The following is a 72089-nucleotide window of genomic DNA, read 5'->3' as shown; positions in this document are numbered from 1 at the left end:
GGTCAACGAATGAGAAATTGTGCAAAGATTTCGAACAGGTGATGAAGCAAAAATTCGAAATGTCATCAATGGGGGAGATGAAATTCTTTCTGGGTCTACAAGTTGAACAACTACCTGAGGGAATTTTCATTCACCAGACGAAGTACATGCACGATATTCTAGAGAAATTTGGAATGTCAAGTTCTACTCCAGCTGCTACCCCACTTGCGACAAATCATGGGATTCACCCAGATCTCACCGGAGATAGGGTTGATGAAACGTTCTACCGTTCCATGATAGGTTCTTTGATGTATCTAACTGCTTCACGTCCTGATATCATGTACCCAACGTGCCTCGCAGCAAGATATCAATCTAACCCAAGAGCTTCGCACATGATTATTGTGAAGAGGATATTACGCTACTTGAAGGGAACTCCTACATTGGGGTTGTGGTATCCTAGAAAAGGCGATTTTACGCTCGAAGGGTATTCCGATTCGGATTTCGGATGCTGCAAAGTCAATACAAAATCAATAACTGCAGGATGCCAGTTCTTTGGACCTAGATTGGTTACCTGGCAGTGTAAGAAACAAACGTCTGTGGCGCTATCTACATATGAAGCGGAGTACGTTTCTGCTAGCAGTTGCTTCTCTCAGATCCTGTGGATACAGCAACAGATGCGCGACTACGGTTTGCAGTTTCTTAACACGCCTCTATTTGTTGATAATGAGGCCGCAATAAATATAACAAAGAATCCAGTACATCACGCTAAAACTAAACATATAGAAATTCGTCATCACTTTATTCGCGATTGCTTCGAGAAAAAGTTGATACGAATTGAGAAAATCCACACTGACGAACAGAAAGCTGATTTACATACCAAAGCTTTTGATAAAAATCGGTTTAAATATTTATTAAAAGTGAATGGTATGAAGCTTCTTTCGGTGTCGGATGGCATAATTGGCGTTGATGAGAGTACTGTTGCGGATGAAGATGAGAAACAATCTGCAATGGTTTGTCGATTTTTTACTTGTTTTGGTATTTAGGGGGAGTAGATAGATAGATGTATATAGTTTATTTTTCGGAAAATACAAAAACAGTAAAAAATGCAAAAATACAAAAACATGATAAAACTAAAAAAGAGCTTGTGTATAAAGGGAAAATGATAGTACATCGGCTAGACAATTACAGTATGCTAAAGAATTGTAAAGTCTAAAATGAGTTAACAGTCTCACTAATGATGTGACGATAGGTTTTCACACATTTAGTAGATTTATTCGGGATATAAACCTAAAATTTCAAACTTGTGAAATCCGTGGGGAACACTACTTGGATATATAGGTAACCCCTGAAATCTCGTTTGAAAGGTCCCATATTCTGAGATACTAGGTCTTTATACTCAGTGATATCTAGGGTATTATTCTGGGACTTCTGCTGTATGGAAGTACTAACCTAGTCCCCGAATAATACTTTCTACAAATGCTTGAAACACAGCATTGCCCTCAGCAAGCTGATGAAACAATAAAATTGATAGTCGCTGCTGTTGTAACTAAAAGATCCTCTAAAGGGGACACACCAGAAAGTCGAAGCCGTCATCTCTCTGCGTATACGGAAGTATCGACCTGAGCTCTCACGGCCCTCGCATTTAACCCCTTACAGATATCATTTGTGGTATACTCACCTGTAAGACTGAATATCTGGGATTCTGGATACGGGAGTATATTCAAGAGGTGGGACACATGAATTGAGCTAAGTTCATAAAACATCTAAATCGTATCCTGAATAGATTGAAATCTGTGTGAGAATTTAAGATGGATCAGTATATCGACAATCGAGGTGAATTGTTTAAATCTGAGCATGTAATGAAGCTTAACGGTACTAGTAATTTGTCTAAAAAGCTGATATGATTCCCTGACACGCTCGCCAAAAATAAGTTTGTGTATAGTTTACTTTCTGCATTTTAAGTTTTCTGTATTTCATTTCTTAGTTTAGAACACTTTATTAAAATCCAAAAAAAAATTATTTCTGCTTTATTTTTGACAAACCAAAGTGGAGAGTTGATCGTTGAATTCTCGAAGATTACAGCAGATGCAGGAAAGTTCTGAGCTGAAGAACGAGGAGAGCTTACTTTGTCAGAGATTGAGATGTTTTCAAAGATAAAACAAGTTCATTAAGTTGATGCTTGTTACATTGTTTTTAGAAAATGTGAAAATGATTTTACAAAATCAGTTTGATTCGTCAAATGATCAACCAAGGTCATTGAGTTGAACTTGGTAAATTAATTGAGTAATCAGGGTCATTAATTTGGACCTGAGTACTTGAGTGGATTTCTAAAGCTGATTGAGTTTATGATTTATTGTTGAAAAGATAGAATTGTAATGTTATTGGTTGAGTAACAGGTTTTTGGACTTCATTATTCCCAACGGAAGCTAAATGTCAAAGCTTGAACCAGATACCTCAGATTCTATCATATCGAGAGGGGGAGTCTGTGAAAGAGGGAGTCTGGATCAACAGTCCAAGGGGAGTTTGAAGATAGAGCTAGGTTATAATCCTAAACCTGTGAAGATAGAATGCTTATGATGAGAAGGCAGAGAGTTGTTGAAAAGACCAAGACTGAAGACTCGGAGCTGTAAGACTACGTCAACATCCAAGGGGGAGTCTGTTGATGCATGGAATGTCTGTTGACTTCGTCTGCATTACGTCTTAGGTCAAGATAGGTCAACATAGGAGCTTAAAAGTCAAAATTATGTTTTATATAAGTAGTTTCGCTTTTATGAACATGTATTGTAGAGGTTCCGCTTATGTGTCAGTTAGGAGGTTTCGCTTATGTGGTATCGAGATGGTTTCGCTTATATGGCATGTCGTATAAGCGAAAGCACAGGGACTATATATAGCATAGATGAGCGAAACCTGATCATTCATTCGTGTATGTTGGAGCGGAACTGTTTCATGCTTGTGGTAACAAAACTTTGGCAAATTGTAATCAGAAAGCATCAATAGAGAGGAAATTGAAAAGGAAAAGCTGTGTAACTTCATTTACGTTGATTCCGCCTTCGTACGTGAAGATGAACGTTCTCAACTGACTGTTTAGGGTCGGAACACGGTCCAACAAATACTTTTTAATCGAGTTTTATGTCTTTATTTTTATTTACGTGTCGATATAAACTTAAGCTGATTTACATTTCGATATAATTTTTTTGTGTTTATTTACAATTTTGCCCCCAATATAAAATTCGTTTTAATATTTTTTTTACAAGACTGTGGTAGTGTTTTGTTTTAATTGGTTGACTCGATTTAATTTTTATTCGTCATGCCAAGCGGTAGTTTTTCTATCGTTTTAGTTTTTTTAGCAAAAGTATGGTAGTATTTTGTTTTACTTTGTTTAGTCTATATATCAAATGACAACACCACTTTGCTACAGTGGTGTTGTCTTTTTCTTTTCTTTTATTCTTTTTTCTTTCCTTTTTCTTTCTTTTTTTTTTTTGGTTTTTTTTCTTTTTTACTTTTACCCTTTAATTTTCAGCATTGACTCTTACAACACTTTAACTTTCTAAATACTTTTTAATCGAATTTTATGTCTTTATTTTTATTTACGTGTCGATATAAACTTAAGCTGATTTACATTTCGATATGATTTTTTTGTGTTTATTTACGATTTTGCCCCAATATAAAATTCGTTTTAATATTTTTTACAAGACTATGGTAGTGTTTTGTTTTAATTGGTTGGCTCGATTTAATTTTTATTCGTCATGCCAAGCGGTAGTTTTTCTATCGTTTTAGTTTTTTTTTAGCAAAAGTATGATAGTATTTTGTTTTACTTTGTTTAGTCAATTTAATTTTTTTTGAGATCGTGTTATGAGTATGTACAAGTAACTAAAATACAGACGTACATGCTATGAGAAAGAAATATCCGGCTTAATGCCTTGCAACGCGGCGGGCAAAACCTAGTTTATATTATTTAATTATTTTTGTTTTAATATTAATTATTTGTTGCCAATATTTAGATTATTTAATTGTTTTTGTTATTTATTATTTACTATTATTATTTATAACAAAAATATCACATCAACCTTATGTTAGAGTATTTAAAGTAAAGATATGTTAAGATCTGAGTTTGATTGTTGTGACATTTAAGATGGAAATAATGAATGAAGATACAACAGAGATGAAATATGCAACGGAATAATTAACTTTTCAATCACGACAATGAAGATATTGCTTTCATCAACATGCTTTTATAAATTTGCAATTACAAGTTTACGTATGCATGAAAAATTACAACTCCCCCTCAGCCTGATCACTCCTTATTTGTTCGTACAAAAATGTCAATGTGAAAGGGATGAATAGAATAATACATGCACTGTTCTATTTATAGTACAAACGAAACATCTGAAGTATCTAAGCTGACGTCACCTAGACAGCGACATCTAATAGCCTAACAAACTCCAAACATTTGCTAGAGCATAAGCACTATTACATTTATACATTGTATTAAAACAAAACAATTTTGGCCACTTGGCATTTTGCTTAAACCTATAATTGCCACATGGCAGACTACTAATCAAAGGTAAATGATTTTGAGCGGGATTATACCATACCTCTTTCATCCGCTCTTTTTGCTCACACTCAGTTTGTTCGAGATTGATACAATCCGGACTTTCCATAAATTTGATATCAGTTTCCTTTCAATCTTGATTCCAATCACAAATTCTAATTCAAGCCAATTTCACCATCATTCTCTTCCATTTGTTTTCTTCAAACCCAAGAATTGATTATTCTTTGTTGAGGCTTGAAGATTTGGCATCTGCAATTCTCTCGGTCGTGTAGATTTGCGTATTTCTTCTTCAGTCGGATCCACATATGTTTTTTTATGATTCGTCTTTCATATTGTTTAATCTTGATTTATCATTCAAAAACCCTAATTCTCAGTGAGCCGATTCTTATATATCTTCGATTCATCTTATACTCAGATTCATATCCCATCTATCGTTGATTTCTTTCACAAACACTAAATCTATACTAGGCTATTCTCTCAAGCAATTATCAAAAAACACTACATTGCAACCAATTGGATCTGATACAGGTATGCAATTTAATTCACCGTTTAATTTGTTTTCAAATGGTGTTCAGCAATAAGAAGCCAGGTCGGGGCTTTGGTATGACTTTTTCTAGTTTGTAGTGTCTGGAACTTTGTTTCAGACTTATTTTCAAAATTCATTCAATGAAGACTTAAGTATTTTTAAATTTTTTTTCTTTCTTTAGGCAAATTTAAGTGTCTGTTTGTTTGTATTCTGATATGATATATGCATATAAATGACATCTGAGGCGACTGTGGAACTAGAAGTTATGCGGAGGCTATGAAAGTGGTACCTTGGAGGAGCTCCTATACGTTGTTATGCCAAGAGAGTATTAGAATTTATATGCAAAATCCATACAAGAAAGTGTTTTTTAGCAAATTCGAGTTGTCCGTGATGGTTAGTGACGAATAGTCTTCTTTGCCGATTTAAAGGTTTGTTTCTGCTTACTGTAGTCCTAACAGAATTTAATTACAGAATGTGATTTCATTTTGTATATTAATTTCAGTTTTTTATTTTGTGTATTAGGGTATTGTCACAACCCCGACCCCACCTTGGGAGCGGGAGCCGTGAATAAGTCAAGTGGTATCGGTGTTTATTAAATACACAGCGAAAATTTTTTTCATCAGGATCGTAGTTAGGAAATAATTTCAGAGTTTGTAAAAACACCAAACTTTTAATATTAAATAAATGGGCTAAAACACGTATTTCATTCAAATGTTTTTATAGGGATAAACCCAAATAAATAAAACATAAATTTTTCTTCTTTTATTCAGGTATTTATAGCCACTTTATTTAAGCATTCAGTGCTAGCTCCTATTATCTTTACAACAAGTTACCTGAAACGCGTTTTAAAAACATTTTATCAACAAGAAATACTGGCGAGTTCATTCTATTTTATAAAAAATATATTGTTATACTTCACAGTATCAAGAGCGATTACAATATTTATATCTACCCAAAAACTCATTCAGTATTTGTCATCTTGGCAGTTACAATGATTGTGTTTATATTACTATTGACTAACTTTCGTCCAATAGCAACGCTTGAATAGTAGTGTATACAAAACCCCACATACCGGCAGTAATTGTAGAATACAAAGACTTAATCACTGTAAGTATAATTGAAAAACATTTAGGGTTTTGTAAAGTAATTTGATAGAAAGAGAGAATGACTCACTTTGTAAATGTAGGGTTTAACTAAAAGCCTCCTGACAATAATCTTGGTATAATTCCTAAGCTCTTGATAAAATATACAATGCACTCGTGTTAGTATAATAACCCAATTCAACTTTATCAATACATCACGAGATCATAACCCCAACGTAGTTAACAAAGCATAGCCTTAATCAGGCAGTGCCTTGACATCCGTTGTTGGGTTCAAGATCGATCGGATAGGGTATCGAATCAGTGATCAGGGGTTAAAACACTTAAAACGAGGCAGAGCTTTGTAGTATTATGGGTGTAATACCTAAAGCAAAAATGGATATATATATATATATATATATATATATATATATATATATAGAGAGAGAGAGAGTAGAGAGGGGGCGAGAGAGAAGGTATGGTGTGAGCAAACAGAATGCTTCACCACCATTCTCTATTTATAGTTGCAATTATGACTTGGAGGTCATGTATTAATTGATTCTTTCTGATCTTTATCATTCCACGTACACCACAACATTAATTTCATTGTAAGTTTTATTTTATTATTACTAGGGAGAAAGCCCGTGCGATGCACGGCTTGCATAATAGCTATTGTTTGTTCATGGTAAGACGTCTGACACGGCCGGTGCATAACATGTAAGACAATATGCTTACAAAGGGCGTGCTTAAACTTTATTAAACCATGGACCATAAATTGTTTCCTTGGCAAAACTTGCCGGCCAAAAAAAGTGGAAAAAGATGTCTTCCAAGAAAAAAAACATGAAACAGAAAAAGGAAAAACGCATAAACTCTCGCACGCCTTCCTATCTTATTGGATAACACATAGACCAAACTTTAGCTAACGCATGCCACCGTCATCCCCAATCCCATCACCAGCCAACTGACTGCAGTGAAATAACGAAAAGAAAACTATTAAAAATGGTATACTATGTTTACGTATATATGCATTGAAAAGTAGTACGGGTTTTCATTACTAACACTAAGTGCAGACGGTATACCTTTGATGTGGGTCACTATCAACTGTTTCTTCTGAATCCAAATCTGCATAAGCAGGCCTGCGAAGGAAAAGCACGAAAAATTTATGTACACGGTTATCTAAAAATAAATATGCACAATTACATTGTGTATGGAAATCAATCAATTATAGGTGAAACTTCCACAAGGCAGATTATTGGAGCATTTTTGAAAATGGGTCCCACAAAAGGAAAAGGTATCATGTGGCCGTTAGTATTCTCCAATCGCATTCATTCATTCATTCTCCAATCACATTCATTCATTCATGTGGCTTACGTAGGCCTAAGTGGGGTCTAAGTTGTAAAGTAAGTTAGTAGCGTACCTTCTTTTTAGTCTTGTCGCCACGCACCTTGTCCAAAAGCTCACTTAGGGTGCCAACACAGGCTACATCCTCGGTAATTGGCTCGCTAGTACCGTCGACGGCAACACAGCTAGGAAACGCATACAAATAGTCAGGCAAAGCCCAGAACAGTGCAACACAGGTAAGCAGAGGGTAATTAGTTGAGGGTGTAATAATACCTGATGGACGCCCTGAAAGACTGCATCGCAGGTATCTCATCCGAATCGATGAGCATAGTCGATGTTGAGCTGGACAAACACAGGGTGCCTGCGCCAGGCAAGAAAAAAGTTAAAACAATATAACAACTTCAATGGTAAGCAGACATGTAACGGGAAACAAATGTACCGAGGTAGAACTTCGCGCTCATGGAAGTCAAGATAAGAGAGTAAACGGGTGGGTTCTCACCCTTCCTCTGAATCATAACATCACCAAGGTGGCCCCACGGTGTCACTCTGACTTGGCGCTTGCTGCAAAACACCGATTAGAATAAAAGTCTCAGTTGTCATGTAGGGAGAGAAGGCTGCGTAAGCAATAGGAAGGTGTTACTAACCGTTCATTCGTTAGACTGAATTCGACTGTGCGTGAACCCGAAGCGTTCACAGATGGCGCACCTACCTCAGTAACATATCCGATGACATCTGAAATGGAATGAGACAAAGAGTCATTAAATAATCAACCTAGGTATTTTAAGAAATTAACGGGGATATGGTTATACAGTAACGTCTCCATTTATTACCTCTACCGTTATAAATAAACGTGCACACGCCACTGCCCATTTTGGATACATAAAATCCTTTAGCAATAACCAATGCGGGTATATATGAACTGATTATTTTCACACAAATATATATTCAATTATTTTAAATTATTTGCAATTCTGATTTACTAATTCTCGGTATTCGGTAGCTATTTTTCTTTTTACTGAACTCGGCGACCCGCCTTTTGCTTTTTTTTCTTTTCCTTTTCTGTTTTAGTAATTCTCGGCTCCAGGTATACGTGGTCTCACATTATGAAATGCACTCTTTAGTTCAATGACAATATTAATATGAACATGTGACATATATGTTCAACACAAAGACTCATATGTGGTGTTAGCATCGTCGGTTCCAGGGTAGTGTCAGCCGGACGATCAGCCAAGCCCGGTAATTTTCGAGGCAAATATTTTTCTCTATATATTTAAATTTATTTTTTTAAAATAGGTATGGATCTTAATCATTGTAAATATATTGGGCCCAAAACCTTTTATATGAAAACTGGTTACTATTTCAAGTTAACTGTATACATTCCTTTATGCTATTGAACTTGTTGTTTTGAATCATGTTAAAAGTATGTCAACGGCATGTAACCCCACTTGCCAAATATCATGCTAAACATGTCAATGTTGTGCAACTTTTCCTTTATGTCGTATATTACATGTTTACCTAAATATGATAGTGTACCCGATGTTAACACGACCCATTTTAGCAAACAAAACATATCGCCTGCTCTACCCTCACCAAATAAAAAAGACAAGTATTGCATTTATGATTTAATGGCCACATTGCACCCATACTACAAACCCTGTGGTATTGTTATTGTTATGATCAACTTACCAAAACGACATAAATTTATAATCAGAATACATTTTTTTGGGGAATTTTTACTTTGCTGTTTTACCTATGTTAAATGAATCACATCATTAATTATTTTAAAAACACGTAGCATACTGATGATATGAACCAGTAACATCTAACTGTAATAAGTGTGTCGTGTCTATAATCTGCTTTAAGTTGGTCTTAAAAAAATTAACATGTATAATTTAGAATATTCTTTTCACACTCATTTATTAACATTACTAATTATTATTCTATTTGTATATTATTATTATTACTATTAATTACGATTATTAATAATAATAATCATTAGCGTCTTTAATCATAAAGGCGCAGCCCTGCCGCCCCCTAGCCGTCTACCTACTCGTGTTCGTAGCTGATCGGAGGTACTAAAACTATTATTATTAAAAAATATAAAAAATATTATTATTATTATTTATTACTATTAATATTACCGTTTTACTATTAATATTAAACGCCGTAAGCAGGAAAGGGTAGCGTTCAAAACGACCGCCGTCATCATCAACCCGCTTCACAGTTGTCGAACCATGCAACCCAATCACAAAGGGGCTGTCTTTAAGAACCCGATACTGATTTGTAGGTTGCACGGTGAAACCGTTGACCAAATATACACTGCCCTCTTTGAGTTTGTCAAAGAAATAGTGGGCAATGTTATTCCTTGTGGTGCAATGCATCACACCTCCCTTCGCAAATAAAGGCGTAGATTTTTGTTTCAGAATCAAAAGTAGAAAAGCGTAAGAATGTGGGATAGCATAGGGTAAAAAACTACCTTTATGTCAGTGACAATATAGTCGGTGCTCATGTACCTGCCGTTAACACTTGTCACATCCCATTTTCTACAAACCATTATCATGATAGGTCCGGTGCTCCCTTCACGGAGTTCACTAAGAAACATATGACTGCTTGTACCACCGTCGAATGTTTGCAAACTAAGGGGGCTGGCCATGGCAATAGAGGAGGAAAGGAAACTATGAACCTACAAACATAACAAAGCCGACAATCTTATAGCATAACCAAAGACCGTTCAACTGGCTACAAATTAATCATATCCTAATGAATGAAATTAAATGACAGGGATATTCAAAGAGGCACAATAAAACAATGCAATTTACAAACACCCATATGAAGAATTAATCAAACAAATCGATAGGGATCTAGAACAACAACAACAATAATAATAATTACATAAAAAGAAGATAAAAGCATATGGTTAAAGTAATTAAACTCTAAAAAATTCAAATTGACAGCACCTGAATATCTCTGTTTCTTGAGATTGTTGTTAAAGTGGTGATCTTTAGAGTCTTGAATTGCTCATAGTGTGAATCAATCGAGAAGATTTGAAAAAGTTGTTGAATTTGCAGTGTTGGGGGTGATTTGAATAAGAAAATATGGGTTTTTTTATTGGTTGATTGATGATCTGTGTTGCCGTTATCCCCCCACTCGTATGATTTCAAGAAAAGCTTTACCTGTATTGAAACCTCATTAAAAATATCAAAAAGAAGAGCTTTACCCATTCTTATAAGGTAGTCGATAAGTGCCAGTATTAAAACACAATTACTGAAAGAAATAAAGGCTAGTATTAAAGAAATAAAGAGCTGTAAGTAATAGTGGGTAGAGAAAGGGTCAAAAGGTTAAAGATGGAAAAGAAATCTAGATTTTAACTATAGGGCCAGGATTAATTTACCATTATATCTCAAACAATAAAAAAAAAGCATACATAAGTTGAGGTTTTTGCGTCTTTTGAGTACCACAAAGAACCTGATACATATTCCCGGTATTTCATGTTATATATCATACATCTTGAAAAAAAATTATAACATCATACATAAATTGATGAGCGAGATCGCTCCAGCACTATGCAAAACCCCCCAACTTTATCTAACCAAATTCGTTGGTGAACAGCTGAACATACATATTCCACCTCAATAGCTTTTTCTCTCAGTCGTTGAGATAACCAGAGTGTTTTGATCTCAGCTTGTGATTTGCGTAACTCTTGATCATTATCTGCAAAAATAAATAATCGAGTAAAACCTTAGCCGGTTAAATAATATTTGGACGGTAAATGTTTTTTAGATAAGCACAACCAAAACCATCCCATAAAAGAAGTAAGATGTTTTGACTCGTTACCTTGCCCAACCGGGTCAGACGACAAATGGAGAGACGTCCAACTTTAGAATGATTAATACTAAGCTTCCATAGCTTTTTATATGTTAAAAATGTAAATTTATATTATTAGCGCTATGCGAAACCAGAATCACACAACCCGAAATGGTTCCGTATACCAGGCCGGCCCGTTTATGATGCTTAATTTAGCTGCACCAACCATTGGGTTTGCAGCATAGACATGAGAACTGTTCGAGCATGTCCTTGTGATCATAAGCCAATACGTTAAAACAAACTGGGTGATAAAAACATATTTAATGATTGATAGGATTACTACACAACTACTTGATTGAATCACAGAAGTTAAAAAGTATGGCATATGTATGAAACTAAGAAAGATCGAAACCATATTTTACTTACAACTGCACTCAAATATTTCCACTTCTTTCCACCAGCTTTCTCGACCTATACAAGCAAAAATATCACACATAAAATGTAAATCCGATCTGAACCAACTACGTTCTGATCCAAAACCCGTCCCGGCCGCTCGAAACTAAATCTAAACCGAACCTGTTTCGATCCGAAACTTGTCCCGTTTCTTTAAGACACCAACCCACATTGATCCATTTCTTTGAAATTGTCGACCCGTTTTGACCAGAAAGTATATGAGATGGAATTTTAATTGACCCATTTTGACCCATTGAGTGAAAATATCTTACCCAAACCAACCCATATAATTTAAAAAGCAACCCAAAGTGACCCACTTGGAAGGCTTTGGGCAAGATTGCCCCGTCTAGTAAAATGTTTGCCAAAAAGTAGACCTCAGCTGCGCTGTATGTAAACACTGCGCCTTTTGAAGCGATGGGGGGTTTTTAAAACCCATATCATTTTTTTCACCCTTTCAATGTAAAAATAGTGCACTAACATACATGAGGACCTCCTGGGTAACTTAACAGTATGTCACAGATGTGAAGAATGTCCGCAAAAATAAATTCTTGGGTCAATATAAGTGTGATCCATTTAAATGCATAAAACTCTGGATCGACCAGTCATTAAACAACCCAACATAGATAAAATTTGGTCATGAGGAACGTAATTTGCAACTTTTAATGTAAAAAGTATCTTAGAATGGTTCCGAATAACCGAAAAGTATATGAGTTCCATACTTATACTACCATCATCATCTTCAAATTCATTTTTGTTAACAAAAACCAGGCAACACCATCCGAATTATCTAATCACCCAGATTAACAAAAATGAAAAAGTGTTCTTTACACACAACTATGATAATACCTGCAATACGTTTGTAACCCCCAGACTACCTAGTATTTTGTACACACTCAAAACCCATAAAAAAGTAACAAAATCAAAGAAATCAAAGAACTACATAACGTTAAGCCTACCTTAGATCCAAATTAGTTATTTGTTGCATCAAGTTTTTCCTTCAACAAACTATTTTCATCATTCAATCAAGAAACATAATCCTACATATAAAACCTTAAGATCAATTCTAAAGAACTTAAAATCATAAATAGGAACAGATGAGAGACGAAGTGATCTTACTTCGGTCACCAAAATATCCGTGGGAATCCTATTTCGCCGTCACCGTCGGTGTTCAATCCACCGTTGTTTCCATTCACCACCACAACCAAGTTCGTCACTAAATTGATCCACCATCGCCGCCAGGTGTTCATCGTCGTCGCCTAGAATCCATCAGTTGTTTTCTGTGGAAACCAACGATTGAAGATGATGGTGAAGCAATCATTTCAAGTTACACATTCAGGAGATACAAAAAAGGCAACAATTTTACATATATCGCATATCAATTTTAATTTATTGTCACATGGGTCCCGGCTCAAAGTAAAATACGTAAACCTGTAGTTCAACTCTGGGAACAGCATGTGATAATCCGGCTTCAGCAAAACCTACCTTGACGGATAAAAATCGAACTTCATTCCTCACATTCGTTTGTTTCTCCATGGATTTTTGTGAATAGCCTGTTCTTGATGGCTCTGTACCCGTTGGTTGATCTGGTAAAACTGGACACTAGTCGTCACCACCTCGATCTCCGATGACATCGCACTAGATTTTGATTCGTTAATTGAAGATGGAGATGAAATGGAAATGAGTTTATTGGGAATTAGGGTGTTTCAAAGAAGCTATGTAGGGTGTGGTGGATTTTATGGGATTGGAGGGGTTAGGGGGAAGATGAAGTGAAGCGGCGTGCCTTTACTATTAGGGTTCTAGAAGAAGATGGCAAATTACCCTTTGGTGTCTTAAAATTTTGGATTAAATAGCTTACACATCCTTGTACATGGTGCTTCGTAACTTGTAAATATGATAAAATTACATTCTTGTACACAAATGTATTTAAGAGACTCATAATGAAGGTTGTAAAATAGTTGATATAACTAAATTTTTAAGTTTATATAGATAATTAATTAAGCTGTTTCACTCATTTATCGTTTATAACTTCTAAAATATGACGTTTTATAGAACGATGAATATGTCATTAGAACGAGCATATTTTTATCTACATTTTGACCTAAGTTTTGTAAAAAACGAAGTAAGGTTAATTATAATGTATTTTTATTATTATAATTTTTAAACGGTTCCTATGTTCGTCCAAATACCTCATATTTCTAACAGTCAACTTACTCGTAATCTACCCATTAAAAATATAAGTTTTATATACTTTATTTTAATATATAAACAAATGGAAATGTTACATCCTCCCCACCTTGTTTTAAATCTCGTCCTCGAGATTCACTCAAATAGGGAGGAATACTTTTAGTTCGTCACTGATCCTAGTTCCTAAGTATATTTTGGTCCTTGTTTTGAATTCCACTTTACTTTGACCGGAACTATTCTCTATGCGTTGAGATTCTTATCTTTGACTTGTATGGTCTGTCAATGGACTTGATTTCTTCATTTACCTCTATATATTTGAAGAGGTATAACTAAAGATTTATCAGCTAGGTATTTCCTTATATATGAAGTATATCATGTATTCCTATCATTTCTTCTGGCAACTTTAGCTGATAAGCTACTGATCCAGTTTATTTAATGATTCCGAATGGTTTAACAAATCTTAGACTTAACTTTTCTTTCTTGCCACATCAGACTATTCCTTTTTCATTTATATTTATCCGTAATTTTTATTTAAACATTGATACCTCTTATCACTTCCACGATGCATCATATAATTAGTTTTATGAGTTTTTTCGAGAATCCTTTCTCGTAGGTTTCCTTAAATAGGTACCCAAATTCTTTCCTTACGGAATCTCCAATTTCCATCAGTTTCTTTTTCTAATTCCTTTATTATTCCTTTTTAATTATTCAGCATCATTCTTGATTGTTGTTTCTTGGGTAATATTAGTTGTTCCATTAAATCTATTTGCAAATTAAATATAAGAGCACATACTTGTTTTCGGCTTCTTATGAAACTTACGACTTAAAGCATCAAATACAATATTAGTCTTACCTTTGTGATATATCACAATCGTAGTCACTTAAAATTTCCATTCAGCGTCTTTGCTTTTTGCCCAAAAATATATCTTAAGCTCTTATGATTTGTAATTATAATGAACTTACTACCATACAAATAATGTTTCCAAATTTACTTATTGATTTGGGTAATGGGATGGCTATCCGGGATAAGTCTAAAATGTTGATAGTATCCTGAGCATATATTGACAAATAACGAGCTCCTAGAATAAGTCGTCAATTCTTGGTAATGGTTATCAATTCTTAACTGTGACCTTATTCAATTTCCGATAATCGATGCACATATGTATCTGTTCGTCCTTCCTCTTAACAAATGATACATGTATTTTAATAATCGGTGTTGTTCCTAGTATCAGGTGAATTATGAGTTCCTCCTCACGATGGGGTGATAGTCCAAGTAGATCTTCTGGGAAAACATCGGAGTATTCCGATATTGCAGGAATTTCTTTCAGTTTTTTGCCTATAGGGGTGAGCATCAAACCGAAATAATCGAAATGTAACCAAAATAACCGAAAAATCCAGACCGAAAAAATCGAACCGAAACAAAAACTGACGGTTGGGTTTTTGAACTTTTAATAACCGAAAATTTCGGTTCGGTTTTCGGATAATCATTTCAATAACCGAAAATAACCACACCGAACCGATAAGTTTTAATAGTATACCAAATCTATATATTTTTATGTTTAAGTTGTTTAAGTATTTACCCATTCTACTAAGAATTATTAATTTTATTCTTGTTTATTAATTATTTATAACTAGAATTACGACCCGCCGCAATGCGGCGGGAATTCTTTAGTTATAACTAAGTCGATTTAGGACGCGCACGTTATGTTGAACCTGGCAAACGGGAAAAAAAATAGACAATGTAAAAACGTTCACTCACACACGTACGTTGCGTCGTGTTAACTCGCAAAATTTAGAACGAAATATAAAAACGTTAAACCAAAGACGCACGTTGCGATGTGTTAAGTCACACAATTTAGAACGAAGCATAAAGAGAAAAATTTGCAGAAAATGAAAAACTATAAAGGACCAAAGTTGAAAACAAAAAAAAGTTGTGAGGATAGATTGCAGAAGATAAAAAAGTTTTGTGTTAAAAGTAAAAAAACAAATAGTCTTAGGTTAAAAGTAATTTATGAAATACTTTTATGTGAAAAGTAAAAAAATCAATTTTTTTTTTTTTTTGTAAAACCCCCAAAGCGAAGGTTACAACACATAAGTAAAAAAATGAAACTGGTTAAATCGCTAAAGATGGAAACTTTTGAATTAAAAGTGAAAAATCAAATTAATCAAAGGGGTTAAATTGTATAAGATGGAAACTTTTGAATTAGAAGTGAAAAATCAAATTAATTAAAGGGGTTAAATTACCAAAGATTAAAACTTTAAACTCAAATTGTCAAAGATTAAAACTTTAGGGTTAAAAAGGAAACAAATATTACCAAAGATTAAAACTTTAAACTCAAATTGTCAAAAATTAAACTTCAGGGTTAAAAAGGAAACAAATATTAAAACTTTAAACTTAACTTGCAAAGGATTGAAACTTTAGGGTTAAAAAGGAAAAATCCAATTTATTTTTGAGAAACTCCCAAAGCTAGTTGTACAAGTACCATATGCATAAGATAGTTGGTTTTTAATAAGGTTTTAATAAGAACATTACCATGTTTATGTATCATTAAAATTCTCCATTGTTTACAAGAACTAACAAAGTTTAATATAAAAATTAAATGGTTTTCAAAGTATTATAAGAGAAAACGTCTTAACAAAAACTTTGGATAAACATTAAAATATATTAGAAGGTTAGATTTATATGAATAATATTAATTAAAAAGACTAAATATATTAACTTAAATGTAAACATTTAAGAAAGATTTTCTTAAACTTTGAATTATACTTTTAAGTTTTGAATCTTACATAATTTGTTTCAAAAACCGAAAAAACCGAAAAACCGAACCGAACCGTTGCTAAAACCGAACACGATATTTCACACATTGTTCAACGCTTATACTGTCGTTATCTGATTAGGCTAACTCTCTGGCGCTCCCTTCAATCCAAGCTTGTGTTTAATTATTTAAACACGAACCGTGAGTATACTCGAACCCTTTTTGCTTTACGCACTTTTGGGTGTTACATACGTTACATATTTCAAATCACAAACAACACACAATACAAACACTTTTATACGCTAACCGTTATTGCATGTTATACGTGTTATTTGATGAATGCTTGTATGTTATGTTTACACAGTGATTGTTGCCTGACACCTTAGCAACGATAGTACTATAGTTTAGACTCAGCACCTGTCATGGACAGGGGTTGTTAAGGGTTTTACTTCACGTATCATGGTGGTGATATGTGTTGCACATTCTACAACTCGCAGTCATGTCTGTGCACATTTCATTGTCGATAACCTGCTAGTTTCACACTTCTACGTGTTTCATGTTGGTTATGCGTAAATCGCTTTCGCTACTATTATACTATTAAACTTGTATGCTCACCTTTACACTATGTGTATTGACCTATTTTAACGTACGTGACAGGTGTTTAGGATGCTTTTATTTGCTGGATGTCATGGAATCAAGCTTAGGATTGAGTTGTCGAAACTATGATTTTGTCTTTGAGAACAACTATGTCTGTAATAATTGCTTTTTATTTGATATGTTATGGTATGGGATGTAACGTTAAATATCTGGTAATTTTAGTTGTTATGGATTTCTCCTGGACAATCTATTTCGCTCAGTGTCTCACCCCGATGTTTCCGCCATCGGTTGGGGTGTGACATACACCACCGCCCACCAAGACCGTCGACCATCAACATCATCACCATCACCATCACCATCACCATTAACCTCCATAGTCCCGCCACCATCAAGATCCAACCGAATTTCTCAAAGAAATCCCCTTTCGAGGGGCTGGAATACACCCACCCGGTAACTTCACTTTCTCTTTCTCCTTTTATCTCGAACTCTTCATCCGTCTAAATCCCGATCGAATCCAAAATGTTTAGGATCCTCATTCACACCTTGCAGACCTCTCGAGTTCTTCGTAAGAGTAGAAAGGGTTCTCCAAAATGTTTATATAATAAACCGCCTTCAACACAAATATCCAAGTAATCACAGCCCACTTCAACACAAACATTAACAACATGGTCACCATACTTGCGATACGGGCCAACGCAGTTGAGGACAAGCTTTGTTTGAGAAGCCATGCACCGGAGAGATGATGGGTCAGATGTGTCGGCCATGATGAGGGGGATGGTGGGGTGGGTTTTGGAACCGGAAGCCTATTTGAGGGATTCGGTGAGTTTGGAAGAGTTTCGACCGGCTAAAGCTAGGATTTTGATGGGGGAATTTGGGGAGTTGAGGAACTTGAGGGCCTCTCGGACTACGTACTTGCTGGTGAAACCGGATGCTCCGAAAAAGATGATGTCGTAAGTGGGTGGTTGAAGTTCGGTCATGTTGTGGGATTGGTTGGTTTTTGAGATCTTGGAATTGGTGTCAAAGGGGTGGGGATTATTGGTGCCAAGACCTGTGAGTTTGGAGATTGAAGATGAGAATGGCGAAGAAACAGATGCCGCGCCTGCACAATATTGCCAATCCAACTACTTTGTTGTTTATATATTTATTACAATTGGATCTTGATGGTGGCGGGACTATGGAGGTCAATGGTGATGATGTCGGTGGCCGACGATGTTTGTGGGCGGTGGTGGCCTGATGATGATGGTTGTAGAAGTGGTATGAAGAAAGAGAGAGATAGAGAGAGCAGGGGAGATGATGATGATGGTTTAGGTATATAATTTTAAATTTTAAACATTCTTTTTTTTTTGTATTAAATGACTGTTTTGCTCTCATATGGGTTGCACATGACCTCACTTAACTGAAAGTTTTAATCAGGTTAGAGTCAAATGAAATAAGGTGTAACAAGTTTTTTTTTTGGGTAAAGGGTTACCCCGGTGAATTTTATAAATAATCAAAGAATAAACATGTGCATCAGAGATAATACACACTGCTAGACTTGGCATACCAAGCCTAGAAAATCCCGAAAACCACAACCCAACAAACAAACATAAAATAAAAAAACAACCAAGAGACAGACACGACCAAAACTACACGCAGCTACCGAATCCTTTTAGGAACTAGCCCATGCCATTATTGTTTTCTAGAATCGGAATCTTCCATTTCCTCATCAACTTTGTAAAGTTAGCATCCTTTGTAGCCTTGAATCCCATCACGCGAAGCCTGACAATATTCATTATTTTTTCCGTTATCCCAGAAACACTGTTTTGATTCGGAGTGAACAGACGAGCATTTCTTTCCTGCCAAATGAAGTATGTTGATGCCGCTATTACCAGCTTACAAATAATGTGTTCAATCTTCTTTGTGTTAGCATGCTGAATCATCCAGTCCATAACGGGGTCCCATGAGTCATTGACACTACTCAAATCAACCATTACCTTTACATTGTTCCACACTTGAGCCGCAAAAGAACATTGGAAAAACAAATGGTCCCTTGAGTCTCGATCATGCTTACAAAGTGGATAGCACATCAGCCGACGGTTTGTTTCACTTCCCACTTCCCATGCCCGTAACCGGTCCTGTGTACTTAACTTGTTCATTATGACGAGCCACATATGGAATGAATGTCGGGGAATACACTGCGCAAACCAAATAAGATTTGCCCAATTCACTATAGCGTTGCTATTCCGAATGTTATTCCATACTTCTTTCAAACTGAATTGTTGCTGATTACCCTCGAGGTCTTTCCATATCAGGTTGTCTTCTATTTGATGCGTTAGAGCGGGAGTTTCAATATTGATCAAAACCGGAAACAAATCAAGCCAGGCTTGCGGCCACCTCCAATGGCCGTGATCATCCACCAACGAATTGACAGAAGATTGCAAGTTAAAACCTGCATTCGCAATAACCCGAGGAGAAATAAACGAGTTTAAAAGACTGAATTGGCACCAGTTGTCACTCCATGCATTCGTTTGAGCTCCACTTCGAATCTTTTTCCATATAAACGGCCGAACTAGACTACGAATGGAGAGAAGTTTTCGCCAACCCCACGTCATGCTTCCCCGGCTAGGAATATCCCATAGGCTTCTCCCTTTTAACTTGTGAATTTTAATCCATTGGACCCTGCCTGTTACTAAGAATACTCCAGATATGATTTGTCATGAAAGCCGAATTCACATCAGAAATGTGCTTTATGCCTAGACCCCCTTCTTCCTTATGTAAACAAACCTTTTTCCACGCCACTTTAGCATGAATGTTAGATTGAGGACCTGCATTCCATTAGAACCGTCTCATTCTTTTCTCTAGCTCCTTAATAGCATATACCGGGATAATAAAAACGGCTGCCCAGTAATTATGCATGTCTGAAAGAACAGAATTGATTAACTGGAGGCGGCCAGCGAATGAAAGGGATTTAGTCATCCAATTGTCAACTTTTTTATCCATGCGCTCCACTAAGGACTTGCAGTCACTCAATTTTAACCTGGACGTAACTAGGGGAACCCCCAAGTAGCGAACAGGCAGATTACCTTGTTGAAATGGCATAACTTGTAGAATCTCCTGTCTAATCTGAAGAGGAACATTCCCAAAGAATACAGAACTCTTTGATGGATTAAGAACCAAACCTGAGACAGCAGAAAAGCTTTGTAGCACTTCTTTTATTTTCCGAATAGACACCACATCACCATGTACGAAGATAAACAGGTCATCCGCGAACAATAGATTAATGATCTTCTGTTTCGCACAATGGGCATGGAACTTGAACGAACTCTGTGCCGCTCTTTGGAGCATAGAAGACAAGACCTCCATGATGAGAGTAAACAGATAAGGAGACATCGGATCTCCTTGGCGAAGGCCTCGCTTACCATTAAAGTAGCCATGCATCTCACCATTAATGTTTAATGAGTATGAAGCAGTTGATACACATGTCATTATCCAAGCAATCATTTTATGGTGAAAAGCAAAGTGTTTGAGAGCATCTTCCAAGAAAGACCAACTAACAGTGTCATAGGCCTTCTGAATATCAATTTTAAACGCATATCTCGATGGGCCCCTGTGAAGATGATAGTTGTGCATAAGTTCCTGAGTCAGAAGAATATTATCTGAGATCCTTCTCCCGGGCACAAAAGCAGATTGGTTGATACTGATTAACGACATCAGACTGCCATTGATCATGTCTGTTAAGATTTTGCTAATGCATTTATACAAAACGTTGCAACAAGATATCGGCCGATAATCCAGGACCGAATCCGGGGTCTCCTTCTTTGGAACAAGAGCCAAGATAGTATGATTAATTTGTTTCAGAAGTTTACCGTTTTGAAAGAAATCCAAAATGGCATTAGAAATATCATTACCTACTATATCCCATGCATGCTTGAAAAACGCTGACGTATACCCATCAGGGCGAGGCGCTTTATTTTCACCAATGCTGAACATCGCCTTCTTGATTTCCTCTCGAGTAACCTGCCGCACCATGTGATCCCTAGCATTTGCATCAAGAGTATTCAGAGGAAGATTGTCCCATTCCAACATATTAACCGGTTGTTCAGTGCCCAAAAAATTAGCATAGTGACCAACTAAAGCTTCAATAATCCCATCTCCTTCATGTCTAGTACCACTAGTATCCATTATGCTATGTATTTTCCCTCTTGCATTACGACTTTTCACCGCATTATGAAAAAATGTAGTATTAGAGTCACCTGCACACAACCATTCAACCTTGGATTTTTGTTTAAGATAACACTCCTCGTCATAAGCAGCTGTTTGAAACTCATTTAGACAAATTGTCTCCTGTTGTCGAAGAGAAGCATTCAACAGATCATGATCTATCAGCTTGTGTATATTATCCAATTTAATACGAAGCTCCGACACCTTTTTATGCAGGTTTCCTTGCGAATACAATAACTTCCTAAAAAATGGCTTCAAGTTTCTAAGTCTTTTCATGACCGAGAACATCATGAAGCCATCAATCTTCTTACTCCATTCCTGTTCCACATAAACCCGAAACTCAGGTTTAGAAGTTAAAAAATTCGAGAATTTGAAAGGCTTTTGTTTCTTGTGAACTTGACTAGAGAGCTTTAGAATGCATGGTGTATGGTCGGAGACCCGAAAAGGGTGATACACAACAAAAGCTTCCGAAAATAAATCAAGAAAATGTATGTTCCCCATCACACAATCAGTCTTCTTTAACAATCCCACCCCATCCCTTGGCTTCTGGTTCCAAGTAAAATGGAGGCCATGCCCCTTCAAATCCATCATCTCTATGTAATTTATACAATCATTAAATTCACGCGAGCCAATAGATGTATTAGACGGGCCACATAGAGAGTCTTCAACATGCAACATCTCATTAAAATCTCCCATTATGGACCAGGGTTTATTGTGACAGAAACTTTTATGCCTACATAGGTCGTCCCATAGCTGCCTCCTATCTTGGTACGTATTTTTTGCGTAAACAAAGGAACAAAAGAATACCGTCTTATCGTTTTTATTTAGGATCTGAACATGAATCACTTGATCCGTTTGAGCTAGAACCATAATATCCACCATCGCTTCATTTCATCCTAGAATGATCCTCGTACCTTTTCCGCATAGCCCACCATTAGAAGACCAGCTCCAATTTAGGAAAACATTTTGACACACCTTTTCAAGCTTAGATACATCCACATGAGACTCAAGTAGAGCGCAAATATTAACTTTATTTTCAGAAACAAGTAATCGAACCTCAGCTTGTTTAAGGGGACGGTTCAGACCCCTAATATTCCACGTTAGAATGCTACCCATTGACAACACCTTGACCAGGAGTGCTTGCTCCCTCAGAAATAATTTTCGGGTAATCCATACTCATAAAACGAGACGTTTCTGTCGGAGTAATTTCCACAACCTCCTCAGTAATCCGGCCAGAATTGATGTTAACACTATCCGATTTCCACTGCATATCATTCGGGTTTTCTGCCCCATCTCCATCCAATTTTTCTAACGTCTCAAACGAGTTTGCCATCCGGATAGAGCTAGTTGAGTTCGGGTAATCCAAATCAGGCCTGTCAACAGGCTTTGTACCTGATGTACTCGGTTCAGCTTTAGAGATTTTCGGCCGGTATTGAACCTTCAGTTTTTGCTTTTTATGAATGCCACCAGGTTTGACTGTCTTCCTCTTATCGGTAATAAAGCCATCAGCATCGACTATAACTTGTTTTGGTTTGGCCACCACATTCTTAGGACATGAGTAGTCATCATGTCCGAAAATACAACATAAAGAACAACGTTGGGGCTTCCATTCATACTCTACCCGAATTTTTTCCATAAGATACCCCTCTTGGTCTAACTTAGGTATTGCAACCACAATGTGTTCCTTTAGATCCGTTTCAGCATTGATTTCAATCATTGCCCTGGCGAAACTGCTTCTACCCCAGTTTTCTGCACACATGTCCGCCGTATAACTGTCTAACCTTTTTGGCACACCAAGCTTCGAAGCTAACAAGCTTAATCCATCATCCGTGTAAATAAAAATAGGAACATTGTGAAGTTTAATCCAAACCGGGACGGACTTTATTCCTTCTTTCTTTAAAACTTCCGAAGGGGACCAAGTATTCAAAAACAAAGGAACCTTCCGAATAAGCCACGGACCACCCTCTAGAACTTTAGCCATACCTTCCTTAGAGTCAAACTTAAAAAAGAAAAACCCCTCTGAGTTCATCATTAACTTAACAAACCCAAACCTGGACCAGACATTCTTTGCATAGTACTCCACTACCGGATACGGCAAACGATTACCCAGAAAATAACCATAGAGCACATTTTCAAACTTGTCCTGAACCTTCTGCACAACTTCTCGTGGTATAACCACATCTGCTTCCTGGTTGGAATTAGCCGAGACCATATGCCTGAAGTTTACTTCCTTATTGTTCACTGATTTCTTCATGGCCACTTCTGCATATGATATCCTATTCGATAAAGGTTCAGCTTCTCCAGTAACAGATATAGGATCCTTCTGAAGGTGTAACAAGTTTTGCAGATCTGTAATTATTAAAGTGAAAAATTATTTATTGCAACTCGTTACATACATAAAAGAACTTTACCCAAATAATAATAAAGGGGAAAGTGAATATGTGGCTGTTACACATTTAACCTTAGATGTGAAACTCATCAAAACGACGTAGTTTTGATAAAAATCAATTAAAATTTGATCAGTTCTTTTTATTTTAAGAAACTAATCTCTTCGAATCCTATCAATTTCATTAATATTAGTTCTTTCTCTCACAATTCAATATGCAACACTTCCTTCTTCATGCTCTGCCATTGAATACTGTTGAAAACAATGAACAATTTAAAAAGCAAACCTTAAATTAGTTCGAAGGGAAGCATGAACATAGATTAATTGATAAGTATATATATTAGTTTGATAGCTGCACACACAGTAGCTATGGAATTTCCAAGATAACAAAAGTATTCATAATTTTCATATGAATTTCTACCTAACCATTAGATATCGAATTTCCAAATCACAAAAAAAATAATAATAAGTTAATAGTTTTCATTTGAATTGATTAGGCACGCCATAGAAATGGAATTCCTGAAAAACAAAAATATACAAAGTTTGCAATTAAATGGTTTCTACTGTCCATTCGAAAGTAGCCATTGAAGGCTTTGATTTTAATTCTTCCAATTGTAATTCAGTTTCAATGAAAGCTTGGTTTTAATGATTAACCGTTTTTAGTTTTAGTTAGTAAGATAAAGTAATTAAAAGGGCGTAGTTTTGATGTAAAATTAATCAAAACAAGGTAGTTTTGACAAATTTCACATCCAAGACCATGTGTAGTGGAAGGGGAAGATAATGCCCCCACCCTAGGGCATTTTACGTCATGTGGCGGTCCAGTCAGCAAAAGGGCATTATTGGGCGTTTTCTAAAATAGGTGTAGTGGGGATGGGGCATTATTGGGCATTATGTTTTGTAATAAAATAAAATTAAAAAAAAAAGAACTTAAAATTCTTATTGGCCAATTAATGCAAACTGAAATATGATTGGACAAGCATTCCCCTCTTAGCCTTTTTAAACCACGCCAAGAAAGCTTTTTTTGATTTTTTTTTTAAAAGACGCCCAATGTAATGGTTTGAGATCGTTTTTAAGCGTTTTTTTTTATTTAAAAAAAAAAAAAAACCGTCCCACTACGGATGGTGGTCTAAGCTCAGGTGTGTAACACCATATGTTTACTTTCCCCATAATAAAATAGGCAAGAAGCAACACACGCGCTGCACCAGCTTTCACCATATTCCTAGTTCCTACCCCCAAACACGTTTTTGCTGGCTCCCTCGTCGCATGACCACCGTAAGACCACCCACCTCCGATCACCCACCTACTTTCTTCACCGGACAATATTTCGTCTTCGATCGACAAATTGAGGTATTAACTCTTCACTGTAACCCCCAATTTTGTGTTTTTCTACTCTTTACTGCTTGTTTTTACTTTCCGGCAATTGAACTCCGATTAAACGTGTAAAATGTTCGAATTCATTATATCTAATTGTTGTTTTGTTAATTGAATCAATTTTTAGTCCGAAGAGTAGGAATCTGTTTTTCAATGCTAGACCTAGTTGACTTTATGATTATTTGAAATAATAATTATTTGAAAATAGCTGGTTAGGTTAAGAAAATTGCAGACATTGTTAAACTGAATTCTGTAGTTATGGATGATGAATTTCTGTTTTTTTAGGTATGTCGACGGGGGATATTCCTCTAGACGAAGGAAACGATAAAAATTTGGTTTCTTCTGATCAAGGAAATGATGAAACTTCATCTGGTAAGAGACGTTCGAGAGCTTACGTGTGGGCTTATTTCGAGAGGATAACCGGGGAAGACGGGTTACCAAAAACAAGGTGCACCACTTGTAACAAAGTGTACGCTACTGCTGCAAATTCAGGTACATCGACTATGAGGAGACACTTACGGAAGTGTTGTCCACAGCCGCTAAACCAGTTTAACCCAACCCAAGCTGTCCCATGCGCCAACAGTGATGAGATGTCGGAAGAGGTTAGGGCTGCAAAGAAGTTGAAGTCTGTTATGGTGGATAAGCTACGATCTAAAACGGATAGGGAGTTGGTGGAATTTATTTGGATGAATAAACGAAACGTTGGAATCCTTGAGCAGAAGTTGCCTGAAAAGGCCAGAGCTATAAAGGAAGCTATCAAGTGCTATGAAGATGAAATTGATCGCAGGGCAAAACTTCAGAGTCCTAAGGTTTTCCTTTTTAAATTTTTTATTTCTTTGACATTTTTGAATAATGTTGTAAAATTATTCAAATATTTTATATGTGAAATGGGCTAACTAACAAATATTTTATGCTATCTAAGATTCCAAATTATTAGTTGCTTTAGATATTTATTTTTCTTCGCCTAAGTTCACATTTTTGAAATGTATGTTCCAGGAGAACGGTGCAGGTCCTGTCACCAGTTTAGGGACAGTTAAAGTTGAACCAGATGATGAACTTGCTGCTGAATATCCGAATGTTGGCGAGACACGTGCCAATGTGAATCAGGTCTTTTTCTATTCATATTACTCCTTCTACCCAATGGGTTGACGATACTTGAAATATGTTAATCTCATATCATCATATGATATTCACTACAGATTAAACAACTTTCTTACATCAATGACTTTTTCTATTATAAAAAATATCAAATGTTAATTCCCCTCCCTACATCTTGAACTCGTTTTTTTATCTGGTTGGTGATTTTGGCCTCCGTTATTATGTTAGTTGCACAAATTTAGCACTTGGTTAGACTGTCTGTCAAATTAGCACCAAATTAATTCCCTATGTCAAACTATAATTCTTATGCAGCAGTTCAGTTTGTTTAGTTTCCTTTTGAGGGGAAATTCTATTCTAATAAATAACAAAAAATTCCATTTCAATCTCCTTAATCAAATTACAATTGATTATTAAATTAGATAAGAATGTTCAATTTTTGAATCAATCATTTTAGTTTGTCGAAACGTCTAACCAAATAATAAGCCTGTGATTCGTCAAATTGACAAACCTTAAGCGGAAAACGGCTCCCTTATTCACCATCCTAAAGAACAAAGTAGATATTGATGTTGGACTGGATTAGTCTTTTCCTGCTTTATAGTTCTCTTGTTTTATGTTCCTTTTTGTTATTTAAATTTCATCCAGCAGAAAACCAGTCCACAAGCTGACAGTGGAAACATGGCTAGAAAACAGGAAGCTGACCAATCTGTTAATGGAAATGAGCAAATAGCTGAAGAAGAGCGTGTAGCAAGACTTCAGATTGTAGCAATAAATAGAACTGAGAACCAGGTAACTTTTTTTTGTATGAATGTCGTTTAATTGGTGAATGGTCAATTTAAACGAAATATTTCCTGATCAGATATTCTCTTAATTGTTGGGGATTCTAAAACTTATGCCAAAAAAACTATTATCACGTTGAATCTTCTAGTGGCAGAAACCACTACCACATAGAAATTGTTGGTGATAACTTAAAAAATGGCATATGAAGGAGTAGGTTTTTGATTAGTTGTTTTACATGTCAAAATTGTTAAGACTCATTTATTTTTTGTATGAGTGTCTAATTTCCATGCAGAAGGCTTCTTTCTTTTTATAATCAACTCTCCAATTGCATTCGCTAGAGATTCGGAAAGTCAATAACCATTCCTTACAATAAAGAAACTGCCTTTTCTCTTCTTTAAATAGTTTCTTATTTGATTTGATATGCTTCATCTTCGTTAATTGTCTATATCTGTTCCAGTTTGAATTTATCTTCCAAATCTTCACGCAATGAATCCTTAAAAAAAAAGTCTTCGATCTTCATTGCATGATTGCTTATCAGACATTTGTCAAATCTCATAAGTACAATTGATTGTTCAGATTCTTAATCTGATCTTTGACTTTGACTTCGACTTCGACTGAAGTACTTGTTATATGTAGTAGTTAGCGCCTTGGTTTTAAAATGCACACATCAGGAGCGCATAATGCGCGCATCACATGATGCAGTGATGAGATCGCATCGCATGTAGTGATTCCATGATGCGCGCATCACCTGATGTGGTCTAATGTGGCGCCTTATGCTGTTGATCGGTATTCGAACAAATTAGATCTTTAATTGAACAAATCTGACAATAGATGATGAGTATATATTATAGTTTAGTGTTTAAAGGTTCACGAGTTAAAATATTAGTTTTAATTATTTATTTAGTATTTTTAAATGAAGAACACCTCACATACGTGATGCGTGTGCTTCGCTCATCATGCATCACGCATCGGGTTTTGAGATCAAAACGCACCGGATCGCTACACGCATTTTAAAACCAAGGTTAGCGCAACATATTAGCTTCTTGATATGTACACATGCATTAGCACAGGAATATACTGAGTATTATTTACGTAACTGACTTTGTTGAGTGTTTGTTATTGTTATCCGGGACTAACAATTGCACAAAATAGTTTTTTTATTAGAGAAAAATGCTCGGATAGCCCCTGTGGTTTGCCCATTTTTCACCTTTACACCTATAGTCCCAAGTTTTTGAATTTCGTTCCCGGATAGTCCCTGGCGTGGATGGGGGTTAGTTTTTGGTGTTAGGTGCGTGTGAAATGACAAAAATACCCTTACTGACAAATTAATAACTAAAAAGTTAAAATAAATATAAATTAATATTTTACAATTTATGTGGGACCCACCACCCACCCTACCCACTTCATCTTCCCCACTCCACACAATGGGCGAAGGTGAAAAATGGGCAAACCACAGGGACTATCCGAGCATTTTTCTCTTTTTATTATGTACTTTAAAAGTTTTTTTTTTAGTATTCTACAAGTTATAGAAAGTAGTGAAAAAGAAATATATATAACATTGGTCATCCTGACCCAGTTAGAACATTCTGCTTAATGAACGAATCTCTAGATAGAATTAAGTTTATCTATACTTTAATTATTCATTCTGCAAGCGGCTAATTGGCAAAAGGTGGTCAAAGTTCTAATGTGTGTAACAGAGTTTTTTATCGCTTAGTAATTAAAAAAAAAAAATTCAGACAAAACCGTGTTAACTATTTCTACATGGCGTTGGATTGGCAGTTTGGCACCGACAGGGTGATTAGATAACAGTTACCTGTTGACATGGCTGGAAACTACCATAACTTTAAATTTTTTATAGTTTAACGACAAAACAAAGTCGGTTACCTGGAATATTTTGACAGAGTTGGTTGCCCTTTTACCCTATATACCCTTCTGTAAATCTACTAAATGCAGTAGGATCTGTTCTGAGAAGTGATAAGCTAGAAGCGTAGGATCTGTTAAGCAATTCTTGAAAGTCCAATGGCTGTTTTGTAAATTACCGATTAAAAGGGGGCAATTTTACAAATTCTAGGAAGTTAAAATGAATCTAATATGAAAAATTTTCAAGGTTCATCTTATTGATTAATTAAGGTTAATACAACATGCTGAGAAGTTACTGATCTACAAAAGGATGTGAATAAGAATAGGGAACATTAAACATCATCGGCTGCCTCTACCTCTAAACAGAAACCTTTGTATATTCTTGTTTTTTAGTATTTATAGCAAGTCTTGTTCGGTTCTTGTAACACCCAAAATTTTTAACCGTTTTCTTAAGTATAAATATCTATTCATAAAGCAATTAATGGGGCTGTTTGGCAACATCTGAATGGTTAAGTGCTGAACCAGTAAGAGGTTTGAACCGTTAAGTGCTGAACCAGTAAGAGGTCTGAACCATTAAGAGTCTGTATAATGCTTAACCGTTCAGAGGCAAATGTCTGACCAATTCAGATTAGAGGTCTTAGCCATTCAGACTCTGTATAAATCTTAACCATTCAGAGGTAGATGTCTGAACCATTCAGACATCTGCTCGTGAAACAAACAGTCTGAACCATTAAGTGCTGAACCAGTAAGAGGCCTGAACCATTAAGAGGTAAACAAACAGCCCCTAAGACATTGTTTATAAACACTGTTATCATTTTTTGTGCTAGGCAGAAGAAAAACATGCCCTACAAACTGCCATCTCGATTCGTCCTCAAGATATATGTGCAGATTTAAAAGAGGTTTCATCTGCGCTTTCTATTCTAACTTCACCAGACAGCTTCTACACTCCTCAAGGCAATCCTCTTGATCAAGAAGCCGAAAATGCAAAACAAACCCTCATTCAACTTCTGAAAAAAGACTTTGAATCCATAGTCAAATCACCCGATGAAGAAAAAGTCAAATCCTGCATCAAAATCTTGACCGAGAACCTCCACAGGCTTCCCAAGTGTCAAGGCCGAGTTATCGAGGCCCTCAACATCGAATTCGAATCCGCTTGTCAAAACTGGAAAACGTGCCATACGAATATTCAAACAAACATTGCATTGGAAGTGCAACAAGGAGACAATCTCAAGGTTTTGCAGGAATGGCAGGAGAAAGATATGGAATTCGAGTCCAAAATAACTAAAGTGGATGCGGATATCCTTCGGTTGAAACAAGAACTGCGCGAAAAGGAGTTGACCCGAGATAATTTGGTCAAACAGAAGTCGGATTTGTTTGATCAGAGCAAGATCTCGATTGATGAAGCGAAGAAGCTCCTTCAAGATATGGTTACTGCAAAGTTGCAGAGCGATGTCGCGATTGATAACATGAAAGAAGTTGCTAAGAAATGGGAACGAAACAGGGAAAACTTCCAGATCAAGCAAGTATGACTGTGTGAGATGGTTAATTTTATTATTTAGCTGTGAAATTGAAAAAGAATTACAGTAGGTTTAGGTTCTAAATTATGTTGAAATATTTAGTTCAGCCTTTTGTTTATTTACAGTAGTGCACTGTGTGTGTGTGTTTTTTTTTTTTTTTTTTTGGTTGTAAATTATTAGACAATATACACCGATAAGGAGCTAGAAATAGGGATAGCGGCGGGTGGATATTGGTAATTTCAGTTCGGTGTATCTCATATATGGCACATACCCGTTACTCATTACTCGCCAAGCTCAGACCACCCATAGTGGGGCGTGATTTTTAAAAATTTTTCAAAAAAAAAACGCCTCATAACGCCCCGGCCGCCATTACACAGGGCGTTACCGGGTGTTATTTTCGAAAAAAAAATGAGTGTGGCGTTTTAATTAAAACGCTCAAACATGTCTGACCACTTTTGAATAATGCCAATCAAGGTTTGACTAGCCAATTAGTGTTCCCCACATGTGTGACAATCACTTTTGATTTTTTTTTTTTTGCATTAAAAATAATATGGGGTTATTGGAATAATGCCCCACTACACCACTTTATGCTATAATGCCACATGCTGACTGGGATGACACGTATCGGATAATGCCTCATGGTGAGGGCATTATATTTCTTCACCACTACACATAGTCTCATAGGTTTCCCTTGGACATACACATTTATGATTTTGTGTGTGTATAAATTACCCGTTGAGATTCTCATCATCAAAAAGCTGACCTCAAACTCATCTGAAAAACCAACTTAAAATAAATACTGTACTGCACTAGTAACATTTCTATAATTTTTTTTATAGAGATAATTACATTTTTTCTTTTAAAATCAATCATTGAGTACTGTATTCAAACTGAGAAGCAGAGAATTAGGTTTGGTTCCTGTTGGTCATCCCTTTGCCCCTTGCTCCCTTTGGATGGATGTTTGTTAAGTTTATGTACCACCACTCCCAGCGGTCATCCCTGTCTCCTTCCCTCTTTGGATGATTGTGATGTGAATTTCAGTTTGATTTTTTGCTCTTGGTTTTGGGTAAAAGGGTCATGAACAACACGTGCATCAAGGTTAGATTGATATTCCAAGTGGGCCTTATGCGGAGGTTCTACCCGCACACCATCAAAGCCACCTCCGGTTATTGGGTAATTTTTCCCTAGAAAAAACCCGAGCAACCCGACTTGAAAAACCTGAAACCCGAGAGAAAAATCCAAAGAACACCCCTAGTCACTATTCCGGTCACTGTACTTTAAATAGATGAGTAAATTTCAAAGTTCGTCCTTTATGTATGTCTAAAATATCAAAGTATGTCATTTATCTTTAATAACCTCAGAAAACATCCTTAATGTTTGAAAAACCAATCAGGTTATGTCCTTTAGCCTAAACCCTGTTTGTTTTCCCAGTTAAGTTAGGTCACGTGAGAAGCACATGAGGGCATTAATGTCATTATACCTATCAATTACTGTGCCCTGTTATAAAAACCCTAAACCCCACTATCATCTTCTCCATCTTTCAATCACCTGCACATCAACATACCCCCTTCTTCTCTCTATCTAACAATCCTACCACCACCACAACCTACCTGCCGCCACCACCGCCACCACGACCCACCTGTCGCCGCCATCACCGCCACCACGACCCACCTCCCCCCACCACAACCCACCTGTCAAACCGAGTTATACCAAACCCGAATTCCGAGTTGTTTGAATCCGAACTTAAGGACGACTGTTGTTAACCCGAAACTGACCACACCACTGCCTTCACTTGCCGCCCGGACTGAAGCCGCCGGCAACGGTGTTTTACCACCACCATCATCATCATCTGTCTTCAACATCAACATCATACACCTTCACCGACCCCTCCTGAACAACACGAAACAGCCAAAAAAAAAAAAAACAAAAACAAAAAGATTTGGGGATCTAAAGGATCTGAGATGATGAACTTAGGAGTCAAAATCTTACCGGTGTTCTTGTCGGGAAAGCGGCTCCGCCTCCTGATTAACGTCACAACCCACAGCCGCCGCCATGAGCAGCGGCGCCGTCGCCGGTCTGAAATTGACGGAGCAGAGGGAAGAGGGTGGTTCGTCTGCTGGTGGGTGTTGTCGGAGAGGGGAGCCGGTCGGAACTCCTCACCTCCTGTCGTCTGCCAAAGGAAATTGAGAGGTAGAGGGTAAGGCAGAGGGGTGTATCATATGCATTTTTGTTTTGTGAGATTGGATTTAGGATAAGTTTTGAATATTTTTTTCTTTGTGTTTTGAAGATCTGGGTTTTGTTTGAAGTTTTGAAGACATAATGTGCAGTTTTAAAGATATAATGTGCAGATTATGAAGATTTGAATTTTTTATAATTTTATTTTTCTAGTATTAAGGTAAAGACCAATATACCCTCATGTGCTTCTCACGTGACCTAATTTAACTGAGAAAACAAACTAGGTTTAGGGTAAAGGACATAACCTGATTGATTTTTCAAACATTAAGGATGTTTTCTGAGGTTATTAAAGATAAAGGACATACTTTGATATTTTAGACATACATAAAGGACGAACTTTGAAATTTACTCTAGATGATATATAATCTAATATAATATTTAGTAAAAAAATCAAACAAATTGGAATACTGAAAGAATGAGATGAGGAGTGTGATATGAGTAACTTAACCGAATAATCAAACTAACTAAAATCTAACAATCATTATATTGTTTATAAAAATAAAAAATATTTTATATGTTAAGAAAACTTTGGTATAGTTTCAATAATAACGTTTTGTTGCCTTCTTATTTAATCCAAAAACTTGATAGAATGAACGAATAATTAAGTAAAACAATCTTTTCCAATAATTAACCGAACCATGGTTTGTGACTGAATTGTAGCCTAACTTTTTTTTAACAAAGCTTATGGTTTTTTGTTTTTTTTTTTTTTTTTTTTTTTTTACAAAATAAGCTTATTTGGTGTTTGGTTTAGGTTTTTAAGCTTATGTTTATTAGCTTATATAAGCTAATTTAAAGATTGTTTTTAGCTTATTTGAAGAAACTTATTTGTATAAGTTACTTAAATGATAGAAAATAAGCTATAAGCTATTTCAAACACTTAAAAAAAACTTACTAAATAATAAAAAATAAGTTATAAGGTATTTTAAAATATAAGCATAAGCCAAAAAATAAAACTAGGCCAAACAGCCCCTAAGTTTTAAGTGGACAAACCTTCCTAACACAAACACAAAAGAAGGGGTGTCTTTTAGAACAAAATCTAAAACACAAGGGTTGTTTCTCACATAATATAGTGTGTGTGTGTGTGTGTGTGATACCACTCTTCTTCCCCACAGATAGATCCATTGCCTCCCAAACCTTCACAGACATTCATGCTTAATCAACGAGATCAGCAAGTGTCGATAGATATAAAGCAGGTAACTTCAAATTTTAGCCATCAGAATCATTCCGTCGTTTATAGATATCACTCTGCGAATTGGTTCAGTTACGTCTTACATGTTCTTTCAAACCTAGAATATGCCCTAATTTTCGTGCATAAATTGTATAGCCGTTAGCATAGTGAATGGGTTAGATGTAGATGGAAAGCTATTGTTTTTGTTTATTTTCTCTTCACCAAGTGTTCGATAAAAATCCCCAATGAAGGAAGTTGCTGCTGCTGCTGCTGCGATTGTTTTTGCTTATCTTTTGAACTCTATGTATGCATCAATACATGTTAGTTAATAATAGTTGTATGTTAACACATCATTTCCTGTTATTTTGATTTCCATCCTAGTTATGATTTATGAATTTATCTTTTTTCTACTTGATGATTGAGATGCCAGTGGAGATTGTCATGCTGTGCTTGTTGATAACTGAGATGCCATGAAATTGTATCCTGAAGTTCTCAACAGAAACTTGTTAGATTTTTTAATTCTTGAATATTAAGGCTACGCCACAGCATGAGGCAATTGATGCTGGAAGAGGAAGAATATGTGATTTCAGTAACGTCACAACTGACCGCAGATCAGTTCGATTAATCTATGTTGCATTCACAAATTAAAATGAAACAGATCTATGCGAAACCAAACAGATCTTCCTCTTCCAGTTCCAGCATCAATTGGGTCACACTGCGACATAGCCTTAAGATTCGTATTAAAAAATCAGCTCGGTTTGTAAACTAGCCGAGGTTGGCTTGCTAAAGTTGAGCCCGACCCACAATTATAGTACCATACCATCAGTCCAGTCCAGCCCAAATTTCATAGCCTAAAAATAAGAACTAAAAGCTGATTCGCATTTTGCCCCAACTTCATTAGCCTTATTGAACTATGCAGTTAATCTCGGCGCTATAGCGTCGATATCTCAAACAAAGTATTTACCACCTTTTGAGACTTTCATTCACGCACCCAAAACTTCCAACATATATGTCCTAAACTTTTGCTACTAATATTATATAGGTTCTAGACTTCTACCACCTCTTGATGAACACTTCTTTATTTTGCTATTAATATTATATAGGTTCTAGACTTCTAGTATATATATATATATATACTCTAGATATGAATATATATCATATAGGGTCTAGATATATATATTTATGCATGATATTATAAATTACCGATATCTCACCGCGATAAACGATATCTCAAATATCGGTCCTTGACCGATAACCGATATTTTTCCGCTTTAACTGCATAGTTATTGAACAGATCTTTCAAATCCTCATTCTCTTCTTCATCATTGTCTAATTTGATCATTGACCTAGCAGCACAGGTTTCAAATCCTCTTCACATCTCACTATCCAGAACTGACCGACCTCCACTTTGGCGACTTCAACATCAACTGATAAAGCTGGTAAATATCTCTGATATTTTTCTTACTCGCGGGTTTCAAAAGTTTTAAAGCCATCAGTTAAAATTTTGTCAACAGTTGTGACTTAGTTTTATAGCATGTTTGAGGATTTTTATTGGTTTACTTGTGGTTACTTTGCATTATGGTCGTTAGATGTGTATCCAAGTAAAATTTTCATTATATACATACATTGTTTATATTCATTTTAGATTTAGGATTTCAAGTGTAAAAGTGGCCATATGGATTAAAGACGTAATTTAGACGCCTATATTTATATGTTATCACTGTTGGACATTGTGCAGTTTTAGCTCCCAACAACAATGAACGACCAACAAGCTCCCTCGGCCACCACCGATGGCATGTCAACAGATCCAACTATCCAACGCAAACATGCAGCCATGATCGAACGCCTTTCAAACCTCCACCAATCACGTGTTTCTAACAAAACTGACCCAAAAGATCCGTCATTTGAGTCCACCAAATCATTTCTCTTACTTTTCACAAATTCCAAGCAAGCAATCGAGTCCTCGCTTACCCAAGTTCAACAAATCTCAGATACAGATCCGACGCAAGATCTCAAACCCGAACTCGAAAAAATGTCTCTCTCTATCACCGAACTCGAAAAACTCGTTGCTGAAAACTCTTACTTTTTACCCCCATATGAAGTCCGTTCGTCCCTTAAAACCATCTCTGACCTCAAACAGACATTAGATTCAGTCACTTCAAAAGTCAAACCTAGAAAAAAGTTCTCATTCAAAAACAGACCCGCAAAAAAACCAGAACCCGCGAACACTATTACCATAGAAGCCATCGAGAATGAGAGAGAACAACAATCGAGTTACAAGGTTAAAGATTCACCGGGGTTCAGGAGTAAAGAAAATGAGATATTAACCAAGGAATTTAAAGGTTCAGAGATTGGAGAATTTGTGCTATCAGATCTAACCAACTGTGAGGTGAGACTGAGAGGATGTTTTCGGACTTTATTTATAAACCGGCTGAAAAATTGCAAGATTTACACGGGGCCTGTGTTGGGTTCAATCTTGATTGAAGAAGTGGAAGGGTGTTTGTTTGTGGTTGCATCACATCAGATCAGGATTCATGACGCTAAAGAGAGTGACTTTTATTTAAGATGCAGGAGTCGCCCCATAATCGAGCGGAGTTCTGGGGTTCGATTTGCGCCATACCGATTGTGTTACGACGGGATTGAGAGTGATCTCCGGGAATCGAATTTGGATGATGATACTGGGAGTTGGGCGAATGTGGATGATTTTCAGTGGTTGCGAGCTGTTCAGTCACCAAACTGGTCAATTCTGCCAGAAAGTCAACGCATTGATACAGTGAACATTTGAAATTTGTTTGTGTTCAGAGATGCTACATCATATCATATTATATGTAGCTTTCTTGTGATTTAAATTGCTATGCATGAATGATTTTATTTGGTTATCATTATCATTATATGTTTTAATAATGTGGATTATTGAGTTGTTTATAATTCACCTTCTTTATTATACAAAGATCAAATATTATTTCCACCTCTTGCTTAGAATCATGTACTCGTTTTTCATATTTAGTTGATTTTTGGGCTCCATAATTATGTTGAAGTGTCACAACTGCAGTGTCTGAATTACATGTAAAGAGAGTTTACTTTTTAAGATTATTATACAAACTAACACTGCTGTGCGGAATGCCACAGACTGTTCCGTACTAGAAATATCTGGTTAAGAACCATTTTGTTTCCGTACAAAAGCCTAATTATTGTGAAGAAGACGTCGTCTCTCTGTATGTTTAAAATCAACTCTCCAGTTGCAATCGCAGTCATCAATAACTGGTTCCATAGAATAAGGATCCTTTCTGCCCTAAATGATTCATTCAGTAAGCTTTATCTTTGATGTCTCTTCCTGTTATTGATATGTTCTTCTTAAACAGTATCTTCGATTCTTCATTGCAGATTATCACTTGCCAAATCTCACAAGGACAGTTGACAGTTGTGTAGATTCTGTCCATATGAATGTGGGACTAACACTTGCACAAAATTGTTTTTTATTAGGGTAAATTAAACTTTTCGTCCTTTATGTTTGTAGCGGGTTGCAATGGATGACCTTTAACTTTAATAATTATAGTCACAATCCTTTATTTGGAAAACTTATTACATATTTCGTCCTTTAGCACTAATCAGGTTAAAAATTTAAGTTAAGTCTGTTCACTTAAGGGTATTCTGGTCATTTCACACTTTTATTTAAAATGTCTCTAAATTAAAACATCTAAATTAAAACAACCAGCACCACCGCCAGTTACAACCACCACCATTGCTCCGCCGCCAACCACCACCATCTGCTGCTAACCACCATCACCTGCTGCCAACCATCACCACCACTCCCTCCTGCCATACATATCTGTTAATTACATTAAATAAGCGAGAGAAAGAGGAACATAAACAACAGAGAGAGTCGCAGATATGAAATTCATTGAACCTATTATCTTCGATAACAGAGAGAGACATATATGAAATTTGTTGAGCACTTAGGGGGTGTTTGGCCTAGCTTTTTTAACAAAGCTTATAGCTTTTTTAGCTTTTTTTACAAAATAAGCTTCATTTGGTGTTTGTTTTAGCTTTTTAAATTTATGCTTATTAGCTTATATAAGCTGATTTGAATAAGCTTATTTGAGAATGGTTTTTAAGCTTATTTGAAAAATGATAGAAATAAGCTATAAGCTAATCCAAACACTTAAAAAAAGAGCTTATCAAATGATAGAAAATAAGCTATAAGCTACTTTAAAATACAAGAAGCCAAACACCCCCTTAATCTCCAAGTCTTCAATTAATTGAACCTACCATCTACCATCGGTCACTGTCTCCCTCTCTCTGTTAGGACACCATTTTGTCTAAAATAATATTAAAAATTAAATCTTAGAACTAGATAATAAGATTAAAGGGTCAAATGCATACCTTTCTGTTGTCCTCGATAGCTTCTTGTCTTCATCTGGCTATTTTTTCTTGTCTTCATCTGAAGTCAACATGTTGACATTTGGCCATCTCCACAACAACAGAAGATGACATCTAATAATAGTATCAACAGAGCTTATCCACTAAACTTGAAGCTCACCTGAGAATACCAACAGAATGTGGTGTTTGAATGTGTGTTTTAAAAGTAATCATAGGACATTCAATACTCAGATCAGATAACCATTTGTGATAAAACGGTTTGTAGAAGATATTGTTTAGAGCACATCTGAAACAGATGGAGAATTGGAAAAACGACCAAGGGCGATGGCAGGCTTCAGGTGACTGGTGGCAGCCGACAAGCACGCTCAAATCACCACCACCGGAAAAACGACTAGTGGCGGAGGCAGCCAACGGCAATGAGTTGATTCATGTGGGATACAGTGGTGGTGGTGGTAATGGAGGTTGGTTGAAGATAGAGGGAGAAAGAAGGAGAGATATTCTAGGGCTGGAATGGGGAATTGGGGAAGTTAATGTAAATATGTATTTTTTTGGTTTTATTATTATTAATAAACACTTTAAATAAAAACGTGAAATGACCATAATAACCTTAAGTGAACAGAATTAACTTAAATTTTTAACTTGGTTAGTGTTAAAGGACGAAATATGTAATAAGTTTTCCAAATAAAAGATTGTGACTGTAATTATCAAAGTTAAAGGTCATCCATTGCAACCAGCTACAAACATAAAGGACGAAAAATGTAATTTATCCTTTTTATTATGTACCTGTAGATTTTTTTTACAAGTTATAGAGTAGCACATTTGAACCTCCTTTATATAATAGTCAGATTACTGTTACTATCTTGTGACCAAAGCTTCTAAGTTAAGATCCGTATTATGCTCGCGCTCCCTTGATTCTACATACATATATTTTTTTCTTTGGATGCAATATCTACTTAGTAATCTCTATCTCTATCTATTAATAGAGCAACTTAAATGAATAGTGATATTGTAGATCACAACCGTTTCATTTTAATCCTACCATCCACACATTATTCAACTAGGATTGGTTTACGTGGACGGTGGCATCCCCACCAAAAGGCCACCTCGTCCACCGCCCGTCTCAGTAAGAATTCAACCGATGTGTTTCCGGAGGGTTTACGGTGATGTTCTCGAACCTGTTTGTGCTTTTGCAGGTGGTTGTCGGGGAGAGAAACGCATGCCTACACGTCGCCGGTGGTGATGTTTGCCCGCCTTAGGTGGCGTCTGTGCTGCGGAGTCGTCTCCCTGGGTCCGGGACAATGAGAGCCTGATAGAGAGAGAAAGCATCGATGAGAGAGAGGGTCGTTGATGGTGGTTCTGTGGCGGCAACTTCACCATTCCGGCAGGCAGGGAACCTACCGATGGTCTTGGTTTGTTCATTCGACGGTCGGTAAGTGTCTGTCTCTCTCTGTTGCATGGCTCCAGCGGCTCTCCAGTTGTCTTATCCTTGGTCTCCAGTTAGTCGGGGCTGCTATATTTATGGAGCATCCTGAGATGGCCTGCCATAACTTGATTTTGCTGAATTCAAGTCCTAATTTGTTTTGGGGCTGTTTTCTGATTTTGTTGCCTTATGTAGTGTCAATGATGCTGCCTTTTGGTAATATGAGGCATCTTCAGACTGTAACTTGACGTTGCTGAGTTAAGAACCAAATTTATTTGCTATTTGTTTATAGTCCGAGGCTGTGATGTGTGGATAGATTTAAGTGGAAGTTTTTTTGAAGATCAAACTTTGGCGTGGCCAAATTACAGGATGGTAGGTTCTCACTTGCAACCTAATTTGTAGCAATGATAGTTTGATCCTTTCACAAATTCAGAGCCTCATGGTGTCGCCTATAATATTTTTCTACAATGGAAAATAAATAATCAACTAATCGACCAAACAAACAACAATTGGTGTCTATATCTATTGTTATGAATTGTAAATGCAGCCACTCTTACAAGGAATTGAAATGAATGCTTTTTAGCCATTTATGGATAGTATTGAACTCCTGTTGAGGTCAGTTATACCTAAGGGAAAACCACAGAGTTGTTGCAGCATAATGGGTCAAAAATGTTAATTACACTGACTTTCCCATATAGTAATTACATTTGCTTTGCACGTTAAATTTCTCTGAATATTACCTTTTTAGACCTCAACGTTTTCTCCATTCATGCAAGCAAGCAAATCGAATTCCTTTTTTAATAACAATCTTTTGTTTTTGACAATCTCATCACCACCTGTACACTTTTTCCTTAAGGCTTCCCACAATCTGTTGGTGTATATTTCGTACGTCTGCCACTGTGCGAATAGCTAGATAGAGCGTGTGTTGAATATTGTATAGTATAAAGATAAGTTAGACACGGTTTTGATAATGTTAAGGTCCATCCGGACGGATGGACAGTATGTTAGTCCAAACCCCATCCGAATAGGTTTCTCAATGTAAAAGTCCATCCGGACGGATGGAGTCCATCCGAACGGATGGACATAGGTTCATTCGGACATAGGCTATTGCCTATAAATAGGGAGTTGGGGTTCCCATTTGGACAAGCTTTTGGTCCCTGAGGGGAAATACTGTCCAACTGGTCTCACAGTGCTGTAGCGTTGGATTATCAATAGAGACCAGATTTGAAGTGACTGCTCGGTGTTCTATTCTATCTTCTACTCATTTCTGATCGTTTCTTAGCACCGAACACGTCGTTTTGGGACCAAAGCTCCGTTAAACTCGCCGGATCCTGGACTCATAATTGGTATCAGAGCTACGGTACCGATTCAATCGATCTAACAATGGATTGAATCACCTACGCTCATAGATTTTGGACGTGTAGTGAGTTTTGACGTAAAAACGAATAAAACATCAAATTGAAGTCAATTCACGGATGAATTTTGAAATTGAAGACATCATTAGATTCGGAATTGATTTTCGCACAATCCTGTGAAATTTCATCATGAAATTCGCAGAAATAAAGATTTTGGATCGCAAAAAAAGTGATTGGAATGTTCTTGAGATGTTCAGGCACATCCAGACGGATGGACATCTCCATCCGGACGGATAGACATCCCCATTCGGACGGATGAACATTGGTTCTTAAGTGTCAACTCGTTCCAAAATTAGTTCATCCGGACGAATGGACCTATTCCATTCGGACGGATGAACAAATGCCTAAAAAGGTATTTTTTGATCGCAATGACGAGGTGAGTTTCCAGAAAAAATTTGGTGATTGAAGTTTTTTCGGTTTTTTAACAACCAAGCTGGGTTGTTCGGGGACATCGTCTGGGCTTCAGCGAACAGATTTGATGATGCGATCACGGATTATGGAAATTAGTGGGGTAGTCATGATACTGGTCTAGAATGTTTATCATCTGGGTTATCTGACTATTTATGGGTCGTAACGTAAAATCCGTAATGGTGAAAAACCGACGTTTGGGAAAAATTGTCATATTTTCAGCAAGTCAAGTTTTTTCAGAAATGAGAAAAGACTGAATTGCTCAGTTTGATGGGGAATTCAATGATAAGACGTCAGAATTTGCAAAAATGAGGGGGAATAAAAATTTCAGATGAAATTCTGACATTTTTGAAATTCGTGACACTGCAACAATATTTGGGTAGTTCAGACTTCAAGATTGTTTGGAGATGCATAGGATCTGGATTCGTGAATTCATGATCATAGGAAGTTCAGAATCTACAGACCAGTGTCAGATTAACTTCTTAGGGTTTGAGTCCCGGGTCTTCGTCAAGTCGGTCGCATCAGGAGGTGCATCTGTATTGTGGATACTTATAAGATATCACAAACATGTGATAGTCTAAAGTATCAAATTGGTTAATCTTCGAGCATATGAATTGTTTTTCGGACTAATCGCTGGGAAATGAAGATGTTTGTTGGTTAAGTTGTTATCGGAACTAGCGGAGAAGACTATACATCTGTTATCGTGACTAAAGAGGAAGAATGTGAATCTGATCGTGGATGAATATTTCTGAGTTCTGAATGCGTTACCAGATGATTCGTTATCCGATGAAGATTTACTGATTGTGGAGAGTACCGTTTACACGGGTCAATCATTCTTACGGTGCGTTAAAGTGATCTCGGAAAACGGGATATCAGATCTTCAGGGGGAATCATTGATTTGAAGTTAATTAATGGGGTATTTGAAGTTTCTATCAATTGCCGGTTGAGTTTTTGATACATTCTTAGATCAAGCAAGCGGAATGCGAGATCGTGGTGTTGAAAGGTTGTATCTAAAAACTGAACACGGATGTGGCTAAATCTGAAACAGATATTACTGCATTAACTAGTTTCAAGTTGGTGATTGTTCGTGAAGATTGCAGTTTAACAACTCAGAGGAGAGTCGTGAACTGTCAAAAGACCTAAAGATTCATTTAAGGGGGAACGTGCTCGACATTGTCAAAAGCAAACCCAGATCATCAATCAAGGGGGAATCGATTGAAGATTTCAAGATGCCTGATTGAAGTTGCAGAAAAGTTGAAGTTTCAGAATATTCAAACACAGCTCAAGGTTTTGTGACGATTCGACAATGACAGCCGAGGGGGAATCTGTTGGTGCATATTTCGTACGTCTGCCATTGTGCGAATAGCTAGATAGAGCGTGTGTTGAATATTGTATAGTATAGAGATAAGTTGGACACGGTTTTGATAATGTCAAGGTCCATCCAGACGGATGGACAGTATGTTAGTCCAAACCCCATCCAAATAGGTTTCTCAATGTAAAAGTCCGTCCGGATGGATGGAGTCCATCTGAACGGATGGACATAGGTTCATTCGGACATCGGCTATTGCCTATAAATAGTGAGTTGGGGTTCCCATTTGGATAAGCTTTTGGTCCCTGAGGGGAAATGCTGTCCAACTGGTCTCACGGTGCTGTAACGTTGGATTATCAACATAGACCAGATTATAAGTGATTGCTCGGTGTTCTATTCTATCTTATACTCATTTCTTATCGTTTCTTAGCACCGAACACGTCGTTTTGGGACCAAAGCTCCGTCAAACTCGCCAGATCCTGGACTCATACAATCCTTTTGAAGTGTCATCACAATGAAGTAGTGATATGATATCATCTCTAACAAATTGGTATAACAGTACAATCATTTTCTGTTCATCAGAAGCTTTCTTGTTATCAACGTCAACATGTTCATCGAGTGGTACTAATTCTCCATCTTCTTTTGTTGGACTTGTATATCCCAATTTCAATAAAACCTAACCGTCGTAAGCAAACGCTTTTACCAAACCTTCAAATCTATTTTTCCACTAGTTAAGTCCTCGATATTCATAAGTCTCGGTGGTTTCTGACAGTTTCCGTACACATTGTCATAATTCAAAAATTCCGAGATCGCATTTGAAATATTCTTTGTTGTCGACGTTGTTTCGGTCGTAAACGCGTTATAAAATTCGTTATAGAACTCCTCTTCCATGATGTTTAGATTCTTGAAATCTTCTGCAAAACAATTAACAAACGTATCAAATCAAACTTGAAACACAAACAACAACAAACCCTTGAAATGTGCGGATGAGGAATGAAATGATATGTGCGAATGGGGATTGGTCTTGATTCGTACGGACAAAACACTAGTAGATCCGTTCAACTGTTCCGTGAATATGTATGCTCAATAGAGTCGTGCGGATGGATGTTATATCAATTTGTGCGAAGTTAGTATCACAATCAAACAACCCTTAACCTATTGAAAATTAGTATGTAAGAATCCACTCCCAATTGCGGACCAACAGCGACTCGTGCGGATCAGCAGTTAGGTTCGCGCGAATGAACTGGTTTATAGGCCCGTGCGAATCTAGACAATAAACTGATTTGTGAATGTCACCTAAGTTCGCGGATGTACACTGTTTTTACACTCGCGCGGATGAACAGACTCTAACTTCTTGCGGATCAACAATTCTTGGTTCGTGCGAACCTAAGTTTTCTAGGTCCGTGAATGTTTATCCTTAAATGTTGATTCGTGAACTTTAATCCGTGCAATTGAATCGTGTGGATCAACTTATAGTTGATTCATACAAACTTGCAAACCTGAAAACTAGAATAGTGCGGATCCACTGATTGTAGATCCATGAATATTGTGTGTGAACCGACAAACTTCAACACTTGAATATATCTGAATGTATCTTTTTCAGGTTCGTGCTTATACTAGTTCTTGATCCGTTAAACAATCCTTGATTCGTGAAAACAACTTAAACCAGATTCGGGCGGATCAACTAATGGTTGATCCGTGCCAACTTCAAACAAAGAACTCTTGATTTGTTCGAATGTGGAATATTAGATTCGTGATTATTCAAACACTAACCCTTGTTTCTTGATTCGCTGATCCGTGAATAACTCAAAACGTTGACTCGTGACAACACAAAGGCGGATCCGCGCGGATCAAGTAGATCCGTGCAAGTAATTCAGCGTGCAAACAGTTACAAATTTCATAGATTTTCACGAATTTGACCAAGATTTAGTTTGAATTTTGTTGTGAAACTTTGTAGGATTTATCAAAACACATTTTCGCACATTATATTGAAAAATCAAACGTTTTTATCCATGAAATCAGCGTAGATCTGAGAGTTAAAGTTTGGAAAAAAAATTCAGAAGATGAGTAAAAGAAGAAAGGATGAATTTTAGCTCCGATATTGATGAAATCAGCTTGAATCTTGTATCTTCTATCCGTGCAATCGATCTCCTGCTCTGATACCACTTGTATGTTCGTGTTAGGATCGATTCAGTAACTCCGATGACTACGTAGATCTCGTATCACGTGCGGAATCCTTATACGAGAGTGGATCAGACAAGAACAAGCTAATGCAAAGTTGTTTTCTATTGATGATTGACAGTTAAAATACCTTGAAAACACACTGACAAAGTTTCTCTCTCAAATCAGCAAAAAAATCTAAATGAACAAGACACTCCTCCTATTTATAGGGGATGTCCATCCTTGCTAACATGCAAGCTCCTTAGAGAGGATGGACTTTTCGTGAGAATGAACTCCATTTCGTGAGGATGGACTCCTAATTATATTTCATATAATAACACTTCTAAACCTTGTCTTGAACATTTCTCAGCTACGATATGTGATTGACGGAAGCGATAGACATATGCACTCACACCTTCACAAACCTTCAGCTATAAATAGAGTACTTCGCCAACAGGTTTAAGGATCGTTTCTCTTATTCTCTCACTCTATACACACACTTATTTTCTCAAAGCGAATACTTATTCTCACGGCGGAGGGAGATTAAAATGAGAACCCCTAATCTCTCCTCCTTATAACGAGTTCACCGGTGTTTCATTTTGCAGGACGGATAGAAGAGTATTAGATTTGCTTAGTGAGGAAAGAACAGGGATCAACTGTTATTTACGGAACTAACCAGCTAGGTCCAACCTTGTGTTAACTTAGTTTTTCTTCAGTAATTATGAATGATATTGCTGTTTTAAGTAAGAAAATAAAACAGTTAAAGGTAAAACTTTTACCAAATAACCAAAGATATGTTTCAAACCGTTGCAAGTTTCTATCACTTGTATGTTTCACAAAGAGAATTTTGTCAAAACAGTTGGTGGGCATGAAGAATCAAAATAAATGGAGAGGTGGGGCAAATACTGGGGGCCACAAGGAGTTGATGCCAGCGGTGCCCACTGCTTATAATCCCATTTGTCAACACTGTTAGGTAACCCGGGGCGAGTACGTTATAAAATAACGGAAATTTCCAACACGCGTTATATTATCATTTTACCATCCCGCCAACACAAGTTCCACGCGTTATAATTTCAACGCAATCCATTTTCGTGATATTTTCAACGTGTGATAGTTTTGTTTTGTGAGTGTAATTGTTGGTTGGGGGGAAATTATTGGGTGTGGTGGTGAGTGATGACCACCCCTACTAAAAAAGGTTTTGAGTGATGGAAAAATAGTTGATGACATGGCATGATTTGATTGGATAGTGGGAGTGATAGAAACTATCACTAGTGAACCACCCTCCTCCCCTTAGTTGTTATTTTTAAATGGTTGTTTGTTTTCAACATAAGTTGCGCTCGACCTTGTGAAAATTAAACAGATTATTTTAATTAAGTTATTTTACAAAAACTTCTAATTATAAAAAGTGTAAGAACAATTTATAAAGTGACAGATGTCCAATAACCTAAAACCTAAGTTCATTACATTATCATCCAAAACCTAAACACCTATTCCCACCCCACCCACCATCACCCAAAAACCTGTAAAACGCGTTTGGGCCCACTTCTAATATAGACGCATCCCACCTCTAATGCGTTTGGGCCCACCTGCAAAACGCCACGTGTCCAATTTTTATTGAGTGTTTAAAGGGTTTGCATATGGACGCATCCAAGCCGGATGAGTCCCTCAAAAAATGCATGAGGATGACAAATCTGAAAATAGTTTTGGTCAACTTACATTTTCATAATTTCCTCAAATAAATATACACGTTTTTTTCTTTCAGATCTAATTTTATTATTTTTTAAACTTTTACTAGATCTATTTGACCTTCCCCTGTAGTTGTTACATACATAACTAGTAAAAAATGTGCAAGTTGTAATAAAACAAACAAAAACATAACCACTCTTATCTTCAATCCATTATTTATGCCAGCCTACATATTCCCGTTATCATCATAAATCCAACTCATTCCAACACACCACTTCCTTATAACCAACCCCACACCACCCCCATATAATCTCCACCACCACCACACATCACCACCCATACACCACCATGGCTTCCCCTCTCATTCTCCTAACTCTCACCACCCTCCTCTTCCACCTCCCCTCCACCCTCTCCCAATCCGCCCCCGCCCCCGGGCCAGCCGGCCCAATTAACATAACCGCCATCCTCGTTGGTGGCGGCCAATTCAACTCCTTCCGCCGCCTCCTCAACGAAACCCGAGTACTCGACCAACTCCCCAACCAACTCAACAACTCGAACCAAGGCATGACCATATTCGCACCGACCGATAACGCCTTCCAAAACCTTCCCGCGGGCACCCTTAACGGCCTCTCAGAGGAGAAGAAAGTGAAACTTGTATTGTACCATGTCCTACCAAAGTTCTACAGCATGGATGATCTTGTTACCGTCAGCAACCCGGTTCCCACGCAGGCCGGCAGTAGCCGCGGGAGCTTGGGTTTGAATTTTACCGGTAGGGCGAGCCAAGTGAACGTGTCCACCGGAGTCGTTGAGACGCAGATCAATAATGCTTTGAGGAAGGATTTTCCTCTAGCGGTGTACGTGGTTGATAAAGTGTTGTTGTTTCAGGAGGATGCTCCGGCGCCTGAGGGGGCTTCTTCCCCACCCGGGACGAAGCCCTCAGCTAAGGCGCCGAGCTCCCCTGCTGCGGACGGTGACGGGGCCACCCCGTCCAAGAATGGAGGTGGAAGGATTGTGGATATGGGGATGGGTTTAGTTGGAGGTCTTGTGCTGTTTTGCATGGCTTTTTTGTAAGGTGATTTTTTATTGGTTTTGAATTATTTGTTTATCATGTTCATGTTATTTATTTTATTGTTCACACTGTTTTATATTTTGTTTTGTATTTTTTTATGAGTAATAATAAAATTCGATTCAAGATTGAGATTGATCATACATGATTTAAAAATGTCTTCCAATTAGATCTGGATGTTTAGTGATAGTCTACGGGTTGAAATTGTGATCTTGTGCTCTACATAAGCACCACTTATTGGCAGAAGTGGACCTTGGGGTAATATTTTAAATACCGGTATGAACCAGTCAGTTAAACCCTGGTAATACTGGATACTAGACACGGATCCGGTACGAGAAAGGTCGGTAAAACCAAAATACGATTTGCATTATCCTAAAATTCGACTTTTAAATTTTGATAAAATATGATATTAAGGTAATGCTGCCCATTCCATATTAACGGTAATTAACATAATGTCTTCTATTGCAATATTCCGTCACTGTTAAAACTGTTATCTACCTTGTCAATGTAATATTGTTTATTAGTAGTAATAAAATGTTCTTAAAATGCTTAATATTTTACAAGCTAACAGTTGTTTTTTAGATAAAACTATGACCAATTATATCAACTCAAATTGAGATTGAATAATTTTTTAGATAAATTTGTATTTTAAGGAATTATAGGGTTAACTGATAACCCGGTTGAACCGACCGGTACAGCCCGATTGAACCATTTAAGAGCCCAACCCGGTATGATTTAAAAACTGGGTTTTAAAACATTTCCTTGGGGTAGGCGATGGGGGTCGACCACACCCCAAAAGCTTTTAGTTTTGTTTTAAACGTATTTTATCTTGAATGACCCCCAATAAATTTTAACACTGGCCTAATGAATTAGTAATTGACCCATATGTAAGAAGATACTTGCATCAATCGTCACATCATATTTCTCGCCCGACACATTTTGCATTTGTAACTGATGAGGAAGAAGAAGTGAGGAAGAAATAAGAGCATCAGTGCATAATGGCTGGATGTTGATTTAGGGTGTGTAACTATAAGGTAGAAACTAGTACCTAATTGTGTTAATTGGATCTTTAAATGCTTACAAATAAACCAGTTTGGACCCATATGATATAACGGGGGGGGGGGGGGGGGGGTTGGGGGTTGGTAGGACAACAAATAGATACCTTTTTTATAGTTATAGTTTTTAACTTAACTAGTGCAATCAACCCCGGCGCGTTGCGCCTGTGGATTCCCAGTGCTACGCAGCAGAAATTTGGCCAGCATCCGTTCATTTAGTTGGTTATCGTACCACCACTCGATATCAACACATGATATTTATATCGATCGAAAACAATTGTTCGAAAGAAATCAATTCGATTAAGTTGTATGTATATTCCACTATAACAAAATTAAATGCCTAAATTAAATGAAGTAAGAAGGCATTCTATCCCAAAAAGAAGGTACGCAGCCTTCGGTATGGTGTCAAAAGTGCTGGATTCCCAAAAGGGATTCTCATTTGCTTGTTTTTTATTGAGTCAATGTAATCCCATTTGACCTGCACATAAAAAACATCCGTTAAAATACAAGTTAGGGGGATCATCAAGTATTTGCTGTATAATCCTATAAAAGTCCTCACATATCATCTTCAAGTTATTAAACCAGGGACGGTGCCGGTCACCCCTACACTTTATGAGATTTAAAGAAACTGGTCACCGTCGTGGCTCTGCCACCAGGGGCGGCCCGGCTTCTACCAGCCCTCACTCTCTCTGCCAGCCATGGTGACGGAGCTTCTCCCATCTCTCTCTCTAGATTAAAGCATGCAGTTGGAAGTTTGGATCTATCTTCAGTAACCTGCAAGGTAAAAAAAATGCAAATCAGCTCTTTAATTGTTGCAGTCAGCTCTTTAAAATGATCACATCTATTTTTTAACTTAACATTCAAGTTAAAACTGAATGAATAAAGAAACCTAACAAATATAAAACATGATTTCATCTAGCGGGAGTTCGATTCGGTTCATTGTGATTTGTGGCGGTACAAGCACTTGTAAAATTTAAAACAAAACTATTGTACAAATCTATTTAATTAAATCGTTACAAATACATAACTTATAAATTGTTACAAATAGAATAACTTTTATACATGTGATGTGACGCTGCGACACATGTTTACAAAAAAAATACCAAATACGATGAGATCGTGACAAATGGGATAGGCAGGTCGTTTGAGACTCAGAAGTCAAAACTCGTTACGGCTGCAAGAGATTACCCATATGTTATTATACCATAATGAGAAACCAAGTTCACATTGACATCGTGGTTGCCATGCCAAATATAGATCCAAATCATGAAATAATACTCATGGATTTTAATTTAGCCTGACCTGTCAAGTTTTCGCCACATAAAGAAGTCCATTTTGACCCAATTTGGTTAACCCATTCAATCTTTTTGTTCAAAATATGTGAACTTTTTTGACAGCAAATTTTTCGGGCATACCCGGCCTTACCGGCCCGTATTCCCTTCACAAAAGCCACCCATTTTTATATCATTTTACTAAAATAAAAAAAAAAGACTTTTTTGGCCAATAAGTGGGACAACTTACACCAGCCAATAATTAGGACAACTTACACCAGCCTGTTTTCCCTATATTATATCAAAAGGTCACCCACCCATTTTGTACCAAACTCATTCCACCCAATGCGTATAGCCCAATTTTCAACCTCTAGTTCTCAACATGTGACAAAACATACCTGGGTGGTGTCGGCAACACCCACATTGTTGATTCTGAAAGAGTGGACAGCCCAGTCCAAGTAGAATGCATGCTCAGCCTTCCTAAGTGGCAATCCTTCACTTCAAAGCAGCCTCATCAATTTGGGTCACCGTGATTCCAACTTTTCAATTATTGTGTCACCTATTAGAGCCAATGACACATGGAATCAACCGATAAAAAAATAGGTACAAAATTTACTTCAAGTCAAATCTATCCAGTCCGAACTGCATAAACATAGGACCCGCCCTGTTGACTGTGATCTGGAATCCTAGATTTGCTTACAGTTTTAAACCAACAGATACAGCTCAAAAAAACATTTATTAGTTCTCTGTGTTACTACCCTATATAGTAAATAAAAAAGAAAACACAATCAAACAATCTGAATAAACTGTAAGGTTTGTAATAGATTCGCATGCTGTAATACAGTAGAATTCCAAAACCTAATTAAATAATTCAGATTAACAATGTGAACAACTTAACTAACAAACGTCCTTTACGACTTAAGAGATTAAAACTGATTAATTTCTCTCTCTAAAACACTTACCATATCGTAAATGAATTCAGAACTATTAAAACATACATTAGAGATTGAAACTATATACCTAGTTGTTAAAAACACATTAAATGAAAATAAACATCTAGTGAAAACACCTCTTTCAGCCACGTGTGATATTTTTCTCTGATATCCGTCCTTTTCCATGCACGCAAGTCGAATGTATTCATCCCATAATCCCAAGTACATTCTTCTGGATCAATATTGTTAGATATCTAAGGGTGAGAAACGTTGAAATAGGTTCTGAACCGCTTAGACATCACCTACGTGTCATCACCTATGTAGGTTTCAACTACTCCGTTGACCTTTCCACCAAGGTGAACTTCCCAAAGTTTCAACGTTTCCTTTTCAACCTCCTCATTCTCTTCTTCGTCCACTTCAAAACCAAAATGCAGAATTAATAAACATTAAATCAGCAAAAAAAAATTGTTTGAAGATAGTGAATTTGAAAAGTGAATCTTGATAAGTGTTACAGGATTGACCAATAACCCACCTCACTAATGTGCGTCGTGCTAAACCGAATCATTCTTGGTGTGACAACATGTACGTTATACAATACAACTCATAACACAATCGTGCTAAACCGAATCATTACATTACAACTCATAACCCGAACCACTTATCAAAATCTCATTTAATAAAAATCTCGTTTAAATAATAAAAACGCCATGTTTTTTAAGAAAATATGTAATTTAAAACAAAATCTCATTTTTAAAGGTTGCGCGCGATGCGGCGGTTCAAACTCCGCATGTTGCAGCGCCTCAAACTTATTTAACACATCGATGTAGCTTGCGTAATAACGTCGCTTACATTAATGTGCATGTGTATTATATAGCAAGGTATGGAAAATAAGCACATATTTACAAACAATTACTTTTATAATCATCAATGACCAAACCAAAACGTTCAATGATGTACGTACAACGACAAACATAATCTCCATGGGGGTTAAGATTAACTAAAAGATCATATAGGGATCAATGAATGGCAAACCGGTCATATTTAACTAGTCCACAAGAAGTAAAAATGGAAACCCAAGCAAGTTTCGATGATTGAATTTACCTATACGGCGGTGTGGGCAATCAGGTGTTGAAGACGTGTTAGCAAAGGACCATTCTGTTAAGCTTTATTTTTACATTTTGTGTAGGAGTCAACCCATAAATCAAATTCACCTAACCAGCCCCCAATTCCAACGGTGTCCTACTCCTCGTCACTATTTCTACACATTTAGACTTGATTATATAACCAAAATTCACATATGTGGCCAGAAGTAGTTCGTGGCTTACCATATATGTAGAGTCCACCTGGAGAGTTGCCGATTCACTTGAAGAACTCCCGTACAGGCTTTAATTTGCTAACCGGATCATCAACTGATTCTCCTTGTCGGCACTGATCCCTAGAACCCTAGCCGTACCATCTATGGAACACTTTGTTCACGTAATCAGAATATATGATCCTTAGAAGACTCATTTGAACCGATATAACAAAGAATGAAGCATGAAAATGGATTCGGACCTTACCGGAATCTGTTCTGATTTGGTCGGAATGCTAACCGTCGTCAAGGTCGTCGTCTACACAACCTCTCTCTCTCTCTCTCTCTCTCTCTAAAACGCTCAGCCATCATACCGTTAGTCGGGGTCGCTGACGCACCGGAATCGGGTGGTGCCGCCAAAGGTGGCGGTGGTCAGCCACCACTCCATCACGATTCTGCCTCCCAAACTCTGTTTCTATCTGCAGAAAGCTGTATATATCTCTCTCACCCTTCTTTCTAGGGTTTGTATGCGAAAAAATGAAGGGTAGATAGGTGGTTTTGGGTTTTAAGCGGGGGTGTGCGGTTTTGTAAAAACCGCCTGTCATCTAGGAAGACAGGTGTTATAAACCTAAAAGATGAAGCAGGTTGGCAGGTAGGTGACTAACCTTTCTGCCACTGTTCATTTCGTTTCTCTATTAACATATAGTAATAATAATAATTTTAATTTAAGTAGGTTCGCTTTACATTTATATACCTGTATATATCTATACTAGGTTAGTGCCCGCGTGTACACGCGGTTTAACAAATGAAAATACTTTGAATTTGTTCAGATTTAATCAAAATTAAATGAAATTAAACTTCATAGAAATAAAATAAACTTCAAATCAAAAAGCTTTCCTGAAATGGGTAAGCGATTGAAAATCACCCTAGAGCTTTGCTTGTTCAGTATGAACATATTATTGTAGCAGTCATAGTTGACACCTTAACTATTTGGTTAAAAAAAATAGACAAAGAAAAAACGTGTGCAAGAAACCCCAACTCCTCTATAGTCAATAGTCATTTCAATCCAAACCTGTTATGACTTATATGCAATTAACTGAATGTTATGATTTTACAGCTTCGAAGTTTCTATTTCTCTTCTTCTTCAATCTTGGTTCAAATGTTAACCCTACACAAGCATAAATCATTAGTCATATATCTAAGTAGCAAGCACAATAAAACCAATAATGTTATTCAAATGAATCATTCACCTTCTTAACATACTAATCCATTGTAAATAACCCAACTGTTTCCTTCTTTGAAGTAGTCTCAAGGATCTAATCATATTATTGGCAATTACTTATGTGCCCTAATTTTATGGATTACACTTTAGGCTATAAATTTGACATGCAAGCTCTATTGATCATGCGGGTATACCCGATATCCAACGGGTAATTACCTGATAGAAATCCGATGGGTTTTAGGACGGATTTTGGGACAAGCTTAGTTAATCGGCTTTGAGGTTGGGATTACCTAAACCCGCCCCATTGTCATCCTTAGTACTAATTGGGGGATATACAACTAATTGACGGTATGCCTCTATATTCACCTTAATTAGACAATGTAAAGGGGAAATTTTGTAGCATCAGTATATACAAAAAAGCAAAGTAATTACGCATAGTCTGTCAATGAAATATAAAAAAGTCCATATGGATGAAAATTAAAAAAATATCCATAGACTAAGGATGAACAAATATATACACACCAATTGTACACATATGAAAATAATACTGCTCCCGTTATATAGGTGTTTCCTTTTTGAAAGCAATCACAATTATATGTGTCCATGCATCAATATTCACAAAAAAGTGCATAAAGGTACAAAGAAAATTATGTAGCCTAAAATTCAAAAGCTTGTTTAAGGTATGAATTGAGTAATTGCTTTTTAGGATGTAGAGAAGGATAAGGGAAGAAAAAAAAAAGTTATTGGGCTGGGATGGATTATCGTTGTTGAAGGAGATGTTGAGATAAAATGGATTCTTGTGATAGGGTTTTTGAAGTAAAAAAGATGAAAACATCGAATGAGGCAAAAATTTAGAGATTTGTTCTGCATTTAAAATTTGGATCATAAAAACGATTTGGATCAAAAGAGAGAGGGCTCTTAGAATGCAACTTATATTAAATTTAATAATATAAACTAAATAAAAATGATCTACAATTAAGTAGTCTATATTAAATTTAATAATCTAAACTAAATAAAAATTATCTACAATTAGGTAGTCTAGAATAATGACAGGTGTCCTTTCAGTGGTTTCTTTTATTATAGTAGATAGATTATCTAATAAATAAACTAACCTAAACAACACGTGTTATATTCATAGTGTTTTTTTAAGGCCTTGGTGTGAATGCACTATGTCTATCGCTTCCGTCAATCATGTGTTGATGTGTGCAAAATGCAACATATAAATTACATCAAATGAGACATAAAACTAACACTTTTTTAGTACTAATGTTAGAAAAAGCGTGTTTCTTTCTTCCTTTTGAATTTACAGGACCAAACGATCTTAAAAGAACAAAAAGAGCAAATAAGCAGTCAAAACCAACATAAATACAAAAAGAAGGAATAAACGTGAAATGTCTGACCTCTCGGCAGCATCCCCAAAGCAAAAACGAGACAACAGAGCCTGACCACGGGGTCGTGCCCAGCTGGGCATGGGGCGTGGTCAGGAGCCTGCACAAAAGACAAACCTTTAAAAGCTTCCACGCCTACCACGGGGGCGTGCCTAGCTCAACACGGGTTTTGGTCAATGCTAAGATACGCAGAATCTTGATAGTACAGCAAAGAGTTGACCACGGGGTCGTGCCCAGGAGACACGGGGTCATGTGGGCCCTCTGCTGACACTTGCAATTAATGAAGGAAAAGAAGATGATGGCCACTGGGCGTGCCCACTTGATACGGGGCCGTGGCCAGGGCTCTGTTCTGGCTATAAATAGGGGTGCTTGGTTCACTTGAAAGGCATCACTTGGCAAACCACTACTCTCCCACTTTGCCACCACTCCACCACCACTACAACACCAACACCAACCACCATCATCCATCATCCATCTTTAGAGTGTGTAATAGTCTCGGAATCCAAGATTGATTGTAAGGGTTCTTGCCAATCAAAGGCTATGTTTGGTTAAGCCTCTTACATCACTTGGTGAAGACAAGTCTTTTATGTATTACTTTTGATTTTTAATCTTTCGACACTTTTTATTTGGGTTTGTATTAGTGACTTTGATAACTAGTTTCTTATGTTGAAGGTGAATTTTCTTTATCATTTTCTCAAGGTGTCTTGAGGTTACTTTACTGTCTATATAAAGTAAATGATGTCATCATTCGTGTCTTTACAGTCTATATGAAGCGCGTTGACTACCTGGTCGGGGGTTAGGGGATGGTTTGGTAAAGTTCTTGTCTCGTTCAGTGTATAGATACTGTGAGGACCTGGTTCAAGCTTACTAGGACCTCCTTCAATACCCATTGGTATTGGATGGCGGGGGTGCGAATAGCTTGAACCCCTCATATGTAAACTACTATTAATACTTTAAACCGGTTTCTTGGGATTGTATCATTGCTGACTCAAACCACTTAGCCGAGGGTAACGTCACCTTCAAAAGAGGGGTCTACCACTTTTCGCATTAATAACTAACTTAATTGTCTTTCAATATTCCGACCCTTTGGGATTGTATCCTTGCTGACTCAAACCACTGGGTTGAGGGTAACGTCACCTTCAAAAGAGGGGCCTACTACTATAACTAAGATAATCTCTTAAAAAGTCCGAAAGTGCGAGAATCATCAAAGGATACATTAAAGACGAGTTGGATCCAAGTGATTCTATCTTGTCTATCTGTTTTTATTTTATTTATCTTTGTATTTTTTGTTTTTATTTTCACGTTACAAAACTTTTCCCAAAAAAATTTAGATCGATTAGTCGTTGAGGATAAACCGGTATTAAAAGCTCTTGTGTCCTTGGACGACCTCGGTATCTTACCAACACTATACTACGCTCACGATGGGTGCACTTGCCAAAGTGTGTGTTTAGTGTTAGTATAATTGTAAGTAGGGATGAGCATATGCCACCGAATACCGATCCCATACCGATTCCGTACCGATCCCGTCCCGATCCCGATCCCGATCGGTATCCCGATCGGTATCCACTTTTTGGCGTTTTCGGTATCGGTACGGTACGGTATCGGTATTATACCGATACCGACCCTCAAAATACGGTATAATACCGATACCGTACCGTACCGATACCTAACCGACATGTTTCGGTTTCGGTACCTAGTTTGGGTGAAATTCGGGATCGGTATTAGGCGGTATCGGTATCGGTTCGGTATCGGATACCGATATACTCATCCCTAATTGTAAGACCCTTAGAAATTTTAACATAAATATATCATTAAAATACGCAATATATATAAAAAATGCGACTTAGCAAAAACTTTTTTATCCAAACGTTCACACATGTTTGAATCATTCAAAAACTATGTTATGAGTGTTTACACATGTCAATTATATAAAGCAAAACAAGATCAATGCGGAAGCTTTGTTTAGTCGTGTGTTCGGCTCTTGATCTTCACTTGATCTTCATCCGGAAGCATACTACATTCACCTAATTTCAAAACCAACATAAAAGTTAGTTTTGATAGCTTAATAATGAGTTTAAACAGGTTTATAGCATCAAACAACAAAATAAAAATAATTTTTTTTCCGGATTCATGCCTCTCGCGCCACGCAAGAGGCTTCCCTTGCCATTTCGTGGGCCGCGACACCCGTCGCGTGTCGCGACGGTGCCACTATGTCCCCTCGCGTGCCGCGGGGGAGACCACTTTCCAGCAGGTCCGCGTCTGGACCTGCATATTTGCCCAACTTCCAAATGTCATAACTTTTTATCTACTTATCCGATTTGCGTGATTCTTTTTCCTATGCGTCTGTAATTTAATTACGGATCCGTTTATCATCTTAATTCACATCAAAAGCTGAATTATAAGCAAAAGGCTTATCAATCCTTCATGCCATTATTCGACCCGTTTCATTTATCTACATAATACATGTTTATCAACGATGATTGTTTCTAATCCCTTTTTACCCATCCCCGGGCTTGTCAACATTAGTGTTTTCGCTACTATTACATGGTTCGCACACGCATCTTCATTCGTCGGTTTATTTTGCAACTTTCTTACACTAAACCAACAATTTACCACCTAATTTATTTTTACCCATTTAGAGGATTTAAACCTTTAAGTTTCGCCACCACAACTCTAACTGTGGTGATTAAATAATATAGATTTCTTATTCCAATTTGTACCATTTTGGATCGTCAATTTACGACGAAAATCATTGTTGGTGTATTCATCTGTTGTCTACGTCTTATATCGAGTCTCGGTTTACTAACTTGAAGCTGAAAGTTTGAAGCTGAAAGTTTGAAGCTGAAAGTTTGAAACTGCTGAAAGTTTGAAACTGCTGAAAGTTTGAAACAGCTGAAAGTTTGAAATGTCATGTCCGTTTGAAATGTCTGTCCGTTTGAAATGTCTGTCCGTTTGAAAGTTCCTGTCCGTTTGAAAGTGTTTCAAACAGAAGGGTCAATTAGTATAAATAGGTTTTAAACTTTCACATTTGTAACTTTCCGGCTAGAGCAACGAAGTGCTGCCGAAGTGTTGTCAGGTTGTAAAACGTCACGAAATCAATCATACAACAGTTTAAAGAGTAAATCTAGCTGAATTGAGCTCTACACGTCTGTTTCCGCCGTTCGTTTAGAGATAAACTCTTCTGATTGACTCGTTCGGGTCTGAAACCGATCCTACAAGTGGTATCAGAGCTCAGGAGGAAGAGTTCTATACAATTCAGCTGCATTTTCTATTTCTACACCTTTCTTTTTCAAATTTTTCAAGTTTTCATGGTTGAAATTGGCTGAAACTTACACAATATGTGCGTAATGGTGTTTTAACAAAGCCTTGAGAATTTCAGGTCAAAAATCGAAGTAAAAGTGACAAAAAAATGGCTTAAAAAAGGTGTCCGTTTGAACGAATCATTGCTTGTCCGTTTGAAAATCATTTTCCATCGTTTGAAAATGAGTTCCACCGTTTGAAAACTTGTCCCATCGTTTGAAATAGAGTTCCTATCGTTTGAATTAAAGTGACCGTTTGAAAATGCATCGTTTGAACATATAACTATCGTTTGAAAGTTGTTACCATTTGAGTGGTCGTTTGAAAGGTGTTACCCATCGTTTGAAAATGTGTCACCGTTTGAAACTATGGTTTGAATAATAGTCACATCGTTTGAAAAGAATACCATTTGAGTTGGCCGTTTGAATGATTCCCATCGTTTGAAAAGGTTACACATCGTTTGAATCTTGAACGACCGTTTGAAAGTTACTATAGTGACCGTTTGAAAATTGTCACCGTTTGATTAGTCCACTTCATTCATCGGTCCTATTAGAATTCAAGGAACATTTGGCTCAATCACCTTGTAATAAAAAAAGGTGGTCTACTGCTCAAGTTGTCGGTGTCCCATTAACTTTGCAGCCCACGTGATTGTTTATGTACACCGGCCCACTTGGTATTAAAGGTCAAATAAAGTTCATTTCTTATAGTCATTGTCGGCCACTAAGGAATGTATGTTGTTGATAATTAATGTGCCGCCCACATTATAAAAGAGGTCCAATGAAGGTTATTGTTTAACTCAGAATTACATGTGAGAGTAAAAGATTGGCGGCCATTATCATTTGACTTGTGAAAATTGTTTGTTTGTGAAGATTGGCAGCCATTATCGTTTAAATTCATCAACCCACATTATCAAAATTGTCTGCTACTGTGAGTTTTTTGGTCCAATCACTGTCTACCGTTTCATTAACCATAGGCAGCCCACTATCCATGTGATTGGAACATTTATTTGAAATATTTGGCCCAATCAGCCCAAGACATCACACATTGAGACCAAATCATATTCGGTGGATATTTGAGACTGTCAGTCCATTTGAAAGGTCCAGTCACAATTTCAGTTCATACGAAAAAGGTTGTTTGAGATTATTAGTTTGTTTGGGCAGTTCGTTTGAAAGGAATTCATACGAAGTAGGCAATCCGTTTGAAAGATCATTGAAAAAGTTGTCTGAGTTTGATCTGGGTCATAGCAGTCCGCACAGTCTGCAGTCTGCACAGTGTGTCAACATTCAGTCCGCACAGTGTGTCAACTTTCAGTTCAAACAGAATATTCACCAGTTCGAGTACCAGTTTTATCCTGTTAATTGATAAATCTATAAACTGATTGTTGTTCGTTTGTTTGTTTGTCAGGTATTATTGTACGAGGTGATTCAAGGTGATTTGTGTACCAGCTCATTTGAAAACATGGACGAAGATTTCTACAACGCGTTTGCTACTCCGTCTACTCCAGCTGCCATTGCTAAAAACATGAATCTAGAAAACGAAACGGGGACTGCACAAAAACCACCTAAACTCATGGATATTGATGATTATAACGTGTGGTCTGAACGTTTTAGAAACTGGGTTGAGGCTTATCACCTAGATGCGTGGGAACACACTGAGGAACAATATGTTAGGCCCACAAGAAACAATGTCGAAAATGGTGTGCCGTTAACACTTAGAGAAATGAGTTCGGAAGACAAAAAGAAATATCGAGATGAGAAACTCATGGTGAGTCTGCTTCAGCAAGCTATAAAAGAAGATATCTTGATACTGCTTCAACATGATGGAACTGCATATTCTATTTGGTCAGAATTGGAAGCAAAGTTTATTGGAAGTGATGATATGCTCAAGAATAAGATGTCTCTCATGAAGAAAGAATTTGACTTATTCCGGGGATTGAAAACTGAAAACACCAAGCAGATAATTGATAGATATTGTAACTTGGTGAGAAACATGTCAAAACTTGGAATCAAGAAAACTACTGAGGAATTGGTTGAAAAACTTGCAGATGCGTTACCATATGAAACTTGGGGAACGTTTCTGATGATGCTACGATCCAACAGAAAAGATTACAAGAGTATGACACTGGGAGATTTCATAAAGCATCTGGAAGCTCAAGAGATGGAGCAAAGGAGGATCGCGAGAATGAAAAACTATGATGGAGAACAGGATATCAGCTTGTATTATAAAGGTGGTGTTTCTGGAACGACAAATCATTCTCTGAAAATTGAAACTGCTTACAGTGTGAAAGATTCTTCAGAACAGAAGTCATCCCAGGGATCAAGCAGCACAAGATTTTCATCATTCGATCCAAACATTTCTGTAACAAAGAATGGAAGAAAACTTCAGTGCAACATTGTTCTTAGTATTGAGAATGATGAGGATTACACTAAAGAGATTGCTAAAAATCAAATGTCTTTGTTGGGAATGGTATTGGAATCTTATAGTAGTTTTGTGGCTGGAAAGATCGGTAATCCAATGCTCACGAAAGAGGATTACGATCAAATCGATGCTGAAGAAATGGAATTAATGGATATAAAATGGTGCATGGCTAGTGTGATGAGACGTGCTGAAAAGTTTAAACAAATTACAGGTCGGGATGATTTTCATGATGCAAGTGTTTCAACTTTAGGCTTTGACAAATCTAAAGTTACGTGTTTTCGTTGCAGGGAAAAGGGGCATTTCAAGAGGGAGTGCAAAAACCGTGAAGCTACTGGAGCCCAAAATCCTTTTGGAAACAACGATTATCACAAAAAGGCGATTTATCATCAAGTCACGTCACCAGCACAGCATCAGGCACAAACTGCTCACGGGAGAGATGTGATTGATAGTTCAAAGAGAGCATGTCTAAGCAAAAATGAAAATTTTTCATGGGATAAATATATTCCAAAAGACAGCAAAGTTTGTGTGGCAGAACAAGATGATGAGAAATTAGCTGAAGGCTTCAATTGGGACAATTTTTGCCCAGATCAAGAATTTATGGCCAAAGAGATGTCCAACAATCTGTTCAGTACTCATGCTTTCATTGCTAATGCTTATGATTTGAAATGTGCAGAAAGAAACAGAAGAGTCATAGAAGCTGCTGAAGCAAGACGAAGAAAGCTTGAAGAAGAGGAAGAAGAGGAAGAGAGATTAAAAGCTGAAGCTAAAGCTGAGAAAAAGAGAAGAGCTAAATTTTTACAACCAAACAGGACAGTCAAAGAGGTTCCTGAATTTGAAGTGAAACTTGATGCAGAACCAGTTCAAGTTCCAGAAAAGTGCATGAACTGTGATTCTCTAATCAAGCAGAACAATGAGTTGTTACACAACATAAACAGGTTGAAAGAATCCTATGATACAATGAAGAGAGAAATTAACAAATATACGGATTCAGATGGTGAACAAGCTGTGGCAATGAATACATTGAAGATAGCGTATTTGAGACAGCTTGATGATGCAAATTTTCATATAAAGAAATGTGCTGATCTGGAGTTGGAGTTAGCAACATAAAAGATAGAAACTGAGAAAGTTAAGAAATTATTAGAGAGTTACTCATGTTCTACTTTTGTTGTTGACAGGATCTATCCAGTTGTGAAAGATTTGAAGACATTTGAAGAAGTAAAGACATCTGAAAAAGAGAAATTTGTGACAAAAGATGAAGAAAAGGTGAAGACTTCTGGTAAGAAATCAAGTGTGGTCTATAACAGATGTCCGCCCCCGGTCGAAAATGGATATTCACCTCGAAATCCAAATTCTGAAAGAGTCAATAAGGCTATCAATTTACAATGGGAGTCTGGGCCGTCGGATAACTTGCCAGAAAATATTGATGTCACGTATACGTCATCAGACACTGATCATGAGTCAAAGTTGATAAAAAGTGTGGTCGATCAGGTGTTAGATAAAGATGACAGTGAGGAGTCAAATCTGGAGTCCAAACCCGAGTCAAAGTCTGGGTCCAATGTGTCAAAGCCGACATTCAAAAAGAACAAACGGGTTTATGATAAAGAGTTTTTACTTTCAAAATCTAATTTGAATGATGAATCATTCAAAGTAGCATATACTTTGAAAGATTCTGACAAATTATATTCTGATGAAGTTTTTCCAATAAGAAGTGTCAGATTTGAAATGATTCAAAAGGTTTTCAAAATCACAGAAATTAATATTTCTGAAATAAAAGATTTAAATCTTTCCGGAAAACCTAAACAATACACTTCAAGAGTTCAACAAAGAATTAACAAGAAAATGGGTTACAATTGTGGATATAATTTCCAAAAGAAATCAAACCATAATCGTAATTTCAAAAAGAAAGGTCTTGGTTTTGTTCCACCGAAAAACTATAAAAATGAAAAAATGTATAAACCAAAAATTGTGTTTGTTTCAGGAAAAACGTCAGAAGCTGAAAAAGAACAATCATTTAGAAAGCAGTCTAATCAGGAATTCCTTACCAAGAAGCAAGAAGAACTGAAGAAGAATGAAGTTCCGAAGAAGATTGAGAAGAGAACTTGTTTTCAGTGCAAGATTGCTGGTCATGTGGTGAAGGATTGTCCAAAGACATTCAAGCCAAAACAGGAAGTTTCTGGTAAAATGAAAGAAAAAGTTGTTGAGAAGACTGAACTGTCAACCCGGAAGTTTACTGGCTTTGAAAATTCAACTTTTGAGAAAGGAGAATGTTCAAAGAGTGCTTCAAGAAGAAAAGATAATGTGCCAAATCAAAAATGAGTTGTGAAAGGTTCAGGTAATAGTTCTGGTGATGAATCTGATTCCATAAAATCAGAGGAGCCACGTGTTGAGAAAAAAGTTGAAAGATCAGTTCCAACTATGAACGATGAAAATTTTCCACCGTTGTGTGCTGAAAATTTTATGAAGAGAGTTGGAAAAGTTGAAATTTCAAATCAATTTTATTCTGACAAGAAGAAATTTGATGTTGAAAAGACTTTCAACGGCAATGTGAAACGTATCTTTGGACAAATGGTCAACGGTAAGGCCAAAAGTATCAAAGATTTTTATGCTTCCAAAGGACGTGTTTACAAGTCTGTTGAAAGAAAAGATGAAAAAGATGTTGTTACACCCAAGGAAGGTCAGGCTTGGGTGGATATATTTTTCAAAGAATAAAAACCTGACTTGCCGGAGATCCCAAGTTGGTAATCGTGGATCATGAATCGGCATCCTTCTAAATCTGTGTTTAAGAAATTGCAGGACTTGCCGAACTCCCAGGTTTGTAAGCGTGGAGTAGGAATCGGCACCTTGAGAATTCAACCAACAGATGGTAATTGGTTGAAAAACAGGTTTGAGTTGTTTGTTTGTGATTGTTATAAGTGGTTCAGAATTTGAACTAGGTTGATCGTACAAGTGGTTAAATCAAGGTCATTAATTTGAACTTGAGTTAACTATCATTCAAAAGATTGGTAAAACAATGTGATGATTTGATCCCCAAATTTTACAAGTGGTAAAATCAACAAAACTTATTTTCCGGAAAAACCATTCTGATTAAAACAAACTTAAGTGTTTTGAAATCATTATGGGAAAATAGTTTGTTGTGAGGGGGAGTTCTGATTGTTTAAGCCAAACGGATGGAGAATTGAAGCGATTCGATATCAGTTGTCATGTTCTGTACAGTTTGTTTTCAATTTTCATTAGATGTATTTGAATTTTAGGGGGAGTAAGAATTTTTAGAAAATCCAAAAACATCAGAAAATTTAAAACAGACAAAAACATGATAAAACTGAAAAATGAGTTTTTGTTGCATAAAAGAGGAAATGATAGAACATCAGTGGACTATCACGACACGCTAAAGAAATGTATAGTCAAAAATGTGATAAACAATCTTACTGTGGATGTGTCAGTAGGTTTTCGCACATTTAGTAAACTGTAACGAGATATAAACCTAAAATCAAACTTGCTTGTTCTGTGGGTTAACAAAACTGCTTGGATATATAGGTAACCCCTGAAATCTTGTTTGAAAGGTCCCGTATTCTGAGATACTAGGTCTTTATACTCAGTGATATCTGGGGTATTATCCCGGGACTTCTGCTGTATGGAAATACTGACCTAGTCCCCGGATAATGCTTTCTGCAAAAAGCTTTGAAATATAAGCTCGCCCTCAGCAAGCTGATGAAACAATAAAATTGATAGTCGCTGCTGTTGTAACAAAAGATCCTCTAAAGGGGACCCACCAAAAGTCGAAGCCGTCATCTCTCTGCGTATACGGAAGTATCGACCTGAGCTCTCACGGCCCTCGCACATAACCCCTTTACAGATATCAGTTGTGGTATACTCACCTGTAAGACTGAATATTGGGATCTGGATACGGGAGTATATTCAAATAGTGGGACACACGGATAAGTTTGAGTATCTAAGACACTAATTGCGTATCTCGAAACAGTTGAAATCTGTGTGAAAATTTAAGAGGACAAACATACTGACAATCTAGGTAAATTGTTTAGAACTTAAAATGTAATCAAGCTTAACGGTGTTTGTGATATGTCTCAAAAACTGATATGATCCTCTTGCAAGAACTCACAAAAATATTGTCTGTAAATATTTCGTTTCTGCATTTTCTTTTATTCAAAAATTCAAAAAGATTTTTGATGTGTTTTAGCATAAATTTTGAAAAATTCAAAAAGTTTTTCGACAACTGGTATTGAAGAGCTAAATTTCAAAATTCCGAGTGCTAAACATGATGAACAATAGGTTTGGGAGAAATAATTTTTGAAATGAAGAATATTATTTTTACAAAGTAAGTCATCAGAGTTTAAAAATGGTGTTGTTAAAAGAAATCTACCAGTAATTTCTAAATTTGTCAGGATAAAAATTTTGGAAATTTACTGTTGGGTAGAGTTTATGCAGGTTAGCCAGATTTCGATCCAGAGCAGGATGCGAGCCAGGATATGATCATGATTTTAAGAATTCCAGACTACGATCTCTAGCGAAAGGGGGAGTCTGAAGACATCGAGAGGGAGTCTGAAGATAGTAGAGCCAGATTCAGATTGTGAAGATTTCGAGAAAGAGTAAGAGTTTGATTTGAGGATTCTAACAACGTCATATGCTTCAAAGAGCTCGAGAGAACTGATAAAGATTGAAGATGCAGAGACTCGACACTGAAGACTCCGTCAACATCTGAGGGGGAGTCTGTTGGTGCATTCATCTGTTGTCTACGTCTTATATCGAGTCTCGGTTTACTAACTTTAAGCTGAAAGTTTGAAGCTGAAAGTTTGAAACCGCTGAAAGTTTGAAACAACTGAAAGTTTGAAATGTCATGTCCGTTTGAAATGTCTGTCCGTTTGAAATGTCTGTCCGTTTGAAAGTTCCTGTCCGTTTGAAAGTGTTTCAAACGGAAGGGTCAATTAGTATAAATAGGTTTTAAACTTTCACATTTGTAACTTTCCGGCTAGAGCAACGAAGTGCTGCCGAAGTGTTGTCAGGTTGTAAAACGTTACGAAATCAATCATACAACAGTTTAAAGAGTAAATCTAGCTGAATTGAGCTCTACACGTCTGTTTCCGCCGTTCGTTTAGAGATAAACTCTTCTGATTGACTCGTTCGGGTCTGAAACCGATCCTACAATCATTTTGATACATTTGACCCTAAAAGGATTATGCCTTTATGCTTATTTAACACTACATGATCATATTACATGTTCTTAAACAACCTCTAAGGGTCGTTTGCCCGGTTTACCCATCAAGGGCTTTTTGGTCAATTTAAGTCCCTCATTTTACGACGAAGGATTTTCACTAATTATTTGACCAAAATCGCACTTTTAACTATAAACTTAATTATGCGTACCTGGCTTGGGTCAATATATTAACCCGTTTTAAATACCTTGTCTCCATAATATGCTAATTCATAGGCCATTTCATCCTGTGAGCATAAGACTCGACAAGCACTTATTAGTCTTTATTTGTCAAATGGTATCAACTTTACCATTTGACCCGTTTCATTTATAAGCGACTAAATCACCGTTTCTACCCCTTTTTTTTATCCGATTATGCTTACTTATAAAGTAACCATTCGAAAACACATTTTATATATGTCACTTCATGACCAAATTATCATTTCATCTCTTACCATTAAACATGGATTTTTCATCATTTGATATGTTCCAACCCGTATCATTTCGTGTCGGAAGCATATTTCAAATACAATCTATGTCATACTTATAACCTATAATTAAATACTTGTCTTACGAAAAGGGTGTAAGCTTTACTTACGACGATTATTTGAATCCATGACTCATTCTTTTAAGTGAGTTCCATCGAAAATTCCTTAGCCCATAGGTTGTGGTTGTTACCTTGCCACCCGTTTGACCTGTTGACTTCCCAAGCTTCAATGTACCTAGCTTGACATAAAGTCAACCTTCAAATGTTTAAAATGGATAATGTAGATGTATTTCACATCGATTCATTATCACATATCCATCATCTAGCCATATGCATTTATATTTACATCAACAAACCATTCAATCAATTTCACAAAAACGCATTTCAGTGCTGCCCTTTCCTGTGATATCGGTGTTTTATTAATTTGGCAACGGAATTTTAAAACATCAGGATCGTAGTTAGAAAATAAATTCAGAGTTTGCAAACACCAAACTTTTGTATTAACTATTAAACAAATGGGATAAAAACCCATATTTCATTTACTAGTGGGGTGCCCGTGCGATGCGGCGGGAAACACAACGTTATCTCGTTTGTTGCGTTTTGAATCTCCACCGCCACCGAAACCAAAATTATGGTTAATGGGATTTTATAACCATTTGGTTTCGTTACTGGTGGCTATTTGGTTCAGTTTTTTCAGTTATCCGTCAAACCAAAACCTTTAGCATGGGCTAGTAGGGTATGCATGACTCTATAGGACGCGAACTCAAGCTAAGAGCTTTTTTGTTGGTTATTTGGTTGAGAAATTTTTAAAATGACCTGAGTCATGGGTGCCTTATCCATCGTCGAATTTAATTATCCTTTGTTATTGGTGGCTATTTGGTTTGGTTTGTTAAAATCTTTATGATTTAATTATACATCGTTAGCCCAGGCGTTGCGGCGGGTCTCACTGAGACTCTTTTGAAGAGCATAATCTAACCGTTAACATCAGGGGTGCCAACCGTTAACATTTAGTAATTAATCTAGTAAACCTTGTATAGAATGAACATGAATTCTTTAAGTTATGAAATAAAAGAGTAATATGAGTCGTTAGACCATTGTTGGTGGCATGGCAAGCTGAACAATTTTTTTGCATGGTAAACTTAGTATAGTGTACAAACACACAAAAGGCCTCTGCCAAGCCATGTTGTATGTTAAGAGAGATAATGGACAAATGAATTTACGAGTCATTAAGTTTACATGTTTTGAAATATTAGACGATTAAAAACGAACAAACGAAGACATAGATATACTATATAAAAGGAACTATGTTATAAATTGTCACTGCAACTCTAGCATTTCCACGAAGTCTTTCTTTGCTATCTGGTGTAAATCGACATATGTTTTCGTTATGAATGTCGTTTGACCATAATTTGAACTGATGCCCATTGGTCAACCAAAACAACATTTGTTGCTAAGCAGAGACAGTTTTTCTTTATTTTTTAGGCTGCAGAAACACCAATTAATTTGAATGAATATCCATGTACAGACAATGTTTTCTACAATATATAATGTGCCAATTCTAATAATCAATTTCACAGCCTAAACAAATGCCCATAGCAACTTGTTCAAAGTACTAAAGTCAAAGAGTTGAAGCACTAATACTTGACCAGGATCAGTTTTATATGAATGGGTTTCTTTTTCTTCAGTTGCAGCTGGCAGCTATACTTCATTCAACAACTCATCATTTATACCATCAAATTCACCAACTGATCTACTAATAGTGAATCCATCACATCCCTTAATATTAAAGTAGGACCTAGTCAACGTCATGTTTGATAAAAAAAACCATTATAATTTTTAAATAGAGAATTTATAGCCAAGCCATACCTCATTGAAAATCCTCACACAAGGTATCACTTAATCCCTTAACAATCTCTTCAGAAAAAAAGCATCAAATAAAAAACTAATAAATAATAATCAAATATCAATCTAATACGTAAAAAAATAAAAATCTAAAAGATGAGCACTCCCTAGCCACAACCCAGCCTCTTGAGATACAAAACAAATCAGCAAAGTAGAAGAAGAAAGTATACCTGGATGTCTCGCAAAACGCAAAAACCCCAAACACTAATGCCTACATGAAACTTCAATAATTCACTCATATGCAGATGCATATTGTCGGGTGATCAACTTTTCAGTAATGCATTGCAGCCTGTCTTTTAATGACTTCCAAGGTTAGTGTGCCTAGTATAAGAATGACATGATAAAACCGAGATATTGTCATACTAAATTAGTTGTGATTTGCAGCCATTGTTACATAATAACTTGAATTGGTCAAGAAAACAATCCGACTAATAAAACTACATGTCCTGAACTCATTTTGACCCATAACCCAGGCCCCACCAACAGTAACTTTCATGCATATAACTTATCACAAACATAACTAATGTGCATCCACCAATGTAGAGAATAACAGTTATTTATGATGACTGAGATAGCGTTCCAAAATCATGTCATAAACATAATGTCAAATGAGGCTCTATTGATTTGCTTTTTCTTACCTTCGTGAAGACCGGATTTTCCATACACATCAAGCCATCAACCATAACGTTAAATGAGGCTCTATCTGGTTCACAACCCACATGTTGCATAAGCAAAATTATTTCTACAACACCACAAGGGAAACCTGCTCAACTAATGGGAAACCGTAAAGAACATGAAAAAAACAAGTATTAATCACTTATTCATGCCAAGGAGACGTAAGTAAATCACAGAGTTGAACATAGCTTATAGTATACATAACCAATGTGAAATCATGAAAAAAAATGCTGGAAGTGAATACATCTTTAATCTAAACTCGATTCTTAACACATTTGGTTCGTATGTTCCAATCTAAAATGGGATTTTAATATTTTATCAGTTAACCACAACCACTATGTAACACCTCGAAATTTTGTGTCCAATGATGTGTTAACACGTGTCATTTGATTACACGTGGCATCTATAATAAATAAAGGACTAAATTTGACAAACCTTGAAAGTATATATAAATTCGAGGGTTATAAATGTCAACAAGGGTAAATATACTGTATAGTATCCCTAAATAATGCTTAAACCTTCAAACGAATAAATTATAGATCGTACAAAAATAAAACGCGGAAGAAAGTGAGAGATTACAAACTACAGGGGTTAACTGTGTCAACATGTTTAATAATACCTCTGAGTGACCCTTTAACGTCCCAAAGACTTTGTAACGGTATTATACCCTCACTAAAATAATATAAATAAATTTCGCGAAGTTTCGATATGAAACGAGAAAGATACGATCGAATTCGTAGAAGAAGGGTTAAAAGCGTCAACAGTGAAAGTTAAGGCTTTCCAATATAAATAATAAATAAACCGGGGACTTAATAATGCGGGTAATTAACACGAGGCCCCTATCGGTAAATAACCGAGGGCCAAACCGCAAAGTTACCCCTTCAAAACCGAAAGGTCAGGCGAATCATTACGAAAGATTTCGTTATTAATGGCCAGATTCTGTAATAATTACAAAAAGATTTAAAAATTCAGAAAATATGACCTTAGGCGACCCGCGTAAGGTTTCAACATAAGTTGAGGCGGGCCGCGAGCCTCTTCTATTTCGCGTCTGATTTTTAAACTTTAGGCGACCCGCGTTAAAATGGCATGGAACTCCCATGCGGGCCGCGTAAAGTGCCCAGATGCAGAAACCTTGTAACTACTTGGCTTTTGGCACCTTTGAACGATCATTTGATCAATTATGGCAGCATGGGTACCCCTACACGACCCATACATCTCTAGGACACATGCCACTGATCCACATTCATCCCTAGCATGAGTTGTAATGATCTTGGAGCTTGTTCTTGGCTATAAATAGCACCTTAGTGCTCATAACCTTCATCACACTCAAAACACACTATCTGATCATTCTAAGGAGCTCTCTAGCTTTTCTTCTGCTCTATAGTCAAGAACACAACCTCTGTAAGTGATCTCACCCTTTGTGGTGTCACATTTCCATAGTTATAGCCTATAAACGCAACCGTTGTAACTAGCGGTTGTCATTGCAATATCTTGCAAACGATTCAGTCTTATGACGAATCAAAAATGGTTATGAGTTGGTATTTATGTGGGTATTAAACCTCTAAAATGGTTCCCCCTGATCACCACTCTAACTATGTCAATTATCGAGTCAAACGTGCGGTTAAAAAGTCAACAGAAAGCTATTTTAGCGATTTATGCATAATCTGTAATGTATATGTTATGGAACCTGTTTTGACAATCCTAAAACATGATAATAAGTATATAAACCTGTTTGCGCTCGTTTGAATCGATCATTTACTATATAGAACCGGTTCGGAGCCGAAAGTCGCAAAAGTTTGACTTTTGCTTTGACTTCAGTTCTGACCCGTTTTAGTGAGGTATAAATATACCTTAGGACTCTCTTAGGACCAGGTCACATGTTGGTATAAGCCTCTGTGGTCGGTTCATGAGTTATCCGAGTCTTTAGCGCATTTCCGTCATTCGCCTAAAAGTTGACCGTAACGGCCTTTTAAAATAAAAACAAGTATTTCGGACACGTGAATGGACCAAAACCTTGCTTGTTAAATTATAAGCATGTCCCTAAAGTTTCACGTCAATCCGAGGTCTAGAATGAGAGTTATGCTAAAAGGCGCACTTTTAAGAAAGTTTTACAATTAACGGCGCAATTAGCATAACGCCCATCTAACCCAAGTTTTCGTCACCAAAACTTTTACCCACTGTGGTAAAATAATATTTTGGGAATTTTAAAGATTTTTAATAATTTTTACCTTGCTCATAACCTGCGGTTATGGCTACGGTTCGGTAAATACCGAATATGCCCTTTTTGGCCAAAACGGGAGTTCTACAAGGTCTTTTGACCCGATTCCAGTTGCTACTGGTTTTAAATAATAAATAAAGTATTTTAAGCTTTATAAGCTGTTCGGGAAACTCAGATTTCCTGTAGAACTCGAAAATCCCTTTTTAAAGTCTTTAAAATGACCGAAAAGCCCCTTCGGGGCATAATATAAACTTAAACTCGTTACGGGCATTACGGAAGGTATCCTACTGATGCCAAAATACTTTTAAGGCATATTGACTTAGGAAATAAGCGTACGACTCTTATGGTTAACCGTTTCGCCTATTTGCGCACACGGTACGGCCCACGGAACTAGTTTTCGTGCAATAGCCGATATGGGTCAAATTATATTATTTGAACCCCAAAATCCAGAGTATGAACTATAAACCCATATAAAACAAGTCACTGAACTTGTCGGGTCCAAATCATACTCCATTCTCGGTTTTCGCCTTTTCGTGCGAATTAACCATATCTATATATCGGAATCAACCGGTTTAAGCTACGGCTAATACAAGAACCGTTAGGATTCTAAGAGGTTAATTAAAACCTTCGTTCCAGATTAGGAGCCCCAGTAAAAGCTATCGGTGACTTGATCTAAATTAAGGATTAATACTTGCAAAGGTAAATACTTTTGACTTATTTCCCCTATATGGGCTTGGGTTACGGTATATTAATACCGCTTGATTGAGCACTATATTCGTCCACCGCTTAGGTGGATAACTAAATAATATGATTGGCTCATTTAAACAGTTTTGTTGCTTATAAGCCTTTGGGGGGTTTAATGACCGTTGTCCCGGATATCCTCGGCATCATTTTACGAAATGGCCACAACCATCGACATCCCGGTGTAGGCGTACACCCGGTATAAAGTGTCGACACTAAAACTAAAAGACGTAGCCGTTGGTTTCTGTACTACGGTTTT

The 72089-nt window shown here is 36.9% G+C and overlaps 5 protein-coding genes and 2 long non-coding RNA genes across 15 annotated transcripts; 3 read left to right on the top strand and 4 right to left on the bottom strand.

Moving 5' to 3' along the window:
- Nucleotides 1-7219: 7219 nt before the first annotated feature.
- On the bottom strand, nt 7220-7998 carry LOC118489237. Its single transcript, XM_035986945.1, has 4 exons — nt 7917-7998; nt 7751-7838; nt 7554-7662; nt 7220-7272 (listed from the first exon to the last, which is right to left on the bottom strand). Exons 1-4 carry the CDS (start codon nt 7990-7992, stop codon nt 7234-7236), a joined length of 312 nt encoding a protein of 103 aa, XP_035842838.1. The 5' UTR covers nt 7993-7998; the 3' UTR covers nt 7220-7233.
- Nucleotides 7999-18926: 10928 nt separating this feature from the next.
- Nucleotides 18927-19862, bottom strand: LOC110924493. The gene has a single exon (XM_022168496.1). The coding sequence runs from the start codon at nt 19860-19862 to the stop codon at nt 18927-18929; it is 936 nt and encodes a 311-aa protein (XP_022024188.1).
- A 5174-nt stretch (nt 19863-25036) lies between these two features.
- LOC110926377 lies at nt 25037-30609 on the top strand. 2 transcript variants are annotated; one of them, XM_022170129.2, is made up of 5 exons: nt 25037-25204; nt 25514-26037; nt 26225-26335; nt 26969-27112; nt 29791-30609. In XM_022170129.2, exons 2-5 carry the CDS (start codon nt 25516-25518, stop codon nt 30490-30492), a joined length of 1479 nt encoding a protein of 492 aa, XP_022025821.1. In that variant the 5' UTR covers nt 25037-25204; nt 25514-25515; the 3' UTR covers nt 30493-30609. The 2 variants fall into 2 exon arrangements, with proteins under 2 accessions (XP_022025821.1, XP_022025822.1); XM_022170130.2 differs by having other exon boundaries at nt 25038-25204; nt 26972-27112.
- Nucleotides 30610-31227: 618 nt separating this feature from the next.
- On the bottom strand, nt 31228-38782 carry LOC110920692. The gene is made up of 3 exons (XR_004886843.1): nt 38267-38782; nt 32470-32650; nt 31228-31698 (listed from the first exon to the last, which is right to left on the bottom strand). It is a non-coding gene; the product is annotated as an uncharacterized LOC110920692 (long non-coding RNA).
- LOC110920691 (tubulin-folding cofactor C) lies at nt 33721-36812 on the top strand. Of its 4 annotated transcripts, none has more exons than XM_022164884.2 (3): nt 33727-33908; nt 35237-35322; nt 35622-36812. In XM_022164884.2, exon 3 carries the CDS (start codon nt 35640-35642, stop codon nt 36666-36668), a length of 1029 nt encoding a protein of 342 aa, XP_022020576.1. In that variant the 5' UTR covers nt 33727-33908; nt 35237-35322; nt 35622-35639; the 3' UTR covers nt 36669-36812. The 4 variants fall into 4 exon arrangements, with proteins under 4 accessions (XP_022020579.1, XP_022020576.1, XP_022020577.1 ...); XM_022164885.2 differs by having other exon boundaries at nt 35234-35322; XM_022164886.2 differs by having other exon boundaries at nt 33731-33908; nt 35242-35322.
- An 8122-nt stretch (nt 38783-46904) lies between the features above and the next one.
- Nucleotides 46905-47870, top strand: LOC110921021 (fasciclin-like arabinogalactan protein 13). The gene has a single exon (XM_022165282.2). It carries the CDS (start codon nt 47010-47012, stop codon nt 47730-47732), a length of 723 nt encoding a protein of 240 aa, XP_022020974.1. The 5' UTR covers nt 46905-47009; the 3' UTR covers nt 47733-47870.
- A 1154-nt stretch (nt 47871-49024) lies between these two features.
- On the bottom strand, nt 49025-52962 carry LOC110922432. Of its 5 annotated transcripts, none has more exons than XR_002583158.2 (7): nt 52540-52962; nt 52311-52451; nt 52087-52243; nt 51123-51400; nt 50452-50612; nt 49342-49556; nt 49025-49260 (listed from the first exon to the last, which is right to left on the bottom strand). It is a non-coding gene; the product is annotated as an uncharacterized LOC110922432 (long non-coding RNA). The 5 variants fall into 5 exon arrangements; XR_002583156.2 differs by having other exon boundaries at nt 52311-52441; XR_002583157.2 differs by having other exon boundaries at nt 52311-52441; nt 52545-52962.
- Nucleotides 52963-72089: the final 19127 nt, after the last annotated feature.

Source organism: Helianthus annuus, chromosome 17, assembly GCF_002127325.2.
Source record: "Helianthus annuus cultivar XRQ/B chromosome 17, HanXRQr2.0-SUNRISE, whole genome shotgun sequence".
NCBI lineage: Eukaryota > Viridiplantae > Streptophyta > Magnoliopsida > Asterales > Asteraceae > Helianthus > Helianthus annuus.
This window is presented reverse-complemented; position numbering and strand designations above follow the sequence as displayed.

Coding starts and splice junctions, on each gene's coding strand:
- LOC110926377 (XM_022170129.2), top strand. CDS start 25,516: ATGTCGACGGGGGATATTCCTCTAGACGAAGGAAACGATAAAAATTTG. Junction 26,336..26,968: donor CACGTGCCAATGTGAATCAG/GTCTTTTTCTAT, acceptor AATTTCATCCAG/CAGAAAACCAGTCCACAAGC. Junction 27,113..29,790: donor TAAATAGAACTGAGAACCAG/GTAACTTTTTTT, acceptor TTTTTGTGCTAG/GCAGAAGAAAAACATGCCCT.
- LOC110920691 (XM_022164887.2), top strand. CDS start 35,640: ATGAACGACCAACAAGCTCCCTCGGCCACCACCGATGGCATGTCAACA.
- LOC110921021 (XM_022165282.2), top strand. CDS start 47,010: ATGGCTTCCCCTCTCATTCTCCTAACTCTCACCACCCTCCTCTTCCAC.
- LOC118489237 (XM_035986945.1), bottom strand. CDS start 7,992: ATGATTCAGAGGAAGGGTGAGAACCCACCCGTTTACTCTCTTATCTTG. Junction 7,663..7,750: donor TCTTTCAGGGCGTCCATCAG/GTATTATTACAC, acceptor TGCGTTTCCTAG/CTGTGTTGCCGTCGACGGTA. Junction 7,273..7,553: donor GCGACAAGACTAAAAAGAAG/GTACGCTACTAA, acceptor TTTCCTTCGCAG/GCCTGCTTATGCAGATTTGG.
- LOC110924493 (XM_022168496.1), bottom strand. CDS start 19,862: ATGACGTGGGGTTGGCGAAAACTTCTCTCCATTCGTAGTCTAGTTCGG.